The following is a 72,089-nucleotide window of genomic DNA, read 5'->3' as shown; positions in this document are numbered from 1 at the left end:
GGCAGGCTATGTACTGGGGGCAGGGGCTGCTGGCTATATTCTGGGGGCAGGGACTGCTGGCTATATACTGGGGGGAAGGCTATATACTGGAGGGCAGGGGCTGCAGACTATATACTGGGGAGCAGGGGCTGCTGGCTATATACTGATGGATTACTGGCTATATACTACAGTCGGATTGCTGGCTATATACTACAGGGGGCTGGCTATATAGTACTGGGGGGGGGGCTGTGACCAATGCATTTCCCAACTATCGGCTTATACTCGAGTCAATAGGTTTTCCCAGTTTTTGGTGGTAAAATTAGGGGCCTCGGCTTATACTCGGGTCGGCTTATACATTTGCGTATATATAGTATATAGATTTTATTTTCATTCTTTCTGTATATAGATGGCTCTTTAGACGCACACATCGCTGCTCGCTGATCCTGAGTAGCTCTAGGACACAGGCGTCAGGTTATCAGTGCAGCATAATCCAAAGTAAACCAAATTTATAAGAAGGAGAACGTGTTTTGATACCTCGGCCTCAGACAGTTTATTCATCGGGTGTAGAAATCCCTAAGACATTTGTTACAAAGATTAATCTCTCTGTACATAAGACTGGAGCGGACATTTACATTTTTCGGCCAATCCCTGCCCCCCACTCTATGGGGTGAGGACACCCAGGACTATATAAGAGGTTCCCATCACCTCTGGGGAAACGGCTGGTGAATATTCCTACAGCAAGGTAAGACCTTTATATAGCGCCATCATATACTGTAGCCCTTTACAAACCATTGGGATATATACAGATAACATGGAACATTACAGGGTAAAAAATAGTCATATGGTACAATAGGAGTGAGGGCCCTGCTCCCAAGAGCTTACAGTCTATGAGTATGAGGGGGTGACACACGAGCTTACAGTCTATGAGGATGAGGGGGGGCACAAGAGCTTACAGTCTATGAGGATGAGGGGGTGACACAAGAGCTTACAGTCTATGAGGATGAGGGGGTGACACAAGAGCTTACAGTCTATGAGGATGAGGGGGGACACAAGAGCTTACAGTCTATGAGGATGAGGGGGGACACAAGAGCTTACAGTCTATGAGGATGAGGGGTGACACAAGAGCTTACAGTCTATGAGGATGAGGAGTGACACAAGAGCTTACAGTCTATGAGGATGAGGGGTGACACAAGAGCTTACAGTCTATGAGGATGAGGGGGTGACACAAGAGCTTACAGTCTATGAGGATGAGGGGGGAAACAAGAGCTTATAGTCTATGAGGATGAGGGGGTGACACAAGAGCTTACAGTCTATGAGGATGAGGGGGTGACACAAGAGCTTACAGTCTATGAGGATGAGGGGGTGACACAAGAGCTTACAGTCTATGAGGATGAGGGGGTGACACAAGAGCTTACAGTCTATGAGGATGAGGGGATGACACAAGAGCTTACAGTCTATGAGGATGAGGGGGTGACACAAGAGCTTACAGTCTATGAGGATGAGGGGGTGACACAAGAGCTTACAGTCTATGAGGATGAGGGGATGACACAAGAGCTTACAGTCTATGAGGATGAGGGGGTGACACAAGAGCTTACAGTCTATGAGGATGAGGGGGACACAGGAGGTATAATATGTATATTATTAGGGGGAGCTGCCAGGACGTACCAATCTGATTCAATATAGAAACACAGTACTAGAATTAAGCTCACTACATGAAAACAGAACCAGGCTCAGTACATAAAGACAGCACAAGAACCAGGGTCAGTCAGTATTTACAGAATCATGGTAATAACATACTGTATATACTCGTGTATAACCCGAGTTTTTCAGCACAAAAAAATATGCTAAAAAACCTCACCTCGGTTTATACACGGGTCAATATGCGTTCTTGCGATCTGCAGGCCGGCGCACACTATGATGCGGTCACTGCTAATGACGTCATCGTTTGCGCCGGCGGGCAGATCGCGTAGATGTGTCTCTACCGGCTGTCACGGCAAAGGGAAGAAGGAAGAGGAGCCGCGGGGACTGGAACATCAGGGAGCTGCGCTGGGCTTCGGGACCATCCGAAGGTGTGTATGTAAGTTTATTTTTTTTTATGTGCTTGCCAAACTGCCGGCTGGATGTATACTAAAGGGGCCTTGCTGCATACTACATGGGGTCGACTGGCTGTATACTACATGGGTATGGCTGGCTGTATACTATATGGGTATGGCTGCCTGTATACTACGTGGGGCTGGATGGCTGTATACTACATGGGGCTGGCTGGCTGTATACTACATGGGGCTGGCTGTATGCTAATGGGGGCTGGCTGTATACTACATGGGGTCGACTGGCTGTATACTACATGGGTATGGCTGACTGTATACTACATGGGGCTGGATGGCTGTATACTACATGGGGCTGGCTGGCTGTATACTACATGGGGCTGGCTGTATGCTAATGGGGGCTGGCTGTATACTACATGGGGTCGACTGGCTGTATACTACATGGGTATGGCTGACTGTATACTACATGGGGCTGGATGGCTGTATACTACATGGGGCTGGCTGGCTGTATACTACATGGGGCTGGCTGGCTGTATACTACATGGGGCTGGCTGTATGCTAATGGGGGCTGGCTGTATACTACAGGGGGCTGGCTGGCTGTATAATACTGGGTGCTGGCTGGCTGTATACTACATGGAGCTGGATGGCTGTATACTACTAAGGGCTGGCTGTATACTATAAAAAAGGAGTATAAAAAACCCTGACCGGAGCTCCCAATGATTCCAATACGGCTGTTGTTCAAAATTCCTTCAAAGATCTTCAATTATATTCTACCGATGAGGAAAGTTTGGCAACAAGATGTAGGTCACTATTCAGAACGTCCTTAAGGTGCAGTTTTCTCCTTAAACTCACTCAACCGTGTGGTAGCAAAAACTAAAAGAGAAAGTAGGCACCAAATCGCATAGTACGTTCTTAAAACCTTGGATTTTATTCTTAAAAGTTATACTCACAAGAGTATGTTTAAAATGCGCATAAAACAGTATACAAAACGGGACGCCAGCTCCACTCGCTCGCCCGACCCTGGGTTTCGCCGTTCTCAGCTTCTTCCGGGGCGTGTGCTGACGTCCAATATCAGTCCCGTATTTAAATACTTAATGACCATAGTACATATTACACAAACTTACATGTGAACAGTACATACATGCATTATAGTTTGTTAGAGGGGTTCTTTCCCCAACTCTGACTTAGTACAGATCAAGCGTCTTTCAACTACACATTGGTCTTTCATTTTGATATATATATGTGTGTGTGAACTGCAACCAAAAATCTCCAATCCCATTGTTATTAGAATATTCAAACGATTAAATGTGAGTTCACATGCACTCTAGCATATCTCCCCTCACATTTAATCGTTTGAATATTCTAATAACAATGGGATTGGAGATTTTTGGTTGCAGTTCACACACACATATATATATCAAAATGAAAGACCAATGTGTAGTTGAAAGACGCTTGATCTGTACTAAGTCAGAGTTGGGGAAAGAACCCCTCTAACAAACTATAAGTCCGTTGGAAAATATTTTTTTTTTTTGTCAAAAAAGTTATGTGGGAGAGAATATAGGCATAGTAAGACAGGTGGATACTGCATGAGGAAAAGTAGGTGTGTGTAGAGATATAGAGGCCGCACTCCTCCTGTCACACAGGTGAAACAAATTACTCGGAGCAAGGTGAATGAACAAGTTTTACAAATCTTCTGCTAATTTTGTTTAGTATATATATTTGTATTTATGTATGTACTGTTCACATATAAGTTTATGTAATATGTTATCGGGACATTTTGTTTATGCATGTATGTACTGTTCACATGTAAGTTTGTGTAATATGTACTATGGTCATTAAGTATTTAAATACGGGACTGATATTGGACGTCAGCACACGCCCCAGAAGAAGCTGAGAACGGCGAAACCCAGGGTCGGGCGAGCGAGTGGAGCTGGCGTCCCGTTTTGTATACTGTTTTATGCGCATTTTAAACATACTCTTGTGAGTATAACTTTTAAGAATAAAATCCAAGGTTTTAAGAACGTACTATGCGATTTGGTGCCTACTTTCTCTTTTAGTTTTTGCTACCACACGGTTGAGTGAGTTTAAGGAGAAAACTGCACCTTAAGGACGTTCTGAATAGTGACCTACATCTTGTTGCCAAACTTTCCTCATCGGTAGAATATAATTGAAGATCTTTGAAGGAATTTTGAACAACAGCCGTATTGGAATCATTGGGAGCTCCGGTCAGGGTTTTTTATACTCCTTTTTTATTGTTTAAAGTGGGACTTGTTGGATCGGTCTCGGACTGTGGAGTTAGCTCCTGTGGTATGGAAGTGTGCTGCACTGTGTTTTTATAATTTTTGGCTGTATACTACATGGGGCAGGCTGGCTGTATACTACATGGGGCTGGCTGTATACTACATGGGGCAGCCTGGCTGTATAGTACTGGGTGCTGGCTGGCTTTAAACTACTGGGTGCTGGCTGGCTTTATACTACATGGAGCTTGCTGGCTGTATACTACTTGGGGCTGGCTGTATACTACATGGGGCTGGCTGTATACTACGGGGTGCTGGCTGTATACTACATGGAGCTGGCTGGCTGAATACTACAGGGGGCTGGCTGGCTGTACACTACATGGGGCTGGCTAAATACTACATGAGGGCTGGCTAAATACTACATGGGGCTGCCTGCCTGTGTACTACATGGAAGCTGGCTGGCTGTATACTCCTGGCTGGCTGCATACTGGGGGCTGATTGTATGCTACACGGGGATGGCTGTATACTACGTTGGGATGGCCGGCTGTATACTAAAGGGGGCTGCCTGTATATTGCATGGGGATGGCTTGCTGTATACTACTTAGGGCTGGCTGGCTGAATACTACATGGGGCAGGCTGGCTGTATACTACATGGGGCAGGCTGGCTGTATACTACTTGGGGATGGCTGGTTGTATACTACAGGGGGCTGGCTGGCTGTATACGACTGGGTGCTGGCTGGCTGTATACTACTTAGGGCTGACTGGCTGTATACTACATGGGGCTGGCTGTATACTACATGGGGCAGGCTGGCTGTATACTACTGGGTGCTGGCTGGCTTTATACTCCTGGGTGCTGGCTGGCTTTATACTACATGGAGCTGGATGGCTGTATACTACTTGGGGCTGGCTGGCTGTACACTACATGGGGCTGGCTAAATACTACATGAGGGCTGGCTAAATACTACATGGGGCTGCCTGCCTGTGTACTACATTGAAGCTGGCTGGCTGTATGCTCCTGGCTGGCTGCATACTGGGGGCTGATTGTATGCTACACGGGGATGGCTGTATACTACGTTGGGATGGCTGGCTGTATACTAAAGGGGGCTGCCTGTATATTGCATGGGGATGGCTTGCTGTATACTACTTAGGGCTGGCTGGCTGATGACTACATGGGGCAGGCTGGCTGTATACTACTTGGGGATGGCTGGTTGTATACTACAGGGGGCTGGCTGGCTGTATACAACTGGGTGCTGGCTGGCTGTATACTAATTAGGGCTGACTGGCTGTATACTACATGGGGCTGGCTGTATACTACATGGGGCAGGCTGGCTGGCTTTATACTCCTGGGTGCTGGCTGGCTTTATACTACATGGAGCTGGATGGCTGTATACTACTTGGGGCTGGCTGGCTGTATACAAAATGGGGCTGGCTGCATATTACAAGGGGCTGCCTTTATACTACATGGGGCTGGCTGGCTGAATACTACTGGCAGCTGGCTGGCTGTATACTACTGGGTGCTGGCTGGCTTTATACTACTCGGTGCTGGCTGGCTGAATACTACATGGGGCTGGCTGGCTTTATACTACTGGGTGCTGGCTGGCTGAATACTATATGGGGCTGGCTGGCTGTATACTACATGGGGCTGGCTGTATATTACAAGGGGCTGGCTGGCTGCATACTACTGGGGGCTGGCTGAATACTACATGGGGCTGGCAATATTATATTGGGGGCTGGCTGGCTGTATACTACTGGGGGCTGGCTGTATACTACTTAGGGCTGGCTGGCTGAATACTACATGAGGCAGGCTGGCAGTATACTACTTGGGGATGGCTGGCTGTATACTACAGGGTGCTGGCTGGCTGTATACTACTTAGGGCTGACTGGCTGAATACTACATGGGGCAGGCTGGCTGTATAGTACATGGGGCTGGCTGTATACTGCATGGGACAGGCTGGCTGTATACTACTGGGTGCTGGCTGTCTTTATACTACTGGGTGCTGGCTGTCTTTATACTACATGGAGCTGGCTGGCTGTATACTTCTTGGGGCTGGCTGGCTGAATACTACATGGGGCTGGCGGTATACAAAATGGGGCTGGCTGTATACTACAGGGGGCTGGCTGTATATTACATGGGGCTGGCTGGCTGAATACTACTGGAGGCTGGCTGGCTGTATACTACTGGGTGCTGGCTGGCTGAAAACTACATGGGGCTGGCTGTATACTACATGGGGCTGGCTGTATACTACATGGGGCTGGCTGTATACTACATGGGGCTGGCTGTATACTACAGGGGGCTGGCTGAATACTACTGGGGACTGGCTGGCTATATACTACTGGGGCTGGCTATGCACTACAGGGGCTGGCTGGCTATATACTACTGGGGGCTGGCTGTATACTACTGGGGACTGGCTGGCTATATACTACTGAGGGCTGGCTATATACTACAGGGGCTGGCTGGATGTATATTACTGGAGGCTGGCTGTATAATACGGGGGGGCTGGCTGTATACTACTGGGGATGGGATGGCTATATAATACAGGGGGCTTGCTATATACTACAGGTGCCTGGCTATATACTGGGAGGCTATGACCAATGCATTTCCCACCATCGGCTTATACTCGAGTCAATAGGTTCTCCCAGTTTTTGGTAGTAAAATTAGCGGTCTCAGCATATACTCGGGTCAGCTTATACCTGAGTATATACAGTAAATAGAGCATAATAACAAAACATGAATATAGTACCAGTACCAAGCTTAGTATAAATACAAGAACAGAAGCAAGCTCTTCACATAGCTACAGTAAGTGATCAGTATACAAATACAGTACTAGAATGGTGCTCAGTAGCTGAATATCACCAGAACCAAGCTCAGTGAATAAATGCAGCACAAAAACCCAGGTTACGCCTTACACAGAGCATCAGAACCAGGCTCATTACATACCATGACCATAAATTCAGTATACAAATCAATTTCAATGTATAATTTACCAGTAGATATTCTATGGTACTACTATATATGGAATAAGAAAAAGGTCAGGACTTTGGAACCTCTCAAACTACAAATCGGATCTGAAATAAGAACCTGATTCTCCAGGAACAATCGATTCAGTCCACTATTCAAGTCATTTATATTGACAGATGGCACAAAATCTAAATTGGTAAAAAAATGTTCAAAAATGTCTATACCTACAGAACTACACATCGAATTGAAAAACAATAAATTGGTTACAATTTTTTTTTTTTTTTGTCTAAAATGTTGAAGCGTTGCAGCACCACACTTGCACCTTGCACTGTATCTGAGACACCCGGAGACCCTGGGGAGAAGGGAGATGGGGTCCATTACCGCTTCTCCCTTCTCCTCTCCTCACAGTTTCGTGCTGAAGTAGCGCAATGCATAGAGGAGCAGAGCCGGCGCTGCTGCTGGTCTAAAGGGGCTAACCAGAGCTGCTGGTTCTAGACCCAGTCCAGCTCGGATCAGAACCCCCAGTCACAGGTGTTCGTTCCCCCTGTAACTGGGGCTCTTATAGATGCCCCAGTTACAGGGGAAAACTTGTAAAAGAAAAAAGTGAACTGTGAAAATGTCCCCCAGGAGTCTTTTGTGACCTCATGGGGGACAAATAAAGTAAACACACAGTAACAAAATATAATAAACATAAAAAAAAAAAAAAACAGACTGGATGGCATGATGCCGTAATACATATATAACAAACATGGGCCCTTTAATGCTAACCGAACCCCTAATATACAACTCAGCCTCAAGCACTGGAGCAGGATGAAGGATGGAGCAGATAAAAGGTATGAAAACGAGACCGGCGACTCGTTTTTATACCTTTTATCTATATAAACAACTTTGTAATGAATTTTATGCCTGACGAAGGTCCGGGTACCGGACCGAAACGCGTAGCATTTAAATAAACCAGCATTGGACCAGCAACACCGTCCTTGGATATTGATTCCGCGTTGAACGCCACTTCATCCTGCTCCAGTACTTGGGGCTCAGAATCTATTGCTGAATTTATACCACTACCGATCAGTCTACCCCTGGGCTGATCCAGGTAGAAAGGAGAACGGCGCCAGGAATCCTTTATTTTATTCTACATGCACATGTGTTTGTGCTACAAGGTGAGCACTTTTAAACTGTTCTTTTAGACCTTTTGCAAGCAGCTTTTACAATATCACACGAGGAGAGCGCTCCTGTCTTTTTTTGTCTCCCTTCCCCCAACTGGAGATCTGGGGTATATCTACTGATCACCTAACCCCCGGTCCCCCTCTCAGGTATCAGTCGCCTAATATACAACGTAACCATAAATAATGCAGACCACATCCTTATTTCTCCATTTAACAATTCAAAACGCTTAAGGCACTTGATTGAACAGGATCATGTTGCTCAGTTGCTCAATCTGGCAAGTCGGCCAGCCGAGCGTTCTCTTTTCCATCTCAACTTTCCGCCAGCTGTGACTTAGTGCATGTAAGAAACAAAATCAAACAGAAATTTACTTAAATGCCTCGGTCATTAGAGCCTTTTCCGGCCGTGTCACTATGGAGTTGCCGTCTTTATTCAAATTTTGGATTTGATGTATATTTATCAAAATATCCCATTTTTCTACGTTTTTGCACACATTTTTGGTGATTACAGCGCCATCCATCACCAAAATTGAAAAATCTATGTAAAATCAAGATAATTTTTCCTGGGGGATCCGAATCTGCAATAAAAAGGGCTTTTCATTTAACCTTTAACGCTGAGGCCCTTTTTCGTTTTTTTGCATTGCTATTTTTCACTCCCCACCTTCAAAAACCATAACTTTTGGAACCGTTTTGAATGGCACTTGCACCGTTTTCTTGTGGGCTTGGATTTTACAGCTTTCACTGTGCGCCCCAAATGACAGGTCTCCTTTATTCTTTCGGTACGATCACACGGAGATACCAAGTTTATATAGGTTTTATAATGTTTTCAATGTTTTTATTATATTTTGATAGATCAGACATTTTGGGACGTGGCGATACCTAACATGTTTAGGATTTTTACTGTTTATTTACATTTATATCAGTTCTAGGGACGGGGGGGGGGTGATTAGATTTTTATGTTTTTTAATTTAATGTTTTAAAACTCTATTTATTTTTTTACTATTTTTCACACCCCCTAGGGTACTTTAACCCGAGGTTGTCTGATTGATCCTTCCATATACTGCTATACTACAGTATTGCAGTATATGGGGATTTTCTACTTCATCTATTACATTGGGGCACATTTACTTACCTGTTCGACGAAGTTGCCCAAAAGTGCGTTGTCTGACGATAATGCGCTGTGCCGCAATTCACTAAGATGGTGCGCCCGATATCCTGCATGTGTCGCTTTCCCTGCTCAGGTTTGATGGTGTTCACCTTCTTCTTCCTGGTGTAAGTGCATTGTCTTGCAACACTATTTGCATGTTAAATCCCGCACTCAGTCTTAATCAGTCGGATTGTCTGGTGGCCTACCCCCCGATTTTTTCCACATGAAAGTAGCGCGGCTGTGCCACAACCCGATTGTGTGCGACATAATCCCAGCACAAACCACTGTTAAATACCTGTGACATCCGTGCAAATCCTAAAATTGCCGCAAAGTCCGACTAAAGTGCGATCCGCAACTCTTAGTAAAAAAGACGCAATGTGCAAATCGCACATTGTAATACATTGGGGCTCATTTACTAAGGGTCGTGCGCTGCACTTTCGTTGGGATTACACGGCTTGGACAGGTATTTAACAAGTGTCTGTGCTGGGATTGTGTCGCACGCGATTGAATTTTGGTGCAACTGCGTTGATTTCAAATTGTGGGCCATGCCAGACGATCCGACTGAGCGCGTGAGCCGTCTCCAAACACCCGCAGACGTGTTAAAGTGAACTAATCCTGTGAATTATCACCAAGACATGTTCTCCTTTGCAGGATGAAGCTTCTGCTCCTCGCGGTCCTGGTGTGGACGGCGTCTGATGAGGCTTCTGCAGGTTCAGTAACTTCTCTCCTCAGCCGCTTTATAATTATATCCTCCTCTAATATCAGTGATAAGTGATTTGGGTGTTTCTGATCCTTGATCTCTGGTTTGGGGTTTGATGTTTGTTCAGAGTCCCTGGTCCTGGGGTCTCTCTTTATTCTGTGGTTTAGGTTCTACATATAGGAAAACTACTATGGTAGATAAACCATTAACAGTGCCGGATAGATCCTGTAGTGTGATTCCAGCAATCTGTATGTACAGAGCTTTGCTATAAAATAAACTTTTATTGTAATGTAAATAAAGCAGAAGGTTCCCAAAACAAATATAGACCCCAAACCACAGAACAAATATAGGCCCAGGATTAAACAGCGTGTGCAGATACAGACCCCAAGCCAGAGCATATAATACATAGAGACCCCAGTAAACAACACTATAATCCAACACGGACCCCAAGAGATGCAGGATCAGACATCCTACACAAATACAGACCCCAAACTAGACTACAGTATAAACCGAAAAACCATATTAAGATATAACAAATATAGATACCTGTGCCCGCGTACTGTAGCATGGCGGGTACACGTTGGTGCTGGGGAGAGGAGGAGGAGGTGAGAGCCACTCACGCCTGCCCCTCTCTATAGAGAAACATGGCGCACGGCTCCGTATTCTGGGGAAATATAGGATATGTCCTATCTTTCTCCCGGCTACAGAACTACGGTGCAGTGCGTGTGCTGCACCGTACTGTCATTGCCGTCTGTGGGGGGCGAATATCGTCCCCCAAAGGCCGTGTGAATGAGGTGTAAATGCAGACCAAAAACAGAGAACACAACACATAGACATACAAGACCAGATACACAGATACAGACCCCAGACTAGGATCAGCTGTGCTTAATGGAAATCTTCCACTTGGTTTGTGGCAGGATATCCATTACCGCGGCCAGGGAACTCCTGTAGGAGCTTTGCTCCTTTCCTTGAGGTATAAAATTAATTTATTATCTTTATAAATGAAACAGAAGTGCATAGGGGGCATCACCAGAAGGATCTAATACACCCCCAAAGCACTTCCCCCTTCTCTCCCCTGGAGCATTTCTGCTTAATTTAAACCAGGGTTCAGGAACCTTTTTGGCTAATAGAGTCATGAACACCACATATTTAAAAATGTTATGTAAGAGCCATACCATATGCACATGCCCCCAGTAGATAGGTAGCCCCAGCACATGCCCCCAGTAGATAGGTAGCCCCAGCACATGCCCCCAGTAGATAGGTAGTCCCAGTGTCACGGGTGCCCCTGTGATCTAGGTCTCGGATTGCAAGCACACTCGTGCACCTCTCCATGGTGGCGCCCCTTTCCGAGCTCACTCAACCCACCACTTTCTGCCTCCTGTCCCGGCTGGCCACCGCGCATGCACCGGCACTCGCGGATTTAAAGGGCCAGTGCGCCGCTGATTGGTGCTGCCCACTTCGTGGGTTCCTATAAAGAATGGCGGCAACCAGATAGGTAGCCATACCACATGTCCCCCAGCATAGAGGTAGCCCCAGCACATACTCCCAGTAGATAGGTAGCCACAGCAAAAAAAAAAGAAAGAATATTCACTTACCAGCGCTCCCTGCAGCCAGCTCCTCATCGCTCCCACGCTCTTCTCTTTGACCCAGGCTTAGACGATGGTGGCGATGGCGCCTGGGTCGTACAAAGGACGTAGGCAGCAGTCTATGACACACACAGCAGCCACCACTATTTAAGCTCTGTCTGAGAGCCAGATGCAGCCAACAAAAGAGCCACATCCCGAGCCATAGGTTCCCTACCCCTGGTTTAAACAAGGATAAAAATGTATTTTATACCTAAGCAGACGAGAAAATCTCCTGTGGGAATGTCCTGGCAGTGATAATGGTCATCCTGCCACACATGAAGGGGTAGATTGCCTTCCGGGGTAGCTGATAAGTTGTAAGTGGTTAGGTTTGGGTGTCTGATACTGAGTCTTTATTCTGTGGTCTCGGATCTATATTTGCTTAAGGTGTTTGATCCTTTGTCTCTATTTATTCTGTTGTTTGGTTTTGGGCCAATATCTGTTCTTCAGCTTTTGGGAACATTGAGTAGATCTACATTATAATCCCCATCAGTGTCTGTACAATAAATCTCAATAATATATAGTTATAGTCATTTTATAGATATATTGGGGTCTGATTGTTGAGGGAAGAAAGTTCTCCATAATGTCCCTGAACAACCCTGAAGAGATCACAGGACGAGAAGGATCTCCAAGACAATAGAATCCGCACACTCTTTTCTAGTGTTGGTGCTCAATGTGGGATTCTCAATCCAAACTGTATCCAATCAGAAAACATGGCACACACGTTCTATATTCTTATTTCTCTTTTTTTATTTTTCAACAAATTTTTCACATGATAAAACCTTCACCATAAAGCAACAAATCAGTGAGGATTTTTCACAAGAAACAGATCAAAATTACGACGTTTCCGTCATCGCGACCTTTGTCAAGTTAGATCTGACTGTAAATTGTGTAGGTTTTGGTGAGGCCGAAATGACCGAAACATCGAAATTTTGATCTGTTTCTTGTGAAAAATCCTCACTGATTTGTTACTATATGGTGAAGCCTTTATCATGTGAAAAATATGTTAAAAAATTAAAAAAGAGAAATAAAAATTTAGGACGAGAAGGATCGTCATCATGTCAATAGAGTAAAGGATCTGTATGCTCCCCTACCCACTAGGCAACAGCCCTGGCTACAACAGATAACTTGTAGTGTAGTGACCTCGATTCTCCATGGAACCATATAGGTTTCTATACAGTATATCCTTATATTGAGCGCAGTTACAGATTCTGTAGGTTGTTTGTGCATCTATCACCTTAAATGACTGATAATTTATGTTTCATCTTCTCTCGATAGATAAGAATCTCGCACTTCAAGGTCGAGCCACAATGTCCTCCATTTATAAGGATACTGAGTCTCACTGGGGCTATCTGGGAATGGCAATAAATGCAATAGATGGAAACCCAGACACCGACTATTATCACGGATCGTGTTTTCACACACACAGAGAATTGTCTCCCTGGTGGAGGGTGGACCTGCTGAGGTCCTACAGGATTAGTCGCATAACCATCACTAACAGAGGCGACTGCTGCCGGAGCAGGATTAATGGTGCAGAAATCCTCGTCGGAGACTCTTTAACCAACAATGGAAATAACAATCCAAGGTGAGTGACGGGACAAGTATTAGAGAGCAGAAAGGAATTGGAGACTGAGGGGTTACAAGACACTTTATTAGATTCCAGTGACAGGGTGGACGCTCTTGTGTGTGTTGCGTGTCTGTTCCATGTTGTCTCCGTTTTGCTTGTGTTTGGCTGTCCCTGAAGGTCTAACATTGGTTAGAAAACACCGCGCCTGGTTGTACGGCCTCATCAATATTTCTAGTTGCCCATGACAACCAATCACAGCTCCCCTTTAAAATATTCAGGAGCACTGGTAAAATGAAATGTGAGCTGTAATTGGTTGCCACAGCTTGATAAATCTGCCCCAATGACTCTACAGGGAAAATCAGAGATACACGAGCATGAAGATGCCGGAGTGAAAGCTCCCTGAGCGCTATACGGGCCTCTACCTCATATTACCCACCATTATCTAATCCACTTACTATTACTTAGCCGCACCAGACTCATTACCAGTCCTGCTCATGGTACATTGAAGTCGGATCTACTATCAGCCACCATCTCCCCACTCGATGGGCCATCGAGGACCTTAACAGGGTTTTTCCATCAAACAAGTTAGGTCCTATCCACAGGATAGGGCCTAATGTGATGATTGGTGGGGGTCTCGGTGATGTCTATCCTATGGATAAGGCCTAACTTGCTTATCGTGGGGTCTCAGTGATGTCTACCCACAGGATAGGGCCTAATTTGCTGATTGGGGGGGTCTCAGAGATGTCTATCCTGTGGATAAGGCCTAACTTGCTGATCGTAGGGGTTCTCAGTGATGTCTATCCTGTGGATAAGGCCTAACTTGCTGATCCTGGGGTCTCAGTGACATCTATCCACAGGATAGGTCCTACCTTGCTGATCGGTGGGGGTCTCAGTGATGTCTATCCACAGGATGGGGCCTAACTTGCTGATCGGTGGGGGTCTCAGTGATGTCAATGCACAGGATAGGGTCTAACTTGCCGATGGGGTACAGATCCCTGAGGGACAGCACACAGTGGGCAGAGGTGGGGTACAGACAGTTCTCCTGGATTGGTTTATGAAAAACAAACTGCCAATTTAGGAAACTGTGGAGAAGTTACTGACAGCCCCCCCCCCCCATGTACATCAGTGTCTACTACAGTGTAATGTTATAGCAAAGTGCAAGGTGATAGGCTCCCTGGTCTCTGTACATGTATGAGAGGACACTTACATGTCACCTTTCTTCTCACAGGTGTGCGGTGGTGACTTCTCTCCCTGATGGAGGGACTCAGACCTATTATTGCAGAAATATGGTTGGGAGATACGTCAATATAGTTTTGACTGGAAAAACAGAATGTCTTCACCTGTGTGAGGTTCAGGTCTTTGGAGAAAATCTCCCAAATGAACACCCCTGCTTCTAATCAGGGCCTGAAATAATGACAGCAATGCCAATAATCACTGAACATATAACTGCAAAATGAAATAAAAGCTTCCGCACATTCTCCGCCTGATGTGTCATTTTTCCTGGGATTTCACCTTCCGGGGTCCTGCTGGAGAGGTGATGTAGAGGGTCTTGTAGGTCAGACATTGCTCCTGGGGATAAAGAAGAAGAATGTGAACTCCGGGGACCTGAGCGGATAAGCGACGGATCCAAGATATCCGGTGCACGATCTTAGTGAATCGCGGCAGATGGGCATGATCGTCGGAACAATGCACTTTGAATAGAGATGAGCGAACATACTCGTCCGAGCTTGATGCTCGTTCGAGCATTAGCGTACTCGAAACTGCTCGTTGCTCGGACGAATACTTCACCCGCTCGAGAAAATGGCATCTCCCGCCGTTTTGCTTTTTGGCGGCCAGAAACAGAGCCAATCACAAGCCAGGAGACTCTGCACTCCACCCAGCATGACGTGATACCCTTACACGTCGATAGCAGTGGTTGGCTGGCCAGATCAGGTGACCCTGGGATAGACTAGCCCCTGCCCGCGCTGCTCGGATCATTCTGTGTCTGGATGCCGCTAGGGAGAGAGCTGCTGCTGGTCAGGGAAAGCGTTAGGGTGTTCTATTAGAATAGTGTTAGGCAGGAGTGATTCAACAAGAACCCAACAGCCCTTCTTAGGGCTACAATAACGTTATACATTTTTTTTTTTTATTTGCAGCTAGTACCATATTGTGAGGAATTTGCAGGGGGACTTGCTACCGTTGTGTTTAGCTCTTAGTGACACACATATCCACCTCAAACACCAAAGTGGGACAATTTATTAGGGGTTTGATTTCAATTAGGCACAGTCTGCCAGTTTCTTTTTATTTTACGTTTATTTTTTCATAACTCAGCGTCATCTCATCTGGCATAGTAGTGTGCTTTCATACTTGGCTAGAAAATAGCCATAGGAGAATCCAAACGGCTTACTTACGCCTACAGTAGCGTTATATATATTTTATTTCTGGTTGATCTGCTGGTGGCTGGCCTTGCTGCAGTGCATCTACTACCATATTGTGAGGAATCTGTAGTGAGACTTGCGACCGTTGTGTTTAGCGCTTAGTGACGCACATATCCATCGCAAAGACCGAAGTGGGAAAATTTATTAGGGGTTTGATTTCAATTAGGCACAGTCTGCCAGTTTCTTTTTATTTTACGTTTATTTTTTCATAACTCAGCGTCATCTCATCTGGCATAGCAGTGTGCTTTCATACTTGGCTAGAAAATAGCCATAGCAATAGGATAGCATCGTTTGGTTTTAAAAATTAAAAACACAAAAAAAAAAAAAAACACAAAAAAACACAAAAAAAAGTAAAAAAAAAATTAAAGTTCTAACTTTCATTTTCAAAATGTTTAACCCGAGGGCTAGGGGTAGAGGACGAGGGCGGGGACGTGGGCGTCCAACTACTGCAGGGGTCAGAGGCCGTGGTCCTGGGCGGGGTGAGACACCACCTGCTTATGAGGGAGCAGGGGAACGCCGCAGAGCTACACTCCCTAGGTTCATGTCTGAAGTTACTGGGACTCGTGGTAGAGCACTGTTGAGGCCAGAACAGTGCGAACAGGTGATGTCGTGGATTGCCGACAATGCTTCGAGCAATTTGTCCACCAGTCAGTCTTCCACGCAGTCCACCCATGTCACCGAAATCGGCACTCCTCCAGCTCCTGCACCTCAGCCTCCTACCCCCCAGTCTGCCCCCTCCCAGGAAAATTTGGCATTTGAACCGGCATACTCTGAGGAACTGTTTTCTGGACCCTTCCCACAGTCACAAACCACTTGTCCGGTTGCTGCTGAGCAATTTTCCGATGCCCAGGCTTTCCACCAGTCGCAGTCTGTGGGTGATGATGACCTTCTTGACGTAGTGGAAGAAGTGTGTAAAGAGGTGTCCGACGATGAGGAGACACGGTTGTCAGACAGTGGTGAAGTTGTTGTCAGGGCAGGAAGTCCGAGGGGGGAGCAGACTGAGGGATCGGAGGATGATGAGGTGACAGACCCAAGCTGGGTTGAGAGGCCGGGTGAACACAGTGCTTCTCAGACGGAGGAGAGTCCTTGACCAGAACAGGTTGGAAGAGGCAGTGGTGGGGCCAGACGAAGAGGCAGGGCCAGAGCAGGTGCATCAGCGCCAAATGTGTCACGTAGTGAAGCTCCTGTGGCGAGGGCTCCCGCGGCGAGGGCTAGATTTTCAGAAGTCTGGAGGTTCTTTAAGGAAACACCGGATGACCGACGGACTGTGGTGTGCAACCTTTGCCAAACCAGGATCAGCAGGGGTTCCACCACTACTAGCTTAACTACCACCAGTATGCACAGGCATATGAATGCTAAACACCCCACTCAGTGGCACCAAGCCCGTTCACCTCCGGCCGTGCACACCACTGCTCCTTCCCCTGTGTCAGCTGATAGTCAGCCCCCTGCCCAGGACCCTGGCACAAAAACCCCATCGTCGCCTCCACGATCCTCCACAGCATCCACCAGCGTTCAGCTCTCCATACCCCAGACGCTGGAGCGGAAAAGGAAATATAGTGCAACCCACCCGCACGCCCAAGCCCTTAATGTCCACATCTCCAGATTGCTTAGCCTGGAGATGCTGCCCTATAGGCTAGTAGAGACCGAGGCCTTTCGCAACCTCATGGCGGCGGCCGCCCCTCGGTATTCGGTCCCCAGCCGCCACTACTTTTCCCGATGTGCCGTCCCAGCCCTGCACCAGCACGTGTCAGACAACATCATCCGTGCCCTGACCAACGCCGTTTCTGACAAGGTCCACCTGACCACGGACACGTGGACGAGTGCTGCCGGGCAGGGCCACTATATATCGCTGACGGCACATTGGGTTAACTTGGTGGAGGCTGGGGCCGAGTCTGACCCTGCGGCTGGTCATATACTGCCGACGCCGAGGATTGCGGGGCCTACCTCGGTCCAGGTCTTTCAGGCCTACTATGCCTCCTCCTCCTCCCACCCCTCCTCCACCTCCTCCTCCGAACTACCATCCGTGGGCATGGCGCCATCAGTCGCTAGCTCTAGGCACAGCAGCAGTGCCGTCGCTAAGCGATAGCAGACTGATCTGTGGCTGGCACCGCTGAACCTGAAGCCAGGCATGGTTGTGTGTGACAACGGCCGTAACCTGGTGGCGGCTCTGCAACTCGGCAGACTGACACATGTGCCATGCCTGGCCCATGTGTTAAATCTGATAGTTCAGCGTTTCCTCAAGACATACCCCAATGTGTCTGATTTGCTCACGAAGGTGCGCCGCACCTGTGCGCATTTCAGGAAGTCCAGCACAGATGCTGCCACTCTCAGGGCAGCGCAGCGCCGCCTCCAACTGCCCGCTCACCGACTGTTGTGCGACGTGCCCACCAGGTGGAATTCAACATTAACCATGTTATCCAGAGTTTACCAGCAGCGCAGAGCGATTGTAGACTGCCAGATGTCAACTTCCACCAGAACTGGTAGTCAGGTCAGTCAGCTTCCTCAAGTCTACAATGAGGAGTGGACGTGGATGTCTGATATCTGTCAGGTGCTGAGTATCTTCGAGGAGTCAACACAGATGGTCAGTGGCGATGCCGCCATCATCAGCCTCACCATCCCGCTGCTTGGCCTGTTGAAAAACTCTGTGATCAGCATGAAGTCGGAAGCTTTGCGCTCGTCACAAGAGACGGGGGAAGAAGATTCCCTTGTTGATAGTCAAAGCACCCTCAGGTCTGTTTCTCAGCGCATATCGGAGGAGGTGGAGGAGGATGAGGAGGAAGAGGAGGAGAATGTTGGCGAGACACAAGAGGGGACCATTTTTCAGTCCTTCACTGTTCAGCGTGTATGGGCAGAAGAAGAGGAGTTGGAGGAGGAGGAAATGGGCAGTCAGACCAGTGAGGGGAGTGAATTCTTGCGCGTTGGTACTCTGGCGCATATGGCAGATTTCATGCTAGGCTGCCTATCCCATGACCCTCGCGTTCAAAGAATTTATTCCAGCACCGATTACTGGGTATTCACTCTCCTGGACCCACGGTACAAGCAAAATCTTTCCACTCTCATCCCTGGAGAGGAAAGGAGTGTGAGAATGCATGAATACCAGCAGGCCCTGGTGCACAAGCTGAAACACTATTTCCCTTCTGACAGCGCTAGCGGCAGAGTGCGTAGTTCTGCGGGAGAAGTAGCGAGGGAGAGTAGGCGAGCAGGCAGCTTGTCCAGCACTGGCAAGGGTACGCTTTACAAGGCTTTTGCCAGCTTTATGTCACCCCAGCAAGACACTGTCACCTGTCCCCAGTCTCGGCAGAGTAGGGCTGATCTTTACAGATAGATGGTGAGGGAGTACGTAGCTGACCATACCATCGTCCTAAATGATCACACAGCTCCCTACAACTACTGGGTTTCAAAGCTGGACATGTGGCACGAACTGGCGCTGTACGCCTTGGAGGTTCTTGCCTGCCCTGCCGCTAGTGTGTTGTCCGAGCGGGTTTTCAGTGCAGCTGGTGGCATCATCACCGATAAGCGTACACGCCTGTCGACTGACAGCGCTGACAGGCTGACGCTTATTAAGATGAATAAAGCCTGGATTTCTCATAATTTCCAATCTCCACCAGGTGAAGGAAGCTCAACCTGAATAATTTATGCACTCCTCCTCCTCATTTTCCTCCTTCTCCTCCTCTTTGTACACTAAAGCAGAGGAAACTGGCTATTTTTTGACAGGGCCCACTGGCTCTAGCTATAGTACTTTATGCATTTAATTTTTCTGGAGGGCCACCTACCCGGTCCTCTGTTTTAAGCAATTTTTGGGAGTGCCACATACAGGCACTCAATCTATTCAATTTTTCTGGAGGGCCACCTACCTGCTCCTCTGGTTTGAAAACTTTTTTGGACTGCCACATACAGGCACTCAATCTATTTCATTTTTCTGGAGGGCCACCTACCTGCTCCTCTGGTTTGAAAACTTTTTTGGACTGCCACATACAGGCACTCAATCTATTTCATTTTTCTGGAGGGCCACCTACCTGCTCCTCTGGTTTGAAAACTTTTTTGGACTGCCACATACAGGCACTATCCAAATTAAATTGTCTCCATAGCAGCCTCCACACGTTGTCTCCATTGTTACCTCCAAAAGTCGTCCATATAGCTGCCTCCATACATCGTCCCCTTATCAAACGAGGTGTGTCAGGCAGAAATTTGGGTTGTTTTCATGGTTTCCACATCAAAGTTGTTAACTTTGTCGCCACCCTGCTGTGTTATCCACAAAATATACTGGCAAACTTTTACCATTTACGGATATTATTTCAGCGCTTCTTGCGCATCTGTTTACATTCCCCTCACCCGCCATATCCCAAACTTATAAGAACGCTACTACACTTAACTTGGTGGAGGCTGGGACCGAGTCTGATCCTGGGGCTGGTCATATACTGCCGACGCCGAGGATTGCGGGGCCTACCTCGGTCCAGGTCTCAAAGGCCTACTATACCTCCTCCTCCTCCCACCCCTCCTCCACCTCCTCCTCCTCCGAATTACCATCCGTGGGCATGGCGCCATCAGTCGGTAGCTCTAGGCACAGCAGCAGTGCCGTCGCTAAGCTGCTGAGCCTAGGCGATAAAAGGCACACCGCCCAAGAGCTATTACAGGGCATTCCACATCAAACTTGTTAACTTTGTCGCCACCCTGCTGTGTAATCCACAAAATATACTGGCAAACTTTTATCATTTACCGATATTATTTCAGCGCTTCTTGCGCATCTGTTTACATTTCCCTCACCCGCCATATCCCAAACTTATAAGAACGCTACTACACTTGATCTTATACAAAAGGTTCTTAGAAGTGCTGTTTGGGGAGTAGCCTAGAGACAGGGGCTTGGATTGGCGAAAGCTCGCCTGGAAGCGGACCGCCAGCTCCATCTCAAGATCCAACTAATAGTTTTAACTGCAGCACCTTTAATCTACTACTAGTTCACTGCCTCCATAATAATAATAATAATAATCTTTATTTATATAGCGCCATCATATTCCGTAGCGCTTTACAAATCATAGGAAACAAATACAAATGTAATGTAACAGAGCACAACATTTGTATGGAACAACAGGAGTGAGGTCCCTGCTCGCCAGAGCTTACGGTTTATGAAGACGATGGGGTAACACGAGGTAAAAGAATATTTAATGGTCAAGCCATTCTTCTTAGGGAATAGAACAAAATATAATAAATGGAATTGCTGTCGCTTGAACCACTCAACCGTCATCTTATATACCAGGTCCAGGGTGAATGGGACTGCAGAGAAGTCTGGTGCCTGTTGGTTGCTGGATAACAGATGGGAGGACGACACAGGACGGGTTAGTAGAAGAGTTAAAACTTCATGCAGTTAATGAGTGTTATAGGCTTGCCTAAAGAAATGGGTTTTAAGAGCACGTTTGAAACTTTGGAGGTTAGGTATTAGTCTGATAGTCCGGGGCAGAGCATTCCATAGAATTGGTGCAGCTCTAGAGAAGTCTTGGAGACGCGAGTGGGAGGTCCGCACTAGGGTAGAGGTTAATCTAAGATCACTGGCGGATCTAAGAGCACGGGTTGGGCGATAGACTGAGATAAGAGAGGAGAGGTAGGGGGGTGCAGCATTATACAGAGCTTTATGGATGAGGGTTATTATTTTAAACTGTATTCGAAAGGAGACTGGCAGCCAGTGCAGCGACTGGCATGAACTGTAGGCATACATGGTCCCCTTATCAAACGAGCTGTGTCAGGCAGAATTTTGGGTTGTTTTCATGGTTCCACAACAAACTTGGTAACTTTGTCGCCACCCTGCTGTGTAATCCACAAAATATACTGGCAAACTTTTATCATTTACCAATATTATTTCAGCGCTTCTTGCGCATCTGTTTACATTCCCCTCACCCGCCATATCCTAAACTTATAAGAACGCTACTACACTTGATCTTATACAAAAGGTTCTTAGAAGTGCTGTTTGGGGAGTAGCCTAGAGATAGGGGCTTGGATTGGCGAAAGCTCGCCTGGCAGCGGAGCGCCAGCTCCATCCCAAGATCCAACTAACATAGTTTTAACTGCAGCACCTTTAATCTACTACTAGTTCACTGCCTCCATACATGGTCCCCTTATCAAACGAGCTGTGTCAGGCAGAATTTTAGGTTGTTTTCATGGCTTCCACATCAAACTTGTTAACTTTGTCGCCACCCTGCTGTGTAATCCACAAAATATACTGGCAAACTTTTATCATTTACCGATATTATTTGAGCGCTTCTTGCTCACCTCCTTTGGTTCCTCTCTGCCACCCATTGGTTTTAAGCCTGAGTCCATTTGGGGTATGTTGCCAAGACACTCTCTAGCCTGCCGCTGCTGCCGCTGCCTCTGCATGCCGTCCCCTATAGTGTCAGGGTCAATTATTGGATGTTTTAGGTGCTATCTAACCTCATTCGGTCACTCTGTCATTGCCATGCTGTTGCCCATAATTTTGGCATAATGGTGCGATTAAGCAGCCTCAGAGGCATCCATGCATGCTGCCCCTGCTGTTTCCTGTCCATTTCCGTGGTGTTTCCATCATTTTCTGAGGTTTCCAGGTGTTTGGCCAAGCTTCCCTGTGCAGAGCCTTGGTCCCCTTGAAAAATGCTTGAGTCTTCCATTGACTTCAATGGGGTTCGTTATTCGAGACGAGCACTCGAGCATCGGAAAAAGTTCATCTCGAATAACGAGCACCCGTGCATTTTAGTGCTCGCTCATCTCTAGTTTTAAACCTGATTACCAGGAAAAGCTTGAACTGTTTATACTGCATAATCGACCTGCCAGTATTTTATTAGCACTGCCTTGGCTCAGGAGACATAATACTGTCATTAACTGGAACAAAAATCTTATTTTGTCCTAGAGTAAAGAATGTAATGAAGATGGTCATAACGCCCAAATTGTCACATTATCTGAATTCTCTCTACTTTCTGAAATATCTGACTTCCGTGATGTGTTTAATGAATCAGAGTCTAGAACCTTGAAGCCTCTTCGGGAGTATGACTGTTCATTTGGATTTGTCCCTGGGGCATCTATGCCCATGAGTGGCTTCTTTAACCTGTTTATATCGAGCGTAAGGCATAAAAAAGTATTTAGCCAAAAGTTTGGAGACTGGTCACATTAGACCTTCAAAATCTCCTGTGGCGGTAGGGTTTTTCTTTGTAAAGAAAAATGACAGAAGCCTACGTCTGTTTTTGGATTTCCACGAAATCAATACGAATACTGTGAGAACCCCCTACCCTTTGCCTTTGATTTTGGACCTATTTAATCAGGTGGATGGGGAAAAAAGTGGTTCTCTAAAATTGATTTGAGAGGGGCCTAACATCTCCTGAGAATCAAGGGAGGAGATGAATGGAAAACCGCATTCAATACCCCTTAGGGGCATTTTGAGAATCTTGTCATGCCATTCAGTCTCACTAATGCCCCAGTCTTTTTCCAAAATTTCATTAATGATGTCTTGGGTCCTGTTCTAGGAAGAGGTGTTCTGGTTTATCTTGATGGTATTTTGATTTACTCGAAGGACAACTCATCTCACTGGGCAAAGGTAAGTGACGTCTTACAGATCCTCAGAGAGATCTCCTTGTATGCTAAGCCAGAGAAATGTTTATTTGCAGTTCAAGAATTGTCATTTTTGGGGTATATTTTGTCATCTTAGGGGTTCAAGAGAACGTCGAAGCTGTATCGGAATGGCCAAGGCCTGAGACCTTGAAAGCATTACAGAGTTTTCTGGGCTTTGCCAATTATTAAAGAAAATGCATCAAGTGTTTTTCTGTGATTGCTAAACCTTTAACTGATGTGACTAAGAAGGGAGCTGATCTCAAGCAGTGGGCATCGAAAGCAGTGGAGTTTTTTGAAACTCTGAAAACCAGGTTCGGCTCAGCTCCAGTGCTCATCCAACCAGGTGAGGAGTTGCCCTTTATAGTTGAGGTTGATGCTTTATCTGTGGGTGCAGTACTGTCACAGAAAAGGAGGTTAAACTTCATCTGCGTGTCTTCTTCTCAAAGCTGAATCCAACTATGACATTGGTGATCGAGAGTTGTTAGCTATCAAATTGGCCTTGCAGCACTGGAGACATTTTTTGGAGGGTGCTAGACATCCTGTTCATATTCTTACATATCATAAAAAGTTACTTTTGGACACTGCAAAATGTTCAAATGCTAGACAGCTGTTCTTTGCCTGTTTTAATTTTTTGGTGACCAATGTTCCCAGCACAAAAAATGTCAGGGAAGATGCTCTATCTAGGGGTGTACCTCTCAATTATGAATCTGATAAACCTGAATTTGTGCTTAAAAGGGGAGTTGTGTTGGCAGCCCTGGATACTCAGTTGGAGACTCTGATTCTGTAGGCTCAGGACAGTGCCCCTAGGGCAGTGGTGGGGAGCCTCTGGCACGGGTGCCAGAGGTGGCACTCTGAGCCCTTTCAGTGGGCACCCAGGCCTTCACCCCAACACAGAGTTTGCCAGACAGGGCTGGGGCTTCCCCCTTTGGTCCAATACAGCCAAGGACGTGCCATGCTCAGCGCCATTTTAAAGCAACATTCTTGGCTGCCAGGGCTACAGGAGGAACAAGAAGGTGTGGGCCTAGATAGATTATTGTTAGAGCTCCTGCTCAGGGAACCCTGATTGTTCCTCTTCAGGGAACCCTAAATCCAAGTTCTCCATCTTTTTGTATTGTATTGGTGAACTCAGGACACCAATACGATTGAAACCTGTGATGCAGCAGGTATCAATAAGTTACTGCTTAAATTGTCATGTTGGCATTTTTCAACATATAAGTGTCTTTTGGTTCTACTTTAGGCACTCTATCTCCAAAAGGTTCGCCAACACTGCCCTAGGGGAACACTACGGGGTAAATTGTTTGTTCCTGCGGGGTCAGCTGTTACAAGAATGTCATAACTCCAGATTGGCAGCCATCCTGTGGTTGCAGAGACTAAGAGGTTAGTTACTAGGAATTTCCGGTGGCCTGGGTGCAGAGCGGAGGTGGTGGTCCATGTTGCTGAATGTGTGGTCTGTGCCAGATCTAAGGCCTCTCATGCTTAGATGGCAGGGTTACTGCACCCATTGTCTATTCCAGGACATTGTTTTTCCATGGACTGCATTACGGATCTGCTACGCTCAGAAGGTAACACCGTAATTTGGGTCATTGTGGATTGTCGATTTAGCAAAATGTATCAAATGATTACTTTTCTTAAGTTGCCCATAGCAAAAATCTTGGCTAAGGAAATTTGTTAAAAATACAGTTCGTCTGTATGGTGTTTCGGGGTAAATTGTCCCCGACAGGGGTTTGCCATTTCTAGCTGGTTTCTAGAGGGCGTTTTGTGGCAGGTTGGGAATAAAATTGTCCTTCTCCTGCAGTTACTATCCAAAGTCCAATGGACGGACTGAAAGGAAAAATCACGATGTTGATCAGTTCCTTTGTTGTTTTGTGTCGGATAATCAGGATGATTGGGCAGATTTCTTGCCTTTGATTTGCGCTGAGCAACCATGATTCCTCCGCGGCAGGTTGCTCTCCATTCAGTTCCCGGTTTGCAGAGTTTGGGCCAGGAGTTCCGGGAAGCACTTGCTGCGAGTGTGATGTGAGTTCATCGCATCACACTCGCAGGTGGTGAATGGGCCTTAGAGGAGGAATCTGGTGGCCTGTTCATGGAAAACTAAAATGGTAGCTGACAAGAAAAGGAGAAAGATTGACCTTGCGGTAAGTGACAGTGTGTGGCTCCTAACAAAAAATTTGAATTTGCAGATCCTAAATTTGTAGGTCCTTTTTCGGTGACAGAACTATTAATGATGTTTCGGTCAGATTGGTTTATTCCTACCTTGGTGTTTCATGTCTCCCTTTTGAAGAAGGTACACTCAGCTGAGGCTGGGCCTGTGGTTGTGCCTCCCATGGATTTTGATGGATAGTACAAGGTCTCCCGGATTGTAGACTCATGATATTTGAGGGGGACCAATCAGTATTTGGTGGCCTGGAAGGGCTATGGTGTGGATGATAACACTTGGGTCTGGGTCCCTGAGATGTCTGCGCCTAGATTGGTGGCCACTTTCCCCCAAAGGTATCCTGACATGGCTCATCTGGAGAATTAGGGGGATTTCCATTGAGGGGGGAAGGTACTGTCAGGATTTAATCCGCCACCCTTTGGCCTTTCTGGTCGGTTCACTATCACTGTGGTATGTGGCCTGATTGTTTGTACCTATTGTTTTGTTTTTCAGTGTTTCTGCATTACTTGCTGGTGTTTTTGGGTCTCATTTGTGTTTATTTGTATTATCTTATCAGGAGTGGCCAGGCTCCATTTAAGGCTGGTTTTGTCATTTGCTATTTGCAAGGTATTGTTGTATCTGCAGCTTATTCCTGGCTTTGTTCTGTTTGAACATTTATACTATGTAGTTGCTTGTTACTTTGACTGTGGTGAGAGATTCTGTGAAGTTTGTCTGTTCGCTTGTTTTCTCTCTCCACTTTATATATATCCCCTGTATAGTACAGCAGCAGGGCAGTGTATCCCCTGTATAGTACAGCAGCAGAGCAGTGTATCCCCTTCATGCAGCCTCTGTTTACTGTTCATGACCATCTATTTACAATTAATCTGTAGCAGCTCAGAGCAGGATACAAGAGAAGTGAGTGGGGGAGAGACAGTACAGAGAAGTGTTCAGTGTAGCAGAATAGAAGAGAAGTGAGTGGGGGCTGCAGACAGGACAAAGAAGTGTCTCGTGAAGCGGGATGACCACAACAGTGTCTGAGGAGGATACTGGCCAGAATTACAGGGGTGCAGCGGGAGATCAGCACTGGAGGATCCCCTCCAGGAGAAGCCACTGCTGAGGAGATCACTGGGAGCAGGGTGTCACACACCTGCGCTCTGCTGTGAGGGTCATTCTCATACTGGGGTGTGGGAGAGAAGCAGAGAGGAGCTTGTAGAAGAATCACATGTTGCTGCCCGAATCTATATTTGTACCTGTATTGCGCCTAAAGTAAATTGCAGTTGCACGATCATTCTGAGTAATCACAAGTAATTAATAAGAGGCAGGAACTCAACTCATCACAGATGGTTGTAGCTTGTGATAATTCAGTCGCAACAATGTGCATCATTTAGGCTCAAAAACAGAACCAGTGCTCCACAGCTGTGATACATCTGGCCCAGGTAGACTGTATACTTGTATTTGCCTTTTCAGCAGTTGTTAGATTAGTTCCTACATGTCACCTGTAACCAGTGTCCAATGTCACCGGTAACCAGTGTCCAATGTCACCGGTAACCAGTGTCCAATGTCACCTGTAACCAGTGTCCAATGTCACCGCTAAGCAGTGTCCAATGTCACCAGTAACGAGTGTCCAATGTCACCTGTAACCAGTGTCCAATGTCACCGCTAAGCAGTGTCCAATGTCACCAGTAACGAGTGTCCAATGTCACCTGTAACCAGTGTCCAATGTCACCAGTAACCAGTGCCCAATGTCACCAACCACCAGTGTCCAATGTCACCTGTAACCAGTGTCCAATGTCACCGGTAAGCAGTGTCCAATGTCACCAGTAACGAGTGTCCAATGTCACCTGTAACCAGTGTCCAATGTCACCAGTACCCAGTGTCCAATGTCACCAACCACCAGTGTCCAATGTCACCTGTAACCAGTGTCCAATGTCACCAGTAACCAGTGTCCAATGTCACCTGTAACCAGTGCCCAATGTCACCGGTAACCAGTGCCCAATGTGACCAGTAACCAGTGTCCAATGTCACCAGTAACCAGTGTCCAATGTCACCTGTAACCAGTGTCCAATGTCACCAGTAACCAGAGTAAAATGAAAACAAGAATAGAAAATGTAACAAAGTAACTCCAGTCCATGTTTGATGCTGAAAGAATTTATTGGAAGCAGATTATTGGCCAGAAGAAGATTTTTAGAGCAGGTTTCATTCTAAGCAGAGGAAAGTGACACTGAGTAGATGTCTTGTATTCATGTGTAACATGCGGCCACTCTCCTTCCATTATTATCAAAGCAATTGGTGCATCTCTGATTTCTGCAGCGATATAATGGCATCACGTTGTTCATATTTGCCCAGGAATTCCAGATTTGCTCCTCAGTTGGGTGTGAACGCTCCGTTTTATACGGAATCCTGAAGGCAAAGGCTCTGGCGTTGTGGATGTTGGGAAGATTTACATTACCGAGTCGGGTGATAATACTATACGGCGAATAAGGATTAGTACATTTGCCAACACAAGGAGAGAGCACCGAGAAGAATATGACACATCCGGTCTGGACATTATTATTCAGCAGGCCACGTATAGCGGAATTATTCTCCGGCTCTAGCAGGCGATATTCTGCATGATCTTTATATTTCTTTCTATTAGGGAGTGTCCTATCTATGGGTGCAGCAGCCACCATTCTGTCTCCTTGATAGATGGGCTTTGTATTGCCCAGTATTGTCCGCACATCAGCGCCACTTATTCCTCCCAGGGCAGTCTGCAGGGTCGTCTCATGTAGACCAATATTACATTCATCAGGTGTGAACTTGACAAAGTAAGCGTATTGTCCTAGTGAACCTCTGTAACATAAAGATAAACTAATTAATATTTATTATTATTGAAAAATAGTAAAAAACAAAGTGTGACACCATCAAGGGGTATTCCAGGAATATGAATATATGATACAAAAACCCATAATGCTATAAATTAATGAATACAACAAAACTCAATGGGGGAGATGTATTATGCCACAATTTCCAGACTTCTGGTGTAATTTACACCATACAATGCTTTCTACTACAGTTATCAAAGCTTTTAGACCAGTTTTTAACACCTTTACAACTTCTCCAACTAAGGGGGTGTGGCCTGTGAAAATGAGGCGTGGTCGGCTGAAAATAGCCCGTGGGCCAGATATCTTTACACTTTGTGTTACATTATGATGAACAATATAAGCAACAATGGATTAACCAAATCAAGGAAATGTCTCCTCTGATTCACTGTAAATTAGAGAATATCTACCAGCATGGCAGTGAACAATTTAAAATAAGTAAACTTTATTTCACTCATGTTAAAAAATCATCACCCAACCGTTGGTGATGAAGCACAAAACAAACAGCACAGGTAATACAAATATACATACGGACACCCATGGTTAAAAGTATCCTCAAGACATAGAAGGTAAGTAAAGAGCCAATGGAGTACAAACGGCATTCTCATATACTGGAAATGGCTAAGATATAATAGTCTTACCGATTCAGACACTGTATACCTTGCGTGGGTACACTAGATTGTGCCCTGTGTTACCTTCTACGCGATAGTGGCCGGGAGTCTCAGGAAACATCTAGATATGTTTCTGCATGTGGTAGGACAGGCAGTTGAAAAAGCACTTATTTCTGTCCCTAACCCCAGTGTATGTTAGCTCCCGCCCTTACAAGGGCAGTACCAGGTCTTGCCCTGTACTAATCACCCAGCATCCCCCTCCCTGACGCGTTTCTTCCTTACTAGGATTCATCAGAGGGATTTCTGGCAGAAATGCTATCAAGAAATAGTAATGGGACCCCTATAGTAATCAGGTATCCCTCGGGTGTTGAATAATGGGTGTCTCCAGGTGTAGGATAACCCTCCAGGTGTCCGGTGTGGAGACCTGGTAACTGATCCCTGGCTGGTCTAGTGGGGATAAATTTCCCTATGAAGCGGCCGAGTTTTAAATTAGAGCAGAAACACGCCCCCCTGTCACACTTACCAATTGGGAACCCGGTACCAGTTGCACCGTCGGCGTGTGTCGCGTTCCGTAGGAATGCGCGCCGGCGCTAGACGTCGAGAGTACTTCTGGCCACATGATTCCGAGAGTACCGGGTCCATGACCGGGTCATGTGATGTTATGGGGGAGGGTGTCACGTGACGTATCGTCATAGAAACATGATGCTACCGCTGTGGATGACATCGGTCGTCCGCTGCAGGTAAAGAGCGACTTCTGTGCCCAGCATAAAAAGCGACCAGACTTGAAACAAAACAGCAGTGAGAGTAGTCGATCCCTGTCCTATTAGTATACAAGGCCATAGTTAGCTAAGTTAAAGCAATGTGGGACCACATGAGTAGTGCTAGGAAGTGAAAACGGCAAGGGTAAAATACCTATAAGAGACTATTCAAGACGAAACGTGAGATAGACCGTTATTAGCGTAGCGAAACAGTAGAGGAAAATAGAGATGGGAACAGTTTAGCCTCCTTTCCATTTCTAATAGATTACAAGAAGCAGGTGAATTGAAATTGTTCATTTAATCCTCCAGGGGACACGGTTCCCAGTCTGTATATCCATTTGGTCTTAGCCTGCAGGATTCTTTTATTCCAATCCCCACCTCTTGCTGGATGTGGTATCAAATCAATACCTACAAAGTGTAGGCGTCTATAGTTGCCCCCATGATACTGTTTCATATGTCTTGCTAATGGTGTGTCCCTGGTATGTCAGATGTCGCCCAGATGGTCTCCAATCCGTCTCCTAAATTCTCTATAGGTCTTACCTACATACTCTAATCCACATTCAAATGTGGCTTTGTAGATGACACCTACTGACCGGCAGTTAATAAAATCCAGGATCTTAAAGGTTTTGCCTGTTACATTACTGCAGAAGGTTTTAGTATTTAGAATGTATGGACAGGCAACACAGTTCTTCCCACAATTGAAGCAGCCAATGGGTCTGCGATCCAACCTGGTACCTTCTGGTTTCTCGGGGACAAAGTGGCTATGAACCACCCTGTCCCCGATGGATCGCCCCCTCCTAAAGGTGACTGAGGGTCTGGGGCCCATCTCGTCATCCAACAGTAAGTGGGTGGTGGCTTTCCCAGCGCAGGAGGGAATTTGTTGCCGTAGATTTGCGGAAGATTGTGGTCTCCAGTGTCCCTTCGCGGTCCGCAGCAGGAGGACATCGAGAAAGGGTAGGCTACCCATGCTGATCTCATATGTGAACCGTAGTCCAATTTGATTAATGTTAAGACTCTTCGCAAACTCGACAAAGCTTGCTTTATCACCCCTCCATAGGACGAAAATATTGTCGATGTATCGGAGAAAGATCTCTGCTCTCTCAATACCTGGGTAGGGAGTGTCGCCAAACAGGTCTGTGTTCTCCCACCAGCCCAGGAGCAAGTTGGCATAGGTGGGGGCACTTGGGCTCCCCATAGCCGTGCCCCTGAGCTGGTGGTAGATCCTGTTATTGAAAAGGAAGAAATTGTGTTCAAGGGAGAAATTGAGTAAGTTTAGAATGAATTGATTATGTTTCTAGTATTGTGTCCCACTACTTGATAGAAAAAAGGAGACAGCCTCAATCCCTTTGTCGTGGGGTATCGAGGAGTATAGAGCCTCCACGTCTATACTTGCTAGTAAGTGATCATTCCCCATGGTAATACCCCCTATGCGTTTAAGGAGGTCCATGGTGTCCCTTATGTATGTCGGGAGAGAGAGCACAAAAGGTCTCAGGACCTTATCAACGTATATGCCAATGTACTGGCATAGTGATCCCACTCCCGACACTATTGGGCGACCTTTAAGGGGGTTGAGGCCCTTGTGCACCTTGGGTAGTGCATAAAAAGTGCTACAGACCGGGAATGTTGGATACATGAAATCAAATTCGGCATTAGAGAGGGATACCTGATTACTATAGGGGTCCCATTACTATTTCTTGATAGCATTTCTGCCAGAAATCCCTCTGATGAATCCTAGTAAGGAAGAAACGCGTCAGTGAGGGGGGATGCTGGGTGATTAGTACAGGGCAAGACCTGGTACTGCTCTTGTGAGGGCGGGAGCTAACATACACTGGGGTTAGGGACAGAAATAAGTGCTTTATGTCTTTAATCACTAAATGGAGCTTACATAGTTTGCTTTAGTGACTCACAAAATTGTATGAGATTTCTAAAGTAGGCGGAGTTATCTCCGAAATAGCCACTACAGAAAGCTACAACTCTCATGATCCCTCAGTTCTCAGTAACAGCTCCTCCCTCTATGCTATGCTCCCAGTGATGATGTATTAGACTGTCCTGACCACAACACTTTCCATACTGGATGCGGTGCAACAGCAAAACGTAGTGATAATCACATGAACTAGCCAGGCAGGTGCAGTGATGTGATGTGGACAAGTCATGTGTACATGTGACCAGCAGCCATCTTCTGTCCTTACAGCATTTTAATTCTTTGTTTTAGTGTCTGTCTTCAGAATTTTTCTGCTAAGGGGAGCAACATTTTAAATAACAACAAATGAACCTGAGGGGCTCCGGGCTTCATTAACAGATCAGTTTTTAAATATTTTTTTTAAAAAAACAAAGTCGTAAGAAACTTAAAGAAGAGCAGATCCTGCCACAGAAGGCGCACACCAGCATGTATGTGTGCTTGGTCTACAATCCTTCATCCTGGTGATGAATTTTTTGACAAATTTGGCATTTTCAAAATTCTAAATTATTTTGGTCTCACTTACCTGTTCGCGATCTGGTGCTCGCGTCCTTGACCCCTAGGTTGCACGCGTGCTGGCTTCTTGAGATTTAAAGGGCGAGTGTGCCGCTAATTGGTACTGGACACCTGGCAATCTAATAAATAGCCAGCCTCATCCCTCATGCCCTGCCGGATCTTTGTGCTTTCATGTCATTGAGAAAGTTATGTTCCTTGTCCTGTGCGTTTAGACCGATTTCCCGTTGTAACCTTGATTCCGTACCTGACTTTGCTCCTGTGCTACCTGTCCTGACCTTCCGCTATGTCTCCTACTCTGATCCTGTGCTGCCTGTCCGGACCTCCTTCCTGTCCCTGACTCCATCCCTGCCTCATAATTCTGCACCTCATCCACCACCGCAGACAAAGTTGTGCCTGTGAAGCGTCCTGCTGGTACCACACTGTAGCAAGTATAAACTGCTTTGCGGCAGGCTCTTGTGAAAACCGGGTACCACTTAGACGTCGCTCCCAGGTGTCAGCTTACGTCATTGTCTGCGGTGGTTCAGTGGGTCCACTTCCTCTGAATGTTGACAGTAAGATCTGGCCTTGGATCCTGCCAAGGTTCCGCTACCTGAACTGGCTGATTTCACCACCATCATGGCTCAGCAGTCTCAGCAGAGTACCATGCAGGGCCATCAGATCAACCAGCTCACTGCCATAATGCAATAGCTATTGGCCACCCAGCAACAGCCTCCATTTCCTGCAGCACCTTCTGCCACAGTGGCTATAGCGACTTCAGCAGATCCCAGACTGCGTTTGTCTATGCCACCCAAATATGACGGAGACGCCAAATCATACAGGGGATCTCCCAGTGCTCAGTGCACATCAAGCTGATGACTACGCAGTTTGCCACAGAGAGGTCTAAGGTGGCATTTGTGGTCAAACTACTCTCCGGGAAAGCGCTGGAATGGGCCACCCCTCTCTGTGACGGGACCCGGTCACAGCTAACATCTCCTCTTTCCCCGCTGAATTCCACTCAGTCTTCGGGGAACCAGCCCGGGTGTCATCTGCTGAGACCGCCCTACTGAATCTATGATTGGTCAATTGGTGACTACGTGGTTCGATTCCATTATTTAGCTTCTCTTTGATTTGGTCCAGTATCGCACCACAACTCTACCTCTGCAAGTTGGGGCATTACACAAGGAAAGACTGTTGTTCTATGTGCTTCCTCGGTTCACATCCTCCGTATGATTGAGCCTTCCTTGGTTGCAGCAACATGCTCCAGTTCTCAACTGGCATACTGGGGAGGTTCTTTGCTGGGGCCCCGGATGCCAGTCTCACTGCCTCATGGCTCTCCAACTGGTCTCCTCCATGTCTTCTTCACTCATCCGAGCCATTGGTGGATCTTCCCGTTGCTTATGTGTACTATGCTGATGTCTTCTCGGAAAAGCAAGTGGAGACGCTGCCACCACACCGTCCCTACGACTGCCCCATGGAGCTGCTCCCTGCACTACACCTCCACAAGGCCAAGTTTACCCACTCTTTGTGCCCGAGACCATGGCTATGACAGCCTACATCAAAGAGAATTTACAGAAGGGATTTATCTGCAAGTCTCCTTCTCCTGCTGGTACTAGTTTCTTCATTGTGGCCAAGAAAGACAGTTCTATCTGTCCCTGCATTGACTACCGTGGACTCACAGAACTCTTCAACAGTCTACGTGGAGACAAGGTCTTCACTAAATTAGACTTTCAGGGAGCTTATAATCTCATCCACATCCGTGAGGGGGATGAGTGGAAGACTGCTCAACACTCGGGAAGGACACTTCTAATATCTGGTCATGCCCTTTGGACTATGCAATGCGCCTGCAGTGTTTCAAGACTTTGTCAACAACATCTTCAGAGACTTACTTTACACTTTTGTCGCTGTCTACTTGGACGATATCATGTTGTTCTATTCTGACCTGGAGTCTCATCAGGTCCCTGTACGCAAATGTTTTAAGGTGCCTAAGGGCCAATCGGCTATTTGCCAAACCCGAGAAGTGACAGTTCCACCAGAAGAGTCTTCCGTTCCTCGGATATATCATCTCTGACAAGGGTATATAGATGGATCCTACCAAATTGTCTGCGGTACTTCAGTGGCCTTACTCAGAACTTTGGACTTTGTGCTATACAGAGATTCCTGGGCATTGCTAATTAGTAACGGCAATTTTTACCACATTTTTCTTCTCTTGTCTTTCCCATTTTGGCATAGACAAAGAAAGATGCTAATGCTAAGCATTGGCCTATGGCGGCTTAAAAGGTATTCTCCAAGCTGAAGTCCACTTTTGCCTCTGCTCCTGTTCTCACACAGCCTGATACAGAGAAACCATTCCAGCTGGCAGTTGACGTCTCCTCTGTGGGAGCTGGAGGGGCGCTCACCCAGAAGGGGCCCAAAGGCTGAACTTTCACCTGTTGGTTCTTCTCTAAGACCTTCTCTGCTGCGGAGAGAAAATACTCCATAGGAGACCGAGAACTACTGACCATAAAATTGGTGCTAGAAAAGTGGCACTATCTTCTAGTAGGAGCTAGCCATCCAGTTTGCATATATACGGTTCACAAGAACCTCCTATATCTACAGACTGCTCAGCACCTCAACCCACAACAAGCTCGCTGGTCACTCTTCTTTTCTCGCTTCAATTTCTTGATCCACTTTCATCCAGCAGAAAAGAATGTCAAGGCTGATGCCCTCTCTCATGCCTCTGATATTATTGGGGAAGAAATGGCTCCTCGGCATGTCATTCCTCCTGAACAAATTGTTGTTGCCACTCCAGTGTACCTTCGCCAGCTTCCTCCTGGCAAGGCCTACGTCCGACTTGTTCTAAGGAAGAGTATTTTAACTTGGGGACATTGCTCTCGTGTGGCTTGGTACCCTGGGGTGCAACACTCTGTCGCTCTCATTTCCCGTTTCTACTGGTGGCCAGATCTGGTTAAGAAAGGACGGGATTTTGTGCGCTCCTGCACTTCCTGTGCCTGAAACAAGCCATTGCGTCTCAAACCAGCTGGCCTTCTCCTGTCATTACTGATACCCAGTTGCCCGTAAACTCATGTGGCCAAGGACTTTATCACGGATCTTCCTCCTTCCTCTGGTAATACTGTCAACTGGGTGGTAACAGACCAATTCTCCAAGATGTCCCACTTAGTGCCTCTGCCAGGTCTGCCGTAGGCTCCACGTCTTGCCAGCCTGTTCTTCCTGCATATCTTCTGGCGTCATGGGTTTCCTCAGCACATGTTCTCAGATTGTGTGGTTCAATTTTTTCCCAGGTTCTGGCGTGCTCTGTGCGGTCAAATTCAAGTAAAACTGGACTTCTCTTCTGCGTACCATCCGCAGTCGAATTGGCAAGTTGAGAGGATTAATCAGACCCTGGGCTGCTATCTCCGCCATTTTGCCCCCCACCCAACAGGACGACTGGTCCAAACTGCTGCCATGGGCAGAGTTTTCCTACAATTCCTTGGACTCGGAATCTGGCAGATCTTCTTCTTTCTTCATCGTCTATGGACAACACCCACATCAACCTCTTCCTCTTTCAGTCCCTTCTGATGTTCCTGCTATGGAAGAGTTGGCCTAAGATCTCAAGTCTATCTGGCAGCAGACTCGACTCTCCTTGCTACAGGCTTCTGCCTGAACCACAACCCAAGCTGACAAAAGGCCACGAAGCGTGCACGCGCTGGTTTCTCAGGATTTAAAGGGCCAGCGTGCCGCTAATTGGCGCTGCCACCTGGCAATCTAATAAATAACTTCCATGCCATTGAGAAAGCTATGTTCCTTGCCCTGTGCGTTTAGACTGATTTTCCATTGTGACCTTGATTCTGTCCCTCACTTTGCTCCTGTGCTGGCTGTCCTGACCTTCCGCTACATCCCCTACTCTGATCCGGTGCTGCCTGTCCTGACCTCCTGCCTGACCCGACTTGGCCTCTTCCTCACGATTCTACACCTCAGCTTGGCCACCAACGCAGACAAAGTCGTGCCTGGTGGTAGCACGACGCAGCAAGTCCAACCGACTTTGCACTGGGCTCTGTTGAAACCGGGTACTACTTAGACTTCGCTCCCAGAAGTTGACTTACATCATTGTCTGCGGTGGTTCAGTGGGTCCACTATCCCGACAATCACCTAAAAGAACTATCCACAGCTCCGGACACCAAAGTATGAAAAAGTTATTGGCCCCAGAAGATGGCAAAATAAAAAAATATATATTTTGTACAGGAGGTTTTAATTTTTTTAAATGTATGAAAACATTATAAAACCTATACAAATTTGGAATCCACGTGATCGTACCGACCCAAAGAATAAAGTAGACATGTCATTTGGGACGCAGAGTGAAAGCTGTAAAATCCAAGCCCACAAGAAAACGTCACAAATGTGGTTTTTCACCATTTTCACTGCATTTGGAATTTTTTTCCCGCTTCCCAGTACATGCCATAGAATATTAAATACCGTCACTATGAAGTGCAATTTGTTACGCAGAAAATAAGCCATAACACAGCTCTTTATGTGGAAAAATAAAAAAGTTATAGATTTTTGAAGTTGGTGAGTGAAAAATGGAAGTGAAAAAACTAAAAAAGGCCAAGTCGTTAAGGGGTTAAAGGGTTATTTCCACAGAGACAAGTTTCTTAAATATACTCAGGACAACAAAATATCACATTCTTTAATTAACTGGCATTAACAAAAATACAGCATTTTACAGATATAATTCCAACCTGTCTCTATCAGTCCTGCTGTACACAATTTCAGTTGCTTCTAGAAACGACCCTGTAACTTCTGACTTAGGGTTCAGGGAAGCCATCTTGGATTTCTGTGTGACGGCCGTGGAGCTGAGATTCTCTTTCTCTCTGCTCCCTGCACTCTAGCTCCGCCTCATGCAGTCCACTCACTCACTGATGCACACCGGGACACAGACAATCAGTTCCTGCCGGCCAGTTCCTCTGGCAAGGCACAGCAGGAAGGTACAGCAGATTTAGTGCGTTGTGGAATAGCAAAGATGTAGCAGGGCTGACTGTCATTGTGTGCAATAGGCATCTAATGGATCTCCTCATCTCTGATCTGTCTCATCTCTCTTTATATGTGTCAGATACTGGTACAATGTTCAGAAGCTAAATGAAAGTGTATATAAACCTGTACCCGGATAATCTAAGCACATTGTCAGCACACAGCATCTCACAGCACAGAGGAATCATGAAGTGTTTGCTTAGAGAATCCTTGCCCACAATCTGTAATCTTACACTGACCATGACTGAGTGATAGGAGATGAAACAGCAATAAAACTGAGTAAAATTGTGAAGTAAAGGGTTAAAAGTGATCTTTATTTTGTAAACATCACTAGGTAATTAAAATTTGACATTTTTTTTTAATGGGAAAAACCTCTTCAAGTTTTTATTATTTTTGAAATGTCTCGATAATTAATTTTGATGTCACGTGGCTTACAAATTGAACATCAGTTTTCCGTATTTTCAAGGAGAATTCAGAATTGACTTTTTTGGGATCACTATTTTTTTTTTACGAAATTTGAAATATATAATATTAGAAACCCCCTATGTATCAACCCAATTTTAAATTTGCACCCCTCAAACTATAAAAAAACTGCTTTTAGGAAGATTGTTAAACCCTTGAGATGTTCATAGTAATTAAAACTAAATGGAGATGCAATTTAGAATGGTCCAATTTTTTTTATAACATTTGTCCATTTACAAAAGATAAAAAAAGAAAACCCATATTAAAATTTGTTATGCACTTTCTCCCGAATACAGAGACCCCCCCCCCATATGTGGCCATTACCTGTTGTATGGGTGCACAGCAAGGCGCAGAGGAGTACCCTGCAGCTGCCAGTCTTGCCCAATAAAATTTTGTGGTTTTTAGTTGGTTTATGGCAAATTTTTTGAGCTATAAAATATTTGTTTTCCATTAATGTTGCCATGTGAGAGCTTATTATTTGCGGAATGAAATGCATTTTTAATGGTATTATTTATGGGGTGGCTATGCCCTATTGCTGAAACTTTATGAACTTCTTTTATGGGGAGATGTAGAAAAAACATCAATTCTGTAATTGATTTTTGACTTTTTTTTCGGTGTTCAACATATACCCTAAGTAACATGTTAGATTTATTCTGTCAGTCAGACATAACTTTTAATTTCTGGTCTATGGAGCTGTATGTTTTTTGCAGGACATGTTGTGCTTTACAACAATCCCATTTTTGTTTTGATACTTTTTTTCACTTTTTATTGCATTTTATGGGGAACTAGATCAGTAAAAATCATAATTTGGTGTTTTCTTTGAAATAGTGTGTAAAGAGGTGTCAGACAATGAGGAGACACGGTTGTCAGACAGCGGTGAAGTTGTTGTCAGGGCAAGAAGTCTGAAGGGGGAGCAGACTGAGGGATCGGTGGATGATGAGGTGACAGACCCAAGCTGGGTTGATAGGCCGGGTGAAGACAGTGCTTCTGAGATGGAGGCGAGTCCTATACCAGAACAGGTTGGAAGAGGCAGTGGTGGGGCCAGACGGAGAGGCAGGGCCAGAGCTGGTGCATCAGCGACAAATGTGGTGCCATGGTGAGGGCTGAAGTCTGGAGGTTCTTTAAAGAAACAGGGGAAGACCGATGGACTGTGGTGTGCAACATGTGCCACACCAGGATCAGCAGGGGTTCCACCACTACTAGCTTAACCACCACCAGTATGCGCAGGCATATGAATGCTAAACACCCCACTCAATGGAACCAAGACAGTTCACCTCCGGCTGGGCCCACCACTGCTCCTTCCCCTGTGTTATTTGCTGCCTCTGCTAGTCAGCCCCCTGCCCAGGACCCCGGCACCAACACCTCCCACTCGAAAACTACACCTTCGTCTCCACAATCCTCCACAGCGTCCACCAATGTCAACGTGCCCACCAGGTGGAATTCAACATTAACCATGTTATCCAGAGTTTACCAGCAGCGCAGAGCGATTGTAGACTGCCAGATGTCAACTTCCACCAGAACTGGTAGTCAGGTCAGTTAGCTTCCTCAAGTCTACAATGAGGAGTGGACGTGGATGTCTGATATCTGTCAGGTGCTGAGTAACTTTGAGGAGTCAACACAGATGGTCAGTGGCGATGTCGCCATCATCAGCCTCACCATCCCGCTGGATGGAGGAGGAGGAAATGGAGAAATGGAGAGTCAGGCCAGTGAGGGGAGTGAATTCTTGCGCGTTGGGACTCTAGCGCATATGGCAGATTTCATGCTAGGCTGCCTATCCCGTGACCCTCGCGTTCAAAGAATTTATTCCAGCACCGATTACTGGGTATTCACTCTCCTGGACCCACGGTACAAGCAAAATCTTTCCACTCTCATCCCTGGAGAGGAAAGGAGTGTGAGAATGCATGAATACCAGCAGGCCCTGGTGCACAAGCTGAAACAGTATTTCCCTTCTGACAGCGCTAGCGGCAGAGTGCGTAGTTCTGCGGGACAAGTAGCGAGGGAGAATAGGCGAGCAGGCAGCTTGTCCAGCACTGGCAGGGGTACGCTTTACAAGGCCTTTGCCAGTTTTATGTCACCCCAGCAAGACACTGTCACCTGTCCCCAGTCTCGGCAGAGTAGGGCTGATCTTTACAGAAAGATGGTGAGGGAGTACGTAGCTGACCATACCATCGTCCTAAATGATCACACAGCTCCCTACAACTACTGGGTTTCAAAGCTGGACATGTGGCCCAAACTGGCGCTGTACGCCTTGGAGGTTCTTGCCTGCCCTGCCGCTAGCGTGTTGTCCGAGCGGGTTTTCAGTGCAGCTGGTGGCATCATCACCGATAAGCGTACACGCCTGTCGATTGACAGCGCTGACAGGCTGACGCTTATCAAGATGAATAAAGCCTGGATTTCTCCGGATTTCCATTCTCCACCAGGTGAAAGAAGCTCAACCTGAATAATGTATGCACTCCTCCTCCTCATTGTCCTCCTTCTCCTCCTCTTTGTACACTAAAGCAGAGGAAACTGGCTATTTTTTGCCAGGGCCAACTGGCTCTAGCTATAGTACTCTATCTATTTAATTTTTCTGGAGGGCCACCTACCCGGTCCTTTGTTTTAAAAAATTTTTGGCAGTGCCACTTACAGGTACTTTATGTATTTAATTTTTCTGGAGGGCCACCCACCCGGTCCTCTGTTTTGAAAACTATTTTGGACTGCCACATACAGGCACTATCCAAATGTAATTGTCTCCATTGCAGCCTCATTCGGTCACTCTGTCATCGCCATGCTGTTGCCCATAATTTTGGCATAATGGTGCGATTAAGCAGCCTCAGAGGCATCCATGCATGCTGCCCCTGCTGTTTCCTGTCCATTTCCGTGGTGTTTCCATCATTTTCTGAGGTTTCCAGGTGTTTGGCCAAGCTTCCCTGTGCAGAGCCTTGGTCCCCTTGAAAAATGCTTGAGTCTCCCATTGACTTCAATGGGGTTCGTTATTCGAGACGAGCACTTGAGCATCGGGAAAGGTTTGACTGAAGTAACGAGCACTCGAGCATTTTAGTGCTCGCTCATCTCTAGGGGTTATCATCCATTGGGGCTGTACTTTATGTTTGAGGTGTTGGATGAGGCCACTTACACATACAGGGGTGTTATGTACACAGATCAATGCATCTTATTAGCATATCATTAGCATCTTATTAGAGCCATATAGAAACAAAGCAAGGAGAGGAATGTGACGAAATCTCTTTTCTCTTAGAGGTGACCACAGTCTCTTATGTTGAAATAATGATTACATTTTCTTTTTATTTTTATGTCTATTCTATTGTGTGAAATACTTCACATTTAATTCTCTACCAGGGTTCAGATTGCAATTGTGGGTAGGTACCAAATTTTGAGGGGATCCATATCCACCCAGAGCTGGTTATTGTTATACCACAAGAAACATTGTAGATCTGATTTATGAGACAATTCTGGTCTTTGATAGTCTACATGACCATCTTTCCTTTGTCTGATAGATCCTACCCTATCCTACCATACTACAGTATGGCAGAATATGGGTATTTTTTTTTGTTTAAATAGTTTGTATTGGTTATTCAAGAAGTTTTAATAAAGCACAAAACATTACGGCAGTGTATGTCATGTTATGCTGGATGTCATGGGAGTCTTTCTCTTGCCCTCAACCATTAGATGGGTAGACATTCATCTGATGGTTGAGGGCAACAATGTAATTAGGAAAACCTCCTAAAAAATGCAGTGTAGAAGCCATGTTTGCACCCGGGCGATCCTTACCTAAAGATATTTTTTTCAATATAACTTGTTGCATTGAACACAGCATCAGGCACTAGAGGCGTCACCACAAGGATGTAAGCGGCCAGGCACAGCAGTGTGAGGGTCATGTGTCCCATCTTCACCTGGAATCAGAAACATAGAGATGAACAATATATTCATATACACAACCTGAATAATCTTGACCTATCTGCTAGTCACACCCTGTGACTGCTCTGTAGCCATGACATAGTAAGAGCACAAACTTTTTTGGTCCAAGGGTCATAAATTGTCAAACCACTCAACTTCTAGGAACGGCACCAATATCCAGCACCCTATACCCATCAACAACCACAGTATAACATAAAAAACAACCCAGAAATGATAATACCACAATACAGCCATAAATATTAACCCAAAAACCAAATACTGCATTCAGACAATAACTAATACAGACCCCATACTAGCCCATAACTAATACAGACCCCAGACTAGCCCATAACTAATACAGACCCCAGACTAGCCCATTTCTAATACAGACCCCAGACCAGACAATAACTAATACAGACCCCGGACCAGACAATAACTAATACAGACCCCGGACTAGCCCATAAATACAACCAGACCAGAAGATGAATAATAGAATAGAGACCCCACAGTACCCAAACAATAATAACAAACACCCCAAGAGTAGACAAATATCAGAGCAGACAATAATAAAAAAATGAAGACCTCCTAATAATGCTGGATCCCCCTAATAATACTGCCCCGTCTCAGAACCTCTCTATTAATGCTGGTTCTTCAGAGCCCCACTAATAATGCTGGTTACACCCTAGAGCCCCCTCATAATACTGCAGACCCTGAGAGCTCCCTAATAATAATGCAGACCCCATAACCCCATGTATGGAGAGGGCTCACAAGCTTAGCCTTCTCCATACTGCATATTGCAGCAAACACCCACCGGTAACACCCTGCAAAGCTGCCACTGTCAATAAAAAGCACTGCCATATTGGCGATCTGCTGCTATGACAGCCTTGGGTCCTACAAAGACCAGATGCTGTCTGTTTTTAGCCGATCCGTTACAATGTGCCATTTGTATGTAGTAATAGATGATGTGCAAAATCCCCATATACAGGCGGTCCCCTACTTAAGGACACCAGACTTACAGATGACCCCTAGTTAAAGATGGACCCACTGTGACCTCTGGTGACCTCTCTGGATGTTACTTTAGTCCCATACTGCAATAATCAGCTGTAAGGTGTCTGTAATGAAACTTTATTGCTAATCCTTGGTCCCATTACAGCAAAAAATTTTGAAACTCCAATTTTCACTGGGGCAAAGAACTTTCTAGAACTTCAATTATAAAATATACAATTTCGTCTTACATACAAATTCAACTTAAGAACAAACCTCCGGACCCTATTTCGTACGTAACCCGGGGACTGCCTATACTGCCATACTGTATATGGTAGGATCAATCAGACAACCTAAAGAATCCTAGGGGAGCTGAAAAATAGTAAAAAAAAAAATGTAATAAAAATGTAAAAAAATTTAAACCGCATCCCAAAATGTCCAATCTCTAAAAATGTATTTTTTCCTGCGTGTAACCCCATAATGGACAATAGCTCCTCAAGATGAAAATACCATTTTTTTTCCATTTCCAAAAATATTAAAAATACTCTAAAATGTAATCAAAAGGCCGTACAGTCATCAAAATGGTAGCAATAAAAACGACACCTCATCTCACAAAAGTGACACCTCCCACAGCTCTGTACACCGAAATATGAAAAAGTTATTAGCGCCAGAAGATGACAAAGTGAAGAGGAAGCTTAACATAAAAGAATATACATAGAATGAGAACCTGGAAGGGGGAAAGAGGGGCCTAAGGGGTAATAAGGGGGCCTGGAAGGAGGACAGAGGGGCCTAGTGGATGATGGGTGACATCATGACAATTGGCAGAAAATTTTGCAGCAATAAGTCATCACTTCTGGACCCTTCTGGTAACAGATCCATTGGAGCTGACGCCTATGTCCCTGACCACAGCCCAGCCCCAGCAGGAAGCCCGGGAAACCAGGGTTAAGTCACAACACAAAGGGTGTCAGCTATCCAGATCCACGTGTACCCCCATCAGCAGGTAACAATGTAGAGACTCCATTCGTATGTTGTATGGACACACTGGCCTTACAGGGACTTGATGCACATCCTAAAGCACTTTAACCAAACCAAGGGCAAGTGCAATACATTAAATACGTATAACAGGTAATTTAAAACACTTAAAAACCTAGGTGTGTCCCTGTGATGGCAATTTTTGGTTACCATGTTACCATGTTAAGCTACAATGTTTACCAACTAATCTGTACCATACTTGTATAGTGTAACTCATTATACTTACCGCTCCACGTGTACTGGATATTCGTTATATATTGTCTGTTCAGCACAGACTGTTCGACCCTACCCACACTTGTAACCCCCTCCCCTACTCCTCCAACAATTTTAATGTATTTGTGATACTGTGTATTTTTCAATAAAAATTTATGAATTTTAATATTTAACAACCGAAATCTGGTCTTTGTGCGTATAGGTTTATATGAAACCAGGGGTAAGGCTGCATTCACGTGGGAATAGCCCGGACGAGTGCACATCGGTGCGCTGCAGAGGAGGAGGGATGAGCACTGCTCCCCCCCTACATAGGAGATCACACCCACAGCCGCTCTTATGGCCAGACATTTCTGTGGGCACGGCACAGAACGGTGAGCAGACGTTGTGCTCAGCATACCGAGCCCAGGTGCCATAGCCATCTATGGGGATGTATATTTTGCCGAAAATTTGCGGCTGGATATATACGTGTGCCCAACTCTTATAACATCCCCCAACATTAATGATCTGACTTATGGTCACTGCAGCCTCAGATTACAAACAGAAAGCCGAGTACTGGGAGAGAGGGAAGGAGAATTCTGTACTAGTTATTTCACTGCTTCCCCACCAGTACCTAATAATTCCCTGATCTCGGACTTTGTAGGTAATGTTTCTATTTAGCAGTACGCTGGGCTCCTAGAATCACTTTCTCTGGTGGGCCTCTGGCATCCCCCCCCCTCCCCCCGTCTGACCCTGTATATATATAAACATATAGAGATATATAGAGATAACAAGAGATAGATAGAAAGAGATAGAAATACATGGATTGAGATAGATATAAAATATTTTTGTTAACCCATTCTATGTGTATATATGTGTCTAAAACCATAAATATTCATGTATATGTGTATATATGCGTATTTTTATATACTGCCTTACTCCAGAACACTAGTGACTGTCTCTCTGCTGTCTCTAACATCATGTCCTCTCTCTTCTTGAAACTTAATCTTTCTAAGACTGAACTTCTTGTCTTTCCACCATCTACTTACCGATCTAACCCTGACCTCTCCATCTTGGTCTGTGGCATCACTATAGCCCCGGGCCCGCTGTCTTGGGGTTGTGCTGGACTCTGACCTCTCCTTTTCACCATATATTCAATCTCTTGCTCGCTCTTGCCAGATGCATCTCAGAAACATCTCCAGAATCCAAACATTCCTAACAATTGAAACTTCTAAAATGCTAATTGTTGCACTTATTCACTCTCGACTAGACTCCTGTAACTCCCTACTAATCATCTTCCACTCGCTAAACTCCCTCCTCTACAATCTATTCCTAATCCAGCTGTCCGGTTCGCTAGGGAAAGTGCTGGGACTTCTGGTTCTTCTGGTGGTACCAGCAGCGTTCTCCGAACCCCGGCGCGTATCCGCGCAAACTCCACCTCTCGTCCCGGGCAGCGGCTGCTAAGATCTCGCGCTGTCTAGGAGTTGTGTTCGGAACTGCTGGGACTTGTGCTACCTCTGCTTGGTGCCTGGTTGTTCTGCACCATGAGGGGTTAATTCTCAGTAGTTGTCCAGCTCCTATCAGGTTCTGGAGGTGGAGTTCTGGCTGCATAAATAGCAGCCTCACTAGTCACCTGTGCCAGTGTTTGAAATCCCTTCTCCACTCGCTCAGCATTAGGTGTGACTTGCTCTGTATCTGTATCTGTATCGTTGTGACCTCGGCTCGTTTTTGACATTGACTCTTTGCCTACTGATTTTGCTATTGACGTACCCTCTCGTTGTGAATCCGGCTAGTTTACTATTCTTTTGTGTTTTATGTTTGTCAGTCTGTCAGTCTTTCCCTTCCCACACTTACCCAGTGTATTTCGAGTCTTCAAGTAGTCGCCCCACGGTTTAGCGTGGGGGGGGGGCTATAGGAAGGGACAGAGGCTGGGGCGAGCGCAGGGCACACTATTACCCAATCTTAACACCAGCAGCCAGACTCGTCTTTCAGACCAAACGCTACACGGAGGCCTCCAGACTCTGCCAGTCACTGCACTGGCTGCCCGTCTCCTTTCAAATACAGACAGTCCCCGGGTAACGTACAAGATGGGTTCTGTAGGTTTGTTCTTGAGTTGAATTTGTATGTAAGTCGGAACTGTATATTTTCTCATTGTAACCCCAGACAGAATTTGGTCTCTGTGACAATTGGATTTTAAGAATGTTGGATTGTCATAAGAACCAGGAGTAACACTAAAGCTTCATTACAGATACCTGTGATAACTGTTACAGCTGATTATTGTATCCTAGGGCTAAAGTACAGTAAATTACCAATATCCAGAGGTCTGTTTGTAACTAGGGGCTATCTGTAAGTCCGGTGTTCTTAAGTAGGAGCACGCCTGTACAGTTTAAAATAACCCTCATCCACAAAGCTCTGCACAGTCCTGCATCTCCCTCTCTCTCCTCTCATCTCATCGCCCTTCCCATGCTCTTCGATCTGCCAGTGATATTAGATGAATCTCTACCTTAATTCAAACCTCTCACTCACAATTCCAGGACTTCTCCAGAACTGCACCAATTCCTTGGAATGCCCTTCCCCGGCCTTTCAGACCAACAACCACCCTCCAAAGCTTCAAACGTGCTCTTAAAACCCATCTCTTTAGGCAAGCCTATCACATCACTAACTGCATGAAATGTCACCTCTCCCTTTACTAATCCATCCTATGCCTCCTCCCGTCTTTTGTCCAGCAAACACCAGATATATACCGAGCTTGACTTTGGACTTTGTATTTAAGATGTGACTGATGACTGGTTCAAGCAGCAGCATTTTTATTTATTAAATTATGTAATTTTGTTCAATTATAAAGAATGGCTGGACCATATAGAAGCTCTTATACCTCTAGTGTCACCCCCTCATCCTCATAGACTGTAAGCTCTAGTATCACCCCCTCATCCTCATAGACTGTAAGCTCTTGTGTCACCCCCTCATCCTCATAGACTGTAAGCTCTTGTGTCACCCCCTCATCCTCATTGACTGTAAGCTCTTGTGTCATCCCCTCATCCTCATAGACTGTAAGCTCGTGTCCCCCCTCATCCTCATAGACTGTAAACTCTTGTGTCACCCCTCATCCTCATAGACTGTAAGCTCTTGTTTCATCCCCTCATCCTCATAGACTGTAAGCTCTTGTGTCAACCCCTCATCCTCATAGACTGTAAGCTCTTGTGTCACCCCCTCATCCTCATAGACTGTAAGTTCTTGTGTCCCCCCTCATCCTCATAGACTGTAAGCTCTTGTGTCACCCCCTCATCCTCATAGACTGTAAGCTCGTGTCAACCCCTCATCCTCATAGACTGTAAGCTCTTGTGTCTCCCCTCATCCTCATAGACTGTAAGCTCTTGTGTCCCCTCCTCATCCTCATAGACTGTAAGCTCTTGTGTCTCCCCTCATCCTCATAGACTGTAAGCTCTTGTGTCCCCTCCTCATCCTCATAGACTGTAAGCTCTTGTGTCCCCCCCTCATCCTCATAGACTGCAAGCTCTTGTGTCACCCCCTCATCCTCATAGACTGTAAGCTCTTGTGTCACCTCCTCATCCTCATAGACTGTAAGCTCTTGTGTCACCCCCTCATCCTCATAGACTGTAAGCTCTTGTGTCACCCCCTCATCCTCATAGACTGTAAGCTCTTGTGTCTCCCCTCATCCTCATAGACTGTAAGCTCTTGTGTCTCCCCTCATCCTCATAGACTGTAAGCTCTTGTGTCCCCTCCTCATCCTCATAGACTGTAAGCTCTTGTGTCTCCCCTCATCCTCATAGACTGTAAGCTCTTGTGTCCCCTCCTCATCCTCATAGACTGTAAGCTCTTGTATCACCCCTCATCCTCATAGACTGTAAGCTCTTGTATCACCCCTCATCCTCATAGACTGTAAGCTCTTGTGTCACCACCTCATCCTCATAGACTGTAAGCTCCTGTGTCACCCCTCATCCTCATAGACTGTAAGCTCTTGTGTCACCTCCTCATCCTCATAGACTGTAAGCTCTTGTATCACCCCTCATCCTCATAGACTGTAAGCTCTTGTGTCCCCCCTCATCCTCATAGACTGTAAGCTCGTGTGTGTACCCGTCATCGTCATAGACTGTAAGCTCTTGTGTCATCACCTCATCCTCATAGACTGTAAGCTCCTGTGCCCCCCCCCTCATCCTCATAGACTGTAAGCTCTTGTGTCCCCCCCCTCATCCTCATAGACTGTAAGCTCTTGTGTCTCCCCTCATCCTCATAGACTGTAAGCTCTTGTGTCACCCCTCATCCTCATAGACTGTAAGCTCTTGTGTCACCTCCTCATCCTCATAGACTGTAAGCTCTTGTATCACCCCTCATCCTCATAGACTGTAAGCTCTTGTGTCCCCCCTCATCCTCATAGACTGTAAGCTCTTGTGTCTTCCCCTCATCCTCATAGACTGTAAGCTCGTGTGTGTACCCCTCATCCTCATAGACTGTAAGCTCTTGTGTCCCCCCCTCATCCTCATAGACTGTAAGCTCTTGTGTCCCACCCTCATCCTCATAGACTGTAAGCTCTTTTGTCACCCTCTCATCCTCATATACTGTAAGCTCTTGTGTCCCCCCTCATCCTCATAGACTGTAAACTCTTGTTCTCTGATGCTCCTGTGATGTCTCTGATGCTCATGTGATGTCTCTGATGCTCATGTGATGTCTCTGATGCTCATGTGATGTCTCTGATGCTCATGTGATGTCTCTGATGCTCCTGGGATGTCTCTGATGCTCCTAGGATGTCTCTGATGTTCCTGGGATGTCTCTGATGTTCCTGGGATGTCTCTGATGTTCCTGGGATGTCTCTGATGCTCCTGGGATGTCTCTGATGCTCCTGGGATGTCTCTGATGTTCCTGTGATGTCTCTGATGTTCCTGTGATGTCTCTGATGTTCCTGTGATGTCTCTGATGCTCCTGGGATGTCTCTGATGCTCCTGGGATGTCTCTGATGCTCCTGGGATGTCTCTGATGTTCCTGTGATGTCTCTGATGTTCCTGGGATGTCTCTGATGCTCCTGGGATGTCTCTGATGCTCCTGGGATGTCTCTGATGTTCCTGTGATGTCTCTGATGTTCCTCTGATGTCTCTGATGCTCCTGGGATGTCTCTGATGTTCCCGGGATGTCTCTGATGTTCCCGGGATGTCTCTGATGTTCCCGGGATGTCTCTGCTGTTCCTGTGATGTCTCTGGAGTCTCAGCGATGTCTCTGCTGTTCCTGTGATGTCTCTGGAGTCTCAGCGATGTCTCTGCTGTTCCTGTGATGTCTCTGGAGTCTCAGCGATGTCTTTATTGTTTCTGAGAATGACTGTAGTTCCTGTTGCCTGCGCTGTACACAGTTTATACTCTTTTTCTGTCGTACTTTGCACGTCCTCTTTAGTGCTGACTGCTTTTACAGGTATAAGAAGTGTCTGTACATTTGTGCCGCCTGTGACCCTTTTGTGTTGTGGCTGCACTATTCTTCACGCAACACAAATATCTGCTGAATGGGGCGCCCGGTGCTCAATCGGACCGATCGCAAGATTTAACTTGCAAAGTCCAAATGTGTCGCATGCCCCATGTTAAAGGTGTACCTAAACAAAGTGTCATGCAGAATCATGCAGAACGAGCGTCAGAAAATCTGTCGCCCCTGCACACTACCCAGGTAACTGCACCTACTACAAACTGCACATAGTACACACTGCACATAGTACACACCCTGCACATAGTACACACCCTGCACATAGTACACACCCTGCACATAGTACACACACTGCACATAGTACACACACTGCACATAGTACACACCATGCACATAGTACACACACTGCACATAGTACACACCCTGCACATAGTACACACCCTGCACATAGTACACACCCTGCACATAGTACACACCCTGCACATAGTACACACACTGCACATAGTACACACACTGCACATAGTACACACCCTGCACATAGTACACACCCTGCACATAGTACACACCCTGCACATAGTACACACTGCACATAGTACACACACTGCACATATTACACACCCTGCACATAGTACACACCCTGCACATAGTACACACACTGCACATAGTACACACCCTGCACATAGTACACACCCTGCACATAGTACACACCCTGCACATAGTACACACACTGCACATAGTACACACTGCACATAGTACACACTGCACAAAGTACACACTGCACATAGTACACACTGCACATAGTACACACCCTGCATATAGTACACACCCTGCACATAGTACACACTCTGCACATAGTACACACACTGCACATAGTACACACTGCACATAGTACACACTCTGCACATAGTACACACTCTGCACATAGTACACACTCTGCACATAGTACACACTCTGTACATAGTACACACTGCACATAGTACACACTGCACATAGTACACACTCTGCACATAGTACACACTCTGCACATAGTACACACTCTGCACATAGTACACACTCTGCACATAGTACACACTGCACATAGTACACACTGCACATAGTACACACCCTGCACATAGTACACACTCTGCACATAATACACACTCTGCACATAGTACACACTGCACATAATACACACTCTGCACATAATACATACTGCACGTAGTACACACTGCACATAGTACACACTGCACATAGTACACACTGCACATAGTACACACTGCACATAGTACACACTCTGCACATAGCACACACACTGCACGTAGTACACACTGCACGTAGTACACACTCTGCACATAGTACACACTGCACATAATACACATCCGGCACATAGTACACACCCGGCACATAGTGCACACCCGGCACATGGTACACACTGCACGTGGTACACACTACACGTGGTACACACTACACGTGGCACACACTGCACATGGTACACACTGCACATGGTACACACTGCACATAGTACACACCCTGCACATAGTACACACTGCACATAGTACACGCTGCACATAGTACACAGGACACTGCACATAGTACACACTGCACATAGTACACACTGCACATAGTACACGCTGCACATAGTACACACTTCTCCCTTCATAGTAAATGTTTGGCAATTTTGTGATGTTTTATTTTTTGTAATTCTTCAGAATAATTGAACAATAACTGCCCGGTGATGAGCCAATAAAACCACACACTAGAGGAAGAAGCGAGAAGCCGGAAGCCTTGTGTAATCTTGAGGTTAAAATACCAAAAAACATTTCAAGTATATTTTATTAGTATTATTGCTATAAGTATAATAGCTTTTCTATTTCGCTTTAACCCCTTCCTGGCTGGGCACGTGACTCACCTCTTGTACAGTGCAGTATAATAAATGGTTTGTCTGGAATAATATTATAGAGAACATTTCCTCAGATTACGTCTTCTATCTCAGGCTGCGCCATCTTAGTGTTTGGGTCGGACCAGGTGACACCAGATCAGTTACTATGCATTAGAATCGGAGCTGGGGTGCAGTGACCCAGTTCAGCCACTACACAGAGAATGGCGCTGTCTGCTTTCTGCCTTACGCTTTTCCTATAATTTCCTGACATTTCCTGTCGCTTCCCGGCTGAGGTCCGCCGGAGTTCACCTTCTTCTTCCTGGTGTATATAAGTGCATTTTCTTGCGACACAATTTTGAATGTTAAATCCTGCGCTCAGTCCGAATCAGTCGGGTTGTCCGATGGCCAAGACCCCGATTTGTGTCGCATGAAAGTTGTCTCGATTGCGTCAAAATTTGATTGCGTGCCCCAGCTGCGGAGCAAAACGGAAAAAGTCGGGATACCCGATGAAAATGCGGACCCTTAGTAAATGTGCCCCATAGAGATATAACGATAGAAATAAAAAATGTCCCATGCAGCTAGCCCCCCTACTGATAATGAAATGCCCCATGCACCCTGCCCCCCTACTGATGATGAAATGTCCCATGCAGCTAGCCCCCCTACTGATGATGAAATGTCCCATGCAGCTAGCCCCCCTACTGATAATGAAATGCCCCATGCACCCTGCCCCCCTACTGTTGATGAAATGTCCCATGCAGCCACCCCCCTACTGATAATGAAATCCCCCATGCACCCTGCCCCCCTACTGATGATGAAATGTCCCATGCAGCTAGCCCCCCTACTGATGATGAAATGTCCCATGCAGATAGCCCCCCTACTGATGATGAAATATCCCATGCAGCTCGCCCCCCTACTGATGATGAAATGTCCCATGCAGCCACCCCCCTACTGATAAAGAAATGTCCCATGCAGCTAGCCCCCCTACTGATGATGAAATGTCCCATGCAGCCACCCCCCTACTGATGATGAAATGTCCCATGCAGCTAGCCCCCCTACTGATGATGAAATGTCCCATGCAGCCACCCCCCTACTGATAAAGAAATGTTCCATGCAGCTAGCACCCCTACTGATGATGAAATGTCCCATGCAGCCAGTCCCTCTACTGATAATGAAATGTCCCATGCAGCCACCCCCCTACTGATAAAGAAATGTTCCATGCAGCTAGCACCCCTACTGATGATGAAATGCCCCATGCAGCTAGCCCCCTACTGATGATGAAATGCCCCATGCAGCCACCACCCCTACTGATGATGAAATGCCCCATGCAGCTAGTCCCCCTGCTGATGATGAAATGCCCCATGCAGCCAGTCCCTCTACTGATGATGAAATGTCCCATGTAGCCAGCCCCCTATTTATGACAAAATGCCCCATGCAGCTAGCCCCCCTACTGATGATGAAAAGTCCCATGCAGCTAGCCCCCCTACTGATGATGAAATGTCCCATGCAGCCACCACCCCTACTGATGATGAAATGTCCCATGCAGCTAGACCCCCTACTGATGATGAAATGTCCCATGCAGCCAGCACCCCCTACTGATGATGAAATGTCCCATGCAGCTAGCCCCCCTACTGATGATGAAATTCCCCCTGCACCCAGCCCCCTACTGATAACGAAATGCCCCATGCAGCTAGCCCCCCTACTGATGATAAAATGTCCCATGCAGCTAGCCCCCATACTGATGATGAAAAGTCCCATGCAGCCACCCTCCTACTGATGATGAAATGTCCCATGCAGTTAGCCCCCCTACTGATGATCAAATGTCCCATGCAGCTAGCCCCCTACTGATGATGAAATGTCCCATGCAGCTAGCCCCCTACTGATGATGAAAAGTCCCATGCAGCCACCCACCTACTGATGATGCAATGTCCCATGCAGCTAGCACCCCTACTGATGATGAAATGCCCCATGCAGCCACCCCCTACTCATGATGAAATGTCCCATGCAGCCAGCACCCCCTACTGATGATGAAATGTCCCATGCAGCTAGCACCCCTACTGATGATGAAATGCCCCATGCAGCCACCCCCCTACTCATGATGAAATGTCCCATGCAGCCACCCCCCCTACTGATGATGAAATGTCCCATGCAGCTAGCCCCCCTACTGATGATGAAATGTCCCATGCAGCTAGCCCCCCTACTGATGATGAAATGCCCCATGCATCCAGCCCCCTACTGATGATGAAATGTCCCATGCAGCTTGCACCCCCTACTGATGATGAAATGTCCCATGCAGCTAGCACCCCCTACTGATGATGAAATGTCCCATGCAGCTAGCCCCCCGACTGATGATGAAATGTCCCATGCAGCTAGCCCCCTACTGATGATAAAATGTCCCATGCAGCTTGCACCCCCTACTGATGATGAAATGTCCCATGCAGCTAGCACCCCTACTGATGATAAAATGCCCCGTGCAGCCACCCCCCTACTCATGATGAAATGTCCCATGCAGCCAGCACCCCCTACTGATGATGAAATGTCCCATGCAGCTAGCCCCCCTACTGATGATGAAATGCCCCATGCATCCAGCCCCCTACTGATGATGAAATGTCCCATGCAGCTTGCACCCCCTACTGATGATGAAATGTCCCATGCAGCTAGCACCCCCTACTGATGATGAAATGCCCCATGCAGCCACCACCCCTAATGATGATGAAATGCCCCATGCATCCAGCCCCCTTACTGATGATGAAATTCCCCATGCTGCCAGCCCCCCTACTGATGATGAAATGTCCCATACAGTCACCCCCCTACTGATGATGAAATGTCCCATGCATCCAGCCCCCTACTGATGATGAAATGTCCCATTCAGCTAGCTCCCCTACTGATGATGAAATGCCCCATGCAGCCACCCCCCTACTCATAATGAAATGTCCCATGCAGCTTCCACCCCCTACTGATGATGAAATGTCCCATGCAGCTAGCCCCCCTACTGATAATGAAATGACCCGTGCACCCAGCCCCCCTACTGATGATGAAATGTCCCATGCAGCTAGCACCCCTACTGATGATGAAATGCCCCATGCAGCCACCCCCTATTCATAATGAAATGTCCCATGCAGCCAGCACCCCCTACTGATGATGAAATGTCCCATGCAGCTTGCACCCCCTACTGATGATGAAATGTCCCATGCAGCTAGCCCCCCTACTGATAATGAAATGTCCCATGCACCCAGCCCCCCTACTGATTATGAAATGTCTCATGCACCCAGCCCCCCTACTGATAACGAAATGCCCCATGCAGCTAGCACCCCCTACTGATGATGAAATGTCCCATGCAGCCACCACCCCTGCTGATAATGAAATGTCCCATGCAGCTAGCCCTCCTACTGATGATGAAATGTCCCATGCAGCTTGCACCCCCTACTGATGATGAAATGTCCCATGCAGCTAGCCCCCCTACTGATAATGAAATGTCCCATGCACCCAGCCCCCCTACTGATTATGAAATGTCTCATGCACCCAGCCCCCCTACTGATAACGAAATGCCCCATGCAGCTAGCACCCCCTACTGATGATGAAATGTCCCATGCAGCCACCACCCCTGCTGATAATGAAATGCCCCATGCAGCTAGCTCCCCTACTGATGATGAAATGTCCCATGCAGCCACCCCCATACTGATAATGAAATGTCCCATGCATCCAGCCCCCTACTGATGATGAAATGTCCCATGCAGCTAGCTCCCCTACTGATGATGAAATGTCCCATGCAGCTAGCCCCCCTACTGATGATGAAATGTCCCATGCAGCTAGCCCCCCTACTGATGATCAAATGTCCCATGCAGCTAGCCCCCCCACTGATGATGAAATGTCCCATACAGTCACCCCCCTACTGATGATAAAATGTCCCATGCATCCAGCCCCCTACTGATGATGAAATGTCCCATTCAGCTAGCCCCCCTACTGATGATGAAATGTCCCATGCAGCTAGCCCCCCTACTGATGATGAAATGTCATATGCAGCTAGTCCCCCTACTGATGATGAAATGTCCCATGCAGCCAGCACCCCCTACTGATGATGAAATGTCCCATGCAGCTTGCACCCTCTACTGATGATGAAATGTCCCATGCACCCAGCCCCCCTACTGATGATGAAATGTCCCATGCAGCTAGCTCCCCTACTGATGATGAAATGTCCCATGCAGCCAGCCCCCCTACTGATGATAAAATGCCCCATGCACCCTGCCCCCCTACTGTTGATGAAATGTCCCATGCAGCCACCCCCCTACTGATAATGAAATCCCCCATGCACCCTGCCCCCCTACTGATGATGAAATGTCCTATGCAGCTAGCCCCCTACTGATGATGAAATGCCCCATGCAGCCACCCCCCTACTCATAATGAAATGTCCCATGCAGCTTCCACCCCCTACTGATGATGAAATGTCCCATGCAGCTAGCCCCCCTACTGATAATGAAATGACCCGTGCACCCAGCCCCCCTACTGATGATGAAATGTCCCATGCAGCTAGCCCCCCTACTGATGATGAAATGTCCCATACAGTCACCCCCCTACTGATGATGAAATGTCCCATGCATCCGGCCCCCTACTGATGATGAAATGCCCCATTCAGCTAGCTCCCCTACTGATGATGAAATGTCCCATGCAGCTAGCCCCCCTACTGATGATGAAATGTCCCATGCAGCTAGCCCCCCTACTGATGATCAAATGTCCCATGCAGCTAGCCCCCCTACTGATGATGAAATGTCCCATACAGTCACCCCCCTACTGATGATGAAATGTCCCATGCATCCAGCCCCCTACTGATGATGAAATGTCCCATTCAGCTAGCTCCCCTACTGATGATGAAATGTCCCATGCAGCTAGCCCCCCTACTGATGATGAAATGTCCCATGCAGCTAGCCCCCCTACTGATGATCAAATGTCCCATGCAGCTAGCCCCCCTATTGATGATGAAATGTCCCATGCAGCTAGCCCCCCTACTGATGATGAAATGTCCCATGCAGCTAGCCCCCCTACTGATGATGAAATGTCCCATGCAGCTAGCCCCCCTACTGATGATGAAATGTCCCATGCAGCTAGCCCCCCTACTGATGATGAAAAGCCCCATGTAGCTAGCCCCCCTACTGATGATGAAATGTCCCATGCAGCTAGCCCCCTATTGATGATCAAATGTCCCATGCAGCTAGCCCCCCTACTGATGATGAAATGTCCCATGCAGCTAGCCCCCCTACTGATGATGAAATGTTCCATGCAGCTAGCCCCCTACTGATGATGAAATGTCCCATGCAGCTAGTCCCCCTAATGATGATGAAATGTCCCATGCAGCTAGCACCCCTACTGATGATGAAATGTCCCATGCAGCTAGCACCCCTACTGATGATGAAATGCCCCATGCAGCCAGCCCCCTACTGATGATGAAATGCCCCATGCAGCCACCCCCCTACTCATAATGAAATGTCCCATGCAGCTTCCACCCCCTACTGATGATGAAATGTCCCATGCAGCTAGCCCCCCTACTGATAATGAAATGATCCCGTGCACCCAGCCCCCCTATTGATGATGAAATGTCCCATGCAGCTAGCACCCCCTACTGATGATGAAATGCCCCATGCAGCCACCACCCCTACTGATGATGAAATGCCCCATGCATCCAGCCCCCTACTGATAATGAAATGTCCCATGCAGCTAGCCCTCCTACTGATGATGAAATGTCCCATGCAGCTAGCCCCCCTACTGATGATGAAATGTCATATGCAGCTAGCCCCCCTACTGATGATGAAATGTCACATGCAGCTAGTCCCCCTACTGATGATGAAATGTCCCATGCAGCCAGCACCCCCTATTGATGATGAAATGTCCCATGCAGCTTGCACCCTCTACTGATGATGAAATGTTCCATGCAGCTAGCCCCCCTACTGATAATGAAATGTCCCATGCACCCAGCCCCCCTACTGATGATGAAATGTCTCATGCACCTTGCCCCCCTACTGATGATGAAATGTCCCATGCAGCTAGCCCCCCTACTGATGATGAAATGTCCCATGCAGCCAGCACCCCCTACTGATGATGAAATGTCCCATGCAGCTTGCACCCTCTACTGATGATGAAATGTCCCATGCACCCAGCCCCCCTACTGATGATGAAATGTCTCATGCACCCAGCCCCCCTACTGATGATGAAATGTCCCATGCAGCTAGCTCCCCTACTGATGATGAAATGTCCCATGCTGCCAGCCCCCCTACTGATGATGAAATGTCCCATGCAGCCACCACCCCTACTGATGATGAAATGCCCCATGCAGCCACCCCCCTACTCATAATGAAATGTCCCATGCAGCCAGCACACCCTACTGATGATGAAATGTCCCATGCAGCTTCCACCCCATACTGATGATGAAATGTCCCATGCAGCTAGCCCCCCTACTGATGATGAAATGTCCCATGCAGCTAGCCCCCCTACTGATGATGAAATGTCCCATGCAGCCACCACCCCTACTGATGATGAAATGTCCCATGCAGCCACCCCCCTACTGATAATGAAATGTCCCATGCAGCTAGCCCCCCTACTGATGATGAAATGTCCCATACAGTCACCACCCTACTGATGATGAAATGTCCCATGCATCCGGCCCCCTACTGATGATGAAATGCCCCATTCAGCTAGCTCCCCTACTGATGATGAAATGTCCCATGCAGCTAGCCCCCCTACTGATGATGAAATGTCCCATGCAGCTAGCCCCCCTACTGATGATCAAATGTCCCATGCAGCTAGCCCCCCTACTGATGATGAAATGCCCCATGCAGCTAGCCCCCCTACTGATGATGAAATGTCCCATGCAGCTAGCCCCCTATTGATGATCAAATGTCCCATGCAGCTAGCCCCCCTACTGATGATGAAATGTCCCATGCAGCTAGCCCCCCTACTGATGATGAAATGTTCCATGCAGCTAGCCCCCCTACTGATGATGAAATGTCCCATGCAGCTAGTCCCCCTAATGATGATGAAATGTCCCATGCATCCAGCCCCCTACTGATGATGAAATGCCCCATTCAGCTAGCTCCCCTACTGATGATGAAATGTCCCATGCAGCTAGCCCCCCTACTGATGATGAAATGTCCCATGCAGCTAGCCCCCCTACTGATGATCAAATGTCCCATGCAGCTAGCCCCCCTACTGATGATGAAATGTCCCATACAGTCACCCCCCTACTGATGATGAAATGTCCCATGCATCCAGCCCCCTACTGATGATGAAATGTCCCATTCAGCTAGCTCCCCTACTGATGATGAAATGTCCCATGCAGCTAGCCCCCCTACTGATGATCAAATGTCCCATGCAGCTAGCCCCCCTATTGATGATGAAATGTCCCATGCAGCTAGCCCCCCTACTGATGATGAAATGTCCCATGCAGCTAGCCCCCCTACTGATGATGAAATGTCCCATGCAGCTAGCCCCCCTACTGATGATGAAATGTCCCATGCAGCTAGCCCCCCTACTGATGATGAAATGCCCCATGCAGCTAGCCCCCTACTGATGATGAAATGTCCCATGCAGCTAGCCCCCTATTGATGATCAAATGTCCCATGCAGCTAGCCCCCCTACTGATGATGAAATGTCCCATGCAGCTAGCCCCCCTACTGATGATGAAATGTTCCATGCAGCCACCACCCCTACTAATGATGAAATGCCCCATGCATCCAGCCCCCTACTGATGATGAAATGTCCCATGCAGCTAGCCCCCCTACTGATGATGAAATGTCATACGCAGCTAGCCCCCCCTACTGATGATGAAATGTCCCATGCAGCTAGTCCCCCTACTGATGATGAAATGTCCCATGCAGCTAGCACCCCTACTGATGATGAAATGTCCCATGCAGCCACCCCCCTACTCATAATGAAATGTCCCATGCAGCCAGCACCCCCTACTGATGATGAAATGTCCCATGCAGCTTGCACCCCCGACTGATGATGAAATGTCCCATGCAGCTAGCCCCCCTACTGATAATGAAATGTCCCATGCACCCAGCCCCCCTACTGATGATGAAATGTCTTATGCACCCTGCCCCCCTACTGATGATGAAATGTCCCATGCAGCCACCCCCCTACTGATAATGAAATGTCCCATGCACCCAGCCCCCCTACTGATGATGAAATGTCCCATGCAGCCACCACCCCTACTGATGATGAAATGTCCCATGCAGCCACCCCCCTACTGATAATGAAATGTCCCATGCAGCTAGCCCCCCTACTGATGATGAAATGTCCCATGCATCCAGCCCCCTACTGATGATGAAATGTCCCATGCAGCCACCACCCCTACTGATGATGAAATGCCCCATGCAGCTAGCCCCCCTATTGATGATGAAATGTCCCATGCAGCTAGCCCCCCTACTGATGATGAAATGTCCCATGCAGCTAGCCCCCCTACTGATGATGAAATGTCCCATGCAGCTAGCCCCCCTACTGATGATGAAATGTCCCATGCAGCTAGCCCCCCTACTGATGATGAAATGCCCCATGCAGCTAGCCCCCCTTTTGATGATGAAATGTCCCATGCAGCTAGCCCCCTATTGATGATGAAATGTCCCATGCAGCTAGCCCCCTACTGATGATGAAATGTCCCATGCAGCTAGCCCCCCTACTGATAATGAAATGTTCCATGCACCCAGCCCCCCTACTGATGATGAAATGTCTCATGCACCCAGCCCCCCTACTGATGATGAAATGTCCCATGCAGCTAGCCCCCCTACTGATGATGAAATGTCCCATGCAGCCAGCCCCCCTACTGATGAACAAATGTCCCATGCAGCTAGCCCACCTATTGATGATGAAATGTCCCATGCAGCCACCACCCCTACTGATGATGAAATGTTCCATGCAGCCAGTCCCCCTACTGATGATGAAATGTTCCATGCAGCCAGTCCCCCTACTGATGATGAAATGTCCCATGCAGCTAGCACCCCTACTCATAATGAAATGTCCCATGCAGCCAGCACACCCTACTGATGATGAAATGTCCCATGCAGCTTCCACCCCCTACTGATGATGAAATGTCCCATGCAGCTAGCCCCCCTACTGATGATGAAATGTCCCATGCAGCTAGCCCCCCTACTGATGATGAAATGTCCCATGCAGCCACCACCCCTACTGATAATGAAATGCCCCATGCATCCAGTCCCCCTACTGATGACAAAATGCCCCATGCAGCTAGCCCCCCTACTGATGATGAAATGCCCCATGCAGCCACCACCCCTACTGATGATGAAATGCCCCATGCAGCCAGTCCCTCTACTGATGATGAAATGCCCCATGCAGCCAGCCCCCCTACTGATGATGAAATGCCCCATGCAGCCAGCCCCCCCTACTGATGATACAAAGTCCCATGCTGCTAGCCCCCTACTGATGATGAAATGCTCCATGCAGCTAGCCCCCCCTACTGATGATGAAATGCTCCATGCAGCCACCACCCCTACTGATGATACAAAGTCCCATGCAGCCAGCCCCCCTACTGATGATACAAAGTCCCATGCAGCCAGCCCCCCTACTGATGATACAAAGTCCCATGCAGCTAGCCCCCCTACTGATGATACAAAGTCCCATGCACCTAGCCCCCCTACTGATGATGAAATGTCCCATGCAGCGTCTCCACGTATAAAAAGTAAACTTCCATACTCATCTTCCGGCGGTCCCCGATGCTCCCTGCAGCTCCTCTTCTTTCTTCTCTTTGTGTGTAACAGGGGGCAGAGACAGGTCCATGTGCTCTTCCCACAGGCTCACACTATAACATCATCAGTGACGACATCCCTGCATCATAGTGTGAGCCGGTGGGCAGAGTGCATGGACTGCTCCCTGTTACATGCAAAGAGAAGAAAGAAGAGGTGCTGCAGGGAGCATCGGGAGAGCCAGAAGGTGAGTATGGAAGTTTATATTTTTATACACACGTGTATAAGCCGAGTTGTGGTTCTTCAGCACACTTTTTCTGCCGACAAACTTGGCTTATACACGAGTATATACGGTATAAATAAATTCATTTTCGGAGGAGAGAGATTAGAGAGCAGAAGACGATTAGTAGGGAGTTATAGTAGTCTAGACAACAGTGAATCAGAGCAAGAATTGGCATTTTAGAGGTTTTGACAACAAACAAATCCCCCCCTAGACAATAAACATGTCAGACATTGAGCATGCCCCCCAAACATTGAGCATCTCCCCCCCAGACATTGAGCATGCCCCTCCAGACATTGAGCATCTCCCCCAAGACATTGAGCATGCCCCTCCCCAGACATTGAGCATCTCCCCCCCAGACATTGAGAATGCCCCTCCCCAGACATTGAGCATCTCCCCCCAGACATTGAGCATGCCCCCCCAAACATTCAGCATCTCCCCCCAGACATTGAGCATGCCCCTCCCCAGACATTGAGCATCTCCCCCCCCAGACATTGAGCATGCCCCTCCACAGACATTGAGCATCCCCCCCCCAGACATTGAGCATCTCCCCCCCAGACATTGAGCATGCCCCTCCACAGTCATTGAGCATCTCCCCCCCAGACATTGAGCATCTCCCCCCCCAGACATTGAGCATGCCCCTCCACAGACATTGAGCATGCCCCTCCACAGACATTGAGCATGCCCCTCCACAGACATTGAGCATCTCCCCCCCAAAAGAGGATGTTTCTGTTTTTTAATTTCAATTAAAAATTTTTTATAACAAAAGTGTAAAAAAGTTGCATAATTTGCCATACTGTCGCTATCTAGTGGGCGGTGCTCATTACTAGGGGCAGCCCTCAGTGTCAAATTCCAAATAAAGATGGAAAATACTAAAGCCGATATAATTACCCCGGTACCCCCTGCCACCGGTGGTGCCAGGAAGAGCCGGGTACAAAGCCAGAACATAGAGAAGGAGAGCGGCTCTAACAGGGAGGAGCAGCAACAACAACGTTTTCTCTAGCTGATGACAAACCCGATGCAAGCTGCAGTTATTGCCCTGGAATAGCCCCCTAAAAGTGCGCTGTCCCAGCACAGTAACCGCGAGCTACTGCTGTTTTCTGTATCTAAAAATAGGAGAGACTGCACATAATTTTTTATTATATATTTTTTTTTTTTGCCACAACTTGAAAAAACAAAACAATGTGGGGTTATTATTGGTAATAGATGAATTGGCTGGACATGGCTTCTTCCCTTCATTCACATCTTATAATATCTCAACAGGTGTAAGACATGTGACAGACGTGTGATGTGGGGATCCCCTGTAAGTCTCTGCTAGTAATGAGAGGATCATAGTCACTGCATCTACAATGTGGACAATACCTGAGGATGTGCTGATGTCTCTGATGCTCCTGTGATGTCTCTGATGCTCCTGTGATGTCTCTGATGCCCCTGTGATGTCTCTGATGTTCCTGTGATGTCTCTGATGCTCCTGTGATGTCTCTGATGCTCCTGTGATGTCTCTGATGTCCCTGTTGCTCGCGCTCTGCACATTTTATACTCTTCCACATTTTCCTTTATGGTATCATGTTTTATTTTTATCAATTCTTCAGAATAATTAAGCAATCACTGCCCGGTGATGAGGGACAGAGATAAGCAAGAAGCCGGAGGACTTGTGTAATTCTTTGGGGTCAAATACCAAAAAACATTTAAATAATTTAGCTTTTCTATTTCGCTTTAACCCCTTCCTGGCTGGGTACGTGACTCACCTCTTGTACAGTGCAGTATAATAAATGGTTTGTCTGGAATAATATTATAGAGAACATTTCCTCAGATTACATCTTCTATCTCAGGCTGCGCCGTCTTAGTGTTTGGGTCGGACCAGGTGACACCAGATCAGTTACTATGCATTAGAATCGGAGCTGGGGTGCAGTGACCCAGTTCAGCCACTACTCAGAGAACGGCGCTGTCTGCTTTCTGCCTTATTCTTTGCTTATTATTTCCTTACATTACAGGGCAGCGTCGGTCACTCCTGTCTGTATGAAAAAGTTTCAGGGGTCACAATTGCAGGTGATAATTGTTTAACTGGTTAAGGACCGGGCCCTTACCTGTTTTTTCATGTCCATTTTTCACTCCCCACCTTCAAAAATCTATAACTTTTTTATTTTTACACGTAAAGAGCTGTGTGATGGCTTGTTTTCTGCGCAACAAATTGCACTTCATAGTGATGGTATTAAATATTCCATTCCATGTACTCGGAAGCGGGAAAAGAATTCCAAATGCAGTGAAAATGGTGAAAAAACGCATTTGCGCCATTTTCTTGTGGGCTTGGATATTACATCTTTCACTGAGCGCCCCAAATAACAGGTCTACTTTATTCTTTGGGTCGGTACGATTAAGGCGATACCAAATTTGTATAGGTTTTATAATGTTTTCATACATTTACAAAAATTAAAACCTCCTGTACAAAAATTATTTTTTTGATTTTGCCATCTTCTGGCGCTAATAACTTTTTTATACTTTGGTGTACAGAGCTGTGGGTGGTGTCATTTTTTGCTAAATTTGATAATGACATGGACAGGAAACAGCAGGGGCAGCATGCATGGATGCCTCTGAGGCTACTTAATCGCACCATTATGCCAAAATTATGGGCAACAGCATGGCCATGACAGAGTGACAGAATGAAGCTAGATAGCATCTAAAACATCCAATAATTGACCCTGACACTATAGGGGACGGCATGCAGAGGCAGCGGCAGCAGCGGCAGGCTAGAGAGTGTCATGGCGACATACCCTAAATGGACTCAGGCTTCACCAAAGGAGGTGAGCAAGAGGCGCTGAAATGATTTCCTATGTGAACAAAAGGTTGACGGTATATTTAGTCGATAACACAGCATGGTGGCGACATAGTGACCAAGTTCCATAACGTATCTGGTGAAACACCCGAAAAATTAGCCTGACACAGCTCTTTTGATAAGGGGACGACATGTGGAGGCAGCCATGGAGACGACTTCCATGATTATGAGCGACAGTATGGGGCATCCATATTGCGCTGCTATGATTGCAACTTCAGGTCTCCAGCGTGGCGGTGACAGATGGGCCGAGTTCCATTATGTATCTGGTGAAACACCTGAAAATTCGGCCTGACACAGCTCGTTTGATAAGGGGATGATGTGCTGCATATCCTCTCGTGCTCCAGCGTCTGGGGTATAGACAGTTGAAACTTGCGCATGGAGACATTGCTGGACGCTGTGGAGGAGAAATGGACAGGAAACAGCAGGGGCAGTATGCATGGATGCCTCTGAGGCTGTCTAATCTTGGGATGGAGCTGGCGGTCCGCTGCCAGGCGAGCTTTCTCCTGTCCAAGCCCCTGCCTCTCGGCTACTCCCCAAACAGCACTTCTAAGAACCTTTTGTATAAGATCAAGTGTAGTAGCGTTCTTATAAGTTTAGGATATAGCAGGTGAGGGGAATGTAAACAGATGAGCAAGAAGCGCTGAAATAATATCAGTAAATGATAAAACTTTGCCAGTATATTTTGTGGATTACACAGCAGGGTGGCGACAAAGTTAACAAGTTTGATGTGAAACATATGAAAACAACCCAAAATTCTGCCTGACACAGCTCATTTGATAAGGGGACCACGTATGGAGGCAGCTATATGGACGACTTTTGGAGGCAGCTATGGCGGTGACGTGTGGAGGTAGCAATGGAGACAACGTGTGGAGCCAGCTAAAAAGACGACGTGTGGAGGCTGCTATGGAGACAATTTCATTTGGATAGTGCCTGTATGTGGCAGTCCAAAAAAGTTTTCAAACCAGAGGAGCAGGTAGGTGGTCCTCCAGAAAAATTAAATAGATTGAGTGCCTGTATGTGGCACTCCCAAAAATTGCTTAAAACAGAGGACCGGGTAGGTCGGCCCTGGCAAAAAATAGCCAGTTTCCTCTGCTTTAGTCTACAAAGAGGAGGAGAAGGAGGACAATGAGGAGGAGGAATGCATACATTATTCAGGTTGAACTTCTTTCACCTGGTGGAGAATGGAAATCCGGAGAAATCCAGGCTTTATTCATCTTGATAAGCGCCAGCCTGTCAGCGCTGTCAGTCGCCAGGCGTGTACGCTTATCGGTGATGATGCCACCAGCTGCACTGAAAACCCGCTCGGACAACACGCTAGCGGCAGGGCAGGCAAGAACCTCCAAGGCGTACAGCGCCAGTTCGTGCTACATGTCCAGCTTTGAAACCCAGTAGTTGTAGGGAGCTGTGTGATCATTTAGGACGATGGTATGGTCAGCTACGTACTCCCTCACCATCTTTCTGTAAAGATCAGCCCTACTCTGCCGAGACTGGGGACAGGTGACAGTGTCTTGCTGGGGTGACATAAAGCTGGCAAAAGCCTTGTAAAGCGTACCCTTGCCAGTGCTGGACAAGCTGCCTGCTCGCCTACTCTCCCTCGCTACTTGTCCCGCAGAACTACGCCCTCTGCCGCTAGTGCTGTCAGAAGGGAAATACTGTTTCAGCTTGTGCACCAGGGCCTGCTGGTATTCATGCATTCTCACACTCCTTTCCTCTCCAGGGATGAGAGTGGAAAGATTTTGCTTGTACCGTGGGTCCAGGAGAGTGAATACCCAGTAATCGGTGCTGGAATAAATTCTTTGAACGCGAGGGTCACGGGATAGGCAGCCTAGCATGAAATCTGCCATATGCGCCAGAGTACCAACGCGTAAGAATTCGCTCCCCTCACTGGCCTGACTGTCCATTTCCTCCTCCTCCAACTCCTCCAATTCCTCTTCTTCTGCCCATACACGCTCAACAGTGAAGGACTCAACAATGGTCCCCTCTTGTGTCTCGCCAACATTCTCCTCCTCTTCCTCCTCCACCTCCACCTCCTCCGATATGCGCTGAGAAACAGACCTAAGGGTGCTTTGGCTATCAACAAGGGAATCTTCTTCCCCCGTCTCTTGTGAGGAGCGCAAAGCTTCCGACTTCATGCTGACCAGAGAGTTTTTCAACAGGCCAAGCAGCGGGATGGTGAGGCTGATGATGGCGGCATCGCCACTGACCATCTGTGTTGACTCCTCAAAGTTACTCAGCACCTGACAGATATCAGACATCCACGTCCACTCCTCATTGTAGACTTGAGGAAGCTGACTGACCTGACTACCAGTTCTGGTGGAAGTTGACATCTGGCAGTCTACAATCGCTCGGCGCTGCTGGTAAACTCTGGATAACATGGTCAGTGTTGAATTCCACCTCGTGGGCACGTCGCACAACAGTCGGTGAGCGGGCAGTTGGAGGCGGCGCTGCGCTGCCCTGAGAGTGGCAGCATCTGTGCTGGACTTCCTGAAATGCGCACAGATGCGGCGCACCTTCGTGAGCAAATCAGACAGATTGGGGTATGTCTTGAGGAAACGCTGAACTATCAGATTTAACACATGGGCCAGGCATGGCACATGTGTCAGTCTGCCGAGTTGCAGAGCCGCCACCAGGTTATGGCCGTTGTCACACACAACCATGCCTGGCTTCAGGTTCAGCGGTGCCAGCCACAGATCAGTCTGCGCCGTGATGCCCTGTAATAGTTCTTGGGCGGTGTGCCTTTTATCGCCTAGGCTCAGCAGTTTGAGCACCGCCTGCTGTCGCTTAGCGACGGCACTGCTGCTGTGCCTAGAGCTACCGACTGATGGCGCCATGCCCACGGATGGTCGTTCGGAGGAGGAGGTGGAGGAGGGGTGGGAGGAGGAGGAGGCATAGTAGGCCTCAAACACCTGGACCGAGGTAGGCCCCGCAATCCTCGGCGTCGGCAGTATATGACCAGCCGCAGGGTCACACTCGGTCCCAGCCTCCACCAAGTTAACCCAATGTGCCGTCAGAGATATATAGTGGCCCTGCCCGGCAGCACTCGTCCACGTGTCCGTGGTCAGGTGGACCTTGTCAGAAACGGCGTTGGTCAGGGCACGGATTATGTTGTCTGACACGTGCTGGTGCAGGGCTGGGACGGCACATCGGGAAAAGTAGTGGCGGCTGGGGACCGAATACCGAGGGGCGGCCGCCGCCATGAGGCTGCGAAAGGCCTCGGTCTCTACTAGCCTATAGGGCAGCATCTCCAGGCTTAGCAATCTGGAGATGTGCACATTAAGGGCTTGGGCGTGCGGGTGGGTTGCACTATATTTGCGTTTCCGCTCCAGCGTCTGGGGTATGGAGAGCTGAACGCTGGTGGATGCTGTGGAGGATCGTGGAGGCGACGATGGGGTTTTTGTGGCAGGGTCCTGGGCAGGGGGCTGACTATCAGCTGACACAGGGGAAGGAGCAGTGGTGTGCACGGCCGGAGGTGAACGCGCTTGTTGCCACTGAGTGGGGTGTTTAGCATTCATATGCCTGCGCATACTGGTGGTAGTTAAGCTAGTAGTGGTGGAACCCCTGCTGATCCTGGTTTGGCAAATGTGGCACACCACAGTCCGTCGGTCATCCGGTGTTTCCTTAAAGAACCTCCAGACTTCTGAAAATCTAGCCCTCGCCGCAGGAGCCCTCGCCACGGGAGCTTCACTAGTTGACACATTTGGCGCTGATGCACCAGCTCTGGCCCTGCCTCTCCGTCTGGCCCCACCACTGCCTCTTCCAACCTGTTCTGGTCGAGGACTCTCCTCCGTCTCAGAAGCACTGTGTTCACCCGGCCTCTCAACCCTGCTTGGGTCTGTCACCTCATCATCCTCCGATCCCTCAGTCTGCTCCCCCCTCGGACTTCCTGCCCTGACAACAACTTCCCCACTGTCTGACAACCGTGTCTCCTCATCGTCGGACACCTCTTTACACACTTCTTCCAGTACGTCAACAAGGTCATCATCACCCACAGACTGCGACTGGTGGAAAACCTGGGCATCGGAAAATTGCTCATCAGCAACCAGACAAGTGGTTTGTGACTGTGGGAAGGGTCCAGAAAACAGTTCCTCAGAGTATGCCGGTTCAAATGGCAAATTTTGCTGGGAGGGGGCAGACTGAGGGGGAGGAGGCTGAGGTGCAGGAGCTGGAGGAGTGCCGATTTCGGTGACATGGGTGGACTGCGTGGAAGACTGACTGGTGGACAAATTGCTCGAAGCATTGTCGGCAATCCACGACATCACCTGTTCGCACTGTTCTGGCCTCAACAGTGCTCTACCACGAGTCCCAGTAACTTCAGACATGAACCTAGGGAGTGTAGCTCTGCGGCGTTCCCCTGCTCCCTCATAAGCAGGTGGTGTCTCACCCCGCCCAGGACCACGGCCTCTGACCCCTGCAGTAGTTGGACGCCCACGTCCCCGCCCTCGTCCTCTACCCCTAGCCCTCGGGTTAAACATTTTGAAAATGAGAGTTATAACTTGAATTTTTTTTTTAACTTTTTTTTTTTTTTTTTTTTAACTTTTTTTGTGTTTTTTAGTTTTTAAAACCAAACGATGCTATCCTATTGCTATGGCTATTTTATAGCCAAGTATGAAAGCACACTGCTATGCCAGATGAGATGACGCTGAGTTATGAAAAAAATAAACGTAAAATAAAAAAGGAAATGGCAGACTGTGCCTAATTGAAATACAACCCCGGGCCCTAATAAATTTTCCCACTTCGGTCTTTGCGATGGATATGTGCGTCACTAAAACACAGTGGTCGCAAGTCTGACTCCAAATTGCTCACAATTTGCTAGTAGATGCACTGCAACAATTACAGCCACCAGCAGATCAACCAGAAATCAAATATATATATAACGCTACTGTAGGCGTAATTAAGCCGTTTGTATTCTCCTATGGCTATTTTCTAGCCAAGTATTACAGCACACTACTATGCCAGATGAGATGACGCTGAGTTATTAAAACAATAAACATAAAATAAAAAGAAACTGGCAGACTGTGCCTAATTCTACTCAAACCCCTAATAAATTTTCCCACTTTGGTGTTTGAGGTGGATATGTGTGTCACTAAGAGCTAAACACAACGGTAGCAAGTCCCCCTGCAAATTCCTCACAATATGGTACTAGCTGCAAATAAAAAAAAAAAAAAATTATAACGTTATTGTAGCCCTAAGAAGGGCTGTTGGGTTCTTTTAGTATCACTCCTGCCTAACAGTAAGCTAATAGAACACCCTAACGCTTTCCCTGACCAGCAGCAGCTCTCTCCCTAGCGGCATCCAGACAGAGAATGATCCGAGCAGCGCGGGCAGCGGCTAGTCTATCCCAGGGTCACCTGATCTGGCCAGCCAACCACTGCTATCTACGTGTAAGGGTACCACGTCATGCTGGGTGGAGTGCAGAGTCTCCTGGCTTGTGATTGGCTCTGTTTCTGGCCGCCAAAAAGCAAAACGGCGGGAGCTGCCATTTTCTCGAGCGGGCGAAATACTCGTCCGAGCAACGAGCAGTTACGAGTACGCTAATGCTCGATCGAGCATCAAGCTCGGACGAGTATGTTCGCTCATCTCTACTAACAATCCATTGATGTGAAGGACACTGTGTTATACCCAATTTCCCCTGTGAGGGTGCTGTGTGGAAACAAAAAGCTAGGTTTCCCAGCGATCACAGCTGATCACTGGTGGATGTAATAGGGGGGGTAGTCTTTGTGATCAGATTACCAATAAAGGGGTCCTCCCGTGGCCGAACTGATTAGAGACCGAAATTGGAGGTTCATAAGGAACTGGAGTTGACGGCAGAGGGGAAAGGTCTTCCTCATGGAAGGGCTGGGAATAAACATGATGAAGGTCATGGACTTCTTTTTTGTTTCCAGGTTTATTTCTAAGTTTAGTGCCTTTGCATTTGGTTCTAAACCACAAAACCTACAGAAAAAATTGCTCAATTTGCACTGTATATTTTTGTTACAGATAAGATATATGTAAAATCCCATCGTCTCACCCAGTTACTGTGTACTGCAATGCAATCACTGCCATCAGCTAAAACTATGACTATGTGGACGTACTCTCACTCCGAAAAAGAAATACTGGATGATGTGAGGCGTAATTAAAGGAAGTTTGTGGCAGAAGATCTAGTGATGAATAACACAGAAAGTCCAGCTCACCTGCTGCCCGTGTAGATTGCCCGACAAGGCGCGGATGACCCTTGTGTGAGGGCTTGGTAAACTGTGCAGGAAAAAAGCATTCCAAATCCAGCCGTGTCAAAGGAAACTTGAACTTTATTGAGGCATATCGTTAAAATCCATGCATGTCATTGGCCAACATGATGGTTGAGGGGGTTTATCATTTTCTTAGAAATCGGTGGACATCCCCACCAACAGTGGTAAACCCCCCCCAATTTGGCCTCATCCTTTCCAACACAGATTGCTGCCCTTGATGTTACTAAATTTCTTTAGAAAGCACACTCACATATGTTCTTTGTCTAAACATTTCAGAACACAACTAAAAATTTCTTTTGGCAAGGGATAGAAAAGTGACTGGTTCGATCAGAAGAGGTGACATAAAGAGAAAACTTACCAATAGGGAAACTTATTGGATGTTTATTCTTGATACAAGGGCTCCAGGGGGCTGGATAGTAGAATGGATTCAATTACCTGCAACTAGTTTCCTTCTTTCCCCCTAAGATTTAGGTCCCATTCAGTGAGCAAGGAATAAAGATTTTGCTATTGTGGAATAATGTTCCTCTTCGGCCTCCGTAGAATGTCTTTTGCAACTTGTTTTTTTATATGTTTTTATCATTTAAGTTAATTTAGTGGATTATGTGTTCCAGCAATTTTGGTGCATTTTGGGACGAGTTCCTCCCACGGGAAACCATTGCCGTTAGATCAATGTTGTTGATGAAGACTAAGGCTCATTGCCGAAACGCATCGATCTTTGTTGCGTTATATTGTACCCATGTCAGTGTGTTTTCTAAAGAATACATTTTGGAGAGATATCGAACCTCCGAGTGCTGGATCTGTTTTATTTTTGGCATCTATTATATTTAGGTATTTATGTGTTTATTGAGGTTAAGGCTGATGGAGAGTGAATGAAACAACTCAGGTTCAGGGTTGGGTGTGTTAACTGATGGTCAAACGACGAGATGTTCAGTCTTGAAAGATAAAGTTTCAAGCAGAAGTATATAGCTGGGGGTCATCAGCAGAGAGATGAGACTGTAAACCAAATCTGCTGATGGTTTGTCTGTTGGGGGAAGTATAGAGGGAAAAGAGAAGAGGACCCAGGACTGAGCCCTGAGGAACCCCAACACTGAGAGGAATAGGACCTAGGACTGAGCCCTGAGGAACCCCAACACTGAGAGGAAGAGGACCTAGGACTGAGCCCTGAGGAACCCCAACACTGAGAGGAGAGGACCTAGGACTGAGCCCTGAGGAACCCCGACACTGAGAGGAAGAGGACCTAGGACTGAGCCCTGAGGAACCCCAAGACTGAGAGGAAGAGGACCTAGGACTGAGGCCTGAGGAACCCCAACACTGAGAGGAATAGGACCTAGGACTGAGCCCTGAGGAACCCTGACACTGAGAGGAAGAAAACCTAGGACTGAGCCCTGAGGAACCCCAACACTGAGAGGAAGAGGACCCAGGACTGAGCCCTGAGGAACTCCAACACTGAGAGGAAGAGGACCCAGGACTGAGCCCTGTGGACCCCGACACTGAGAGGAAGAGGACCTAGGACTGAGCCCTGAGGAACTCCAACACTGAGAGGAAGAGGACCTAGGACTGAGGCCTGAGGAACCCCAACACTGAGAGGAATAGGACCTAGGACTGAGCCCTGAGGAACCCTGACACTGAGAGGAAGAGGACCTAGGACTGAGCCCTGAGGAACCCCAACACTGAGAGGAAGAGGACCCAGGACTGAGCCCTAAGGAACTCCAACACTGAGAGGAAGAGGACCTAGGACTGAGCCCTGAGGAACTCCAACACTGAGAGGAAGAGGACCTAGGACTGAGCCCTGAGGACCCCGACACAGAGAGGAAGAGGAGAAGAGAAAGATCCAGAAAAACCAATATAGTACAGTGTCATTTAGGCCAATGGAACAAAGGCTCCTGAGGAGGAGCTGGTGGTCCACAGTATCGAATGCTGCAGAGAGATCCAGAAGAATGAGGAGAGAATAGTCACCTATATACATATACAGTGTTGGAATGGGGTTCCTTAGGCCCACCAGAAAAAATCAAT

General features: G+C 47.2%; 2 protein-coding genes across 2 annotated transcripts; one reads left to right on the top strand and one right to left on the bottom strand.

The window, feature by feature from the left end:
- Positions 1 to 685: 685 nt before the first annotated feature.
- Positions 686 to 14,862, top strand: LOC140122777 (fucolectin-like). The gene is made up of 4 exons (XM_072143976.1): positions 686 to 721; positions 10,182 to 10,240; positions 13,131 to 13,437; positions 14,648 to 14,862. The coding sequence occupies exons 2-4, from the start codon at positions 10,183 to 10,185 to the stop codon at positions 14,814 to 14,816; spliced, it is 534 nt and encodes a 177-aa protein (XP_072000077.1). The 5' UTR covers positions 686 to 721; position 10,182; the 3' UTR covers positions 14,817 to 14,862.
- Positions 14,863 to 27,668: 12,806 nt separating this feature from the next.
- On the bottom strand, positions 27,669 to 62,567 carry LOC140122760 (uncharacterized). Its single transcript, XM_072143954.1, has 3 exons — positions 62,382 to 62,567; positions 41,447 to 41,568; positions 27,669 to 28,365 (listed from the first exon to the last, which is right to left on the bottom strand). The coding sequence occupies exons 1-3, from the start codon at positions 62,550 to 62,552 to the stop codon at positions 27,777 to 27,779; spliced, it is 882 nt and encodes a 293-aa protein (XP_072000055.1). The 5' UTR covers positions 62,553 to 62,567; the 3' UTR covers positions 27,669 to 27,776.
- Between the last annotated feature and the right edge of the window lie 9,522 nt (positions 62,568 to 72,089).

Source organism: Engystomops pustulosus, chromosome 3, assembly GCF_040894005.1.
Source record: "Engystomops pustulosus chromosome 3, aEngPut4.maternal, whole genome shotgun sequence".
NCBI classification, from domain to species: domain Eukaryota; kingdom Metazoa; phylum Chordata; class Amphibia; order Anura; family Leptodactylidae; genus Engystomops; species Engystomops pustulosus.
This window is presented reverse-complemented; position numbering and strand designations above follow the sequence as displayed.

What these genes read in the sequence shown, in the direction of transcription:
- LOC140122777 (XM_072143976.1), top strand. Translation starts at nt 10,183, where the DNA reads ATGAAGCTTCTGCTCCTCGCGGTCCTGGTGTGGACGGCGTCTGATGAG. An exon ending in GTCTGATGAGGCTTCTGCAG is followed by an intron (nt 10,241 to 13,130) that starts GTTCAGTAACTT and finishes TTCTCTCGATAG; the next exon opens with ATAAGAATCTCGCACTTCAA. An exon ending in AATGGAAATAACAATCCAAG is followed by an intron (nt 13,438 to 14,647) that starts GTGAGTGACGGG and finishes TTCTTCTCACAG; the next exon opens with GTGTGCGGTGGTGACTTCTC.
- LOC140122760 (XM_072143954.1), bottom strand. Translation starts at nt 62,552, where the DNA reads ATGTGCAGAGCGCGAGCAACAGGGACATCAGAGACATCACAGGAGCAT. An exon ending in AGACATCAGCACATCCTCAG is followed by an intron (nt 41,569 to 62,381) that starts GTATTGTCCACA and finishes TTCTGATTCCAG; the next exon opens with GTGAAGATGGGACACATGAC. An exon ending in ATTGAAAAAAATATCTTTAG is followed by an intron (nt 28,366 to 41,446) that starts GTAAGGATCGCC and finishes TTTATGTTACAG; the next exon opens with AGGTTCACTAGGACAATACG.